At 44.9% G+C, this 72,089-nt stretch overlaps 1 long non-coding RNA gene across 1 annotated transcript; it reads left to right on the top strand.

The window, feature by feature from the left end:
* Nucleotides 1-21,471: 21,471 nt before the first annotated feature.
* LOC142922832 (uncharacterized) lies at nucleotides 21,472-33,911 on the top strand. The gene is made up of 4 exons (XR_012940377.1): nucleotides 21,472-22,161; nucleotides 23,018-23,176; nucleotides 25,643-28,704; nucleotides 32,503-33,911. It is a non-coding gene; the product is annotated as an uncharacterized LOC142922832 (long non-coding RNA).
* The last annotated feature ends 38,178 nt before the right edge of the window (nucleotides 33,912-72,089 follow it).

Genomic DNA, 72,089 nt, shown 5'->3' with positions numbered 1-72,089 from the left:
CTTGGAGCTGTGCAGAGAAAATCCACAAATGAATCATGACTTAGACTTGCTAAAGGAATGACCAGAAACAAATTCTATTCCGAATTAAATAAATAAATATGCGTTCCACAAGTGTAATGGCATTGTGAGTTCCGATAGCGCGCTCATGGAAGGTTCCAGAAAGGATCGGGAAGAGGATCAAATAAGCAAGGGATAGAAGGGGGTTTGGGGTGTTGCCTGAACGTAGTGATTCCCTAATGTGTGAATTGAGCCGACTCCGAGCATGGCCCCAGCCGCACTCAGGAGTCCCAGAAGCTGAGCCAAGCCACGGCTGAGCCACTCATGTATCTTTAACAGCAGCTGAGCGGCTCAAGCCTGAGCCAAACCACGGCTGAGCGAGAGCTGAGCCTGAGTTTTAGAGACTGAGCCACAGCTGAGTCGTGACTGAATGTGGCTCTCACAGAGCAAGGCATTATAACGTGGAATATCATGGGACCTCCTTTGCCAGTACCAAAATATCAGAATAGATTTTCCATTTTTTTCTGGCAACAAAACAGGTGTTAAGATGTTAAAACACCAAACTGAAACCTTTTACAAGGAATCATGTCTGCATTAACCATAATACTTGTGGTCAGAATGCAAACAAAAAACATACTCTGATAATATATGCATTGTCTTTGAAACTGATTGGTCCACACCAGAGACAGCTTTCTTTTGAGCCTCGTCTCAAAAACGATGTTAGACCAGAGGACGCCAAAAGGCGTACAGCACAAAGACAAGCGTTATCAGAGTAATGAGAGCTCAGGGTGAACGGCTACATCATGGACCTTCTTTGGGAGTATATTTTGGTATTGGCAAAGGAGGTCCCATGATGTAGCTGCTATAACGCAGAACGCACACGTTATAACACGGAACACGCCCGTTATGACATGGGACAACCCCATTACAGCGTGGAACACGACTTTTATAGCGTGGAACGTGCCCATGATAACATGGAAGGCTCCTGTTATAACACGGACCGCACCCATTATAATCCGGAATGCTTCTGTTCTAATGCAGGAAAGCGCCCATTATAACGTGGAATGTGCCCGCTATAAAATTGCAAGGCTGAGCGGTATGACACAGTAGGCGGAATGCGGAATGATCACGTGACGTGACAGCATGCCCTCCGTTATTGATCTCTTTACATCACTGTGTGCGTGTATTTTATCTTGCAAAACTTTATCGTTACATTATATATGGGGATATTATGTTTGCTTAATGTGCTTTCCCTTAATGCGGCACTTTTCAGGAATGCATCTACCGGGTTAAATGAAGACTTAATGTAATGTAAGAGTGAACTGATCCAGAACAGGGGGAGAACATACAAACTCCACACAGGAGGACACCCGAGTCAGGAGTCGAACCGGGGACCCTCTACGTGAGGCACGACTTGTCACCACCTCATCACACGACCGCCCACAGCACTTGACGTAACAACAACGTCGTCCTTGTGACGACACCACTCTGAATTCTTACCTCAATGGTGATCTCAAGATCTTCACTGCCACCAGGGTGTTCATCTTGTGGTCAAGGCACCGGATCACCTGGCCTTGAGCTCCATCCCCAATCTTCTTCAGCACCTCATAGCGGTAGTGAAGGTGCTCATGGTGGACCTGCACAAAATTACACAAATTTAGACTGACTATATTTTGAAAATCACAACATGTGAGCATTATTTTACGGAATAATTGCTTTTATTAAGTATTTGGTTTTCTTAAATCTGTAATTGTGGAATGCTCTGATGTCTGCTGGCCGAGTCACCCTAAAAAAAGCTCTTTAGCTCAATGGGCTTAACTTGGGAAATAAACTTCTGATTGTGAAGTGTGTGGGAGAGTGCACGTGTGCTTTCTCTGGTTGGTTGCTGCTTAAATTGCAATGACAAGAAGCCACGAACCCCGCGACCGCTGCGCCCTGTGACCGCCCCCACGGCGCGGGCTTTGTGGCGAGTCTCACCGGAATGTAATGATGTTCGTGGTCGTCGTATCCATCGTTGTTGTGTCCCCGGGATCTGTTACGGAGCGCAAAGTACCATACTTCCTGTATGGCGACAAGCTCCAGCTTCTCCCGGTGGGTCATTTGTGGGCCAAAGAGAGCCAGGATTGCTGCAGGCAAGAGAATAACAACAGCTGTCGGTGATCTTTCATTTAAGCAGCACAGCCTCAAAAAGTCTCAAGATTCCTTTTCAGGAGGTTCCTGCAGATGCTTTACAGAGAATGGGGGCGACGCTGCTGTCATTACGTCTGCTGTGTGATCCCAATTTGAGGAATTTGCAGGGGATTTGGATGTTTTGGCCAATACCAGTTATGTCCGTATGTTAAACCGTGCTTCGGCAGCCCTGCTAATCAGAAGTGAGGGGGAAAGGCAACAAACTAACAAGTTCGCAAAAATTATTGATTTAAAAGTGCATCGCTCCAGTGGCTGCCTAATGTCGGAAGAGCATTCCAGATGACTGCAGAAGCACATCTGAAAGCGTGCCATGCAGTGATCATCTTTGTTCGATGTCCAGCTATATGCAGCTCTGAGGACATCTTAGGTTGCTTGGGTTTGAAAACGGGGTTAACGAATTAGATAAATATAACACAGGTATGCCAAGAAGGATTTTATAAAATAAGAATAGCTTTTACCCTTTCTGGCACAAAAACAGGTGTTAATATGTTCAAACACCAAATAGATACCTTTTGCAAGGCATCAAGTCTGCATTTACCACACGTACTTGTTGAAAAATATGCAAACAAACATGCTCCGATAATATATGGGCATTGTCTTTGAAACTGACTGGCCCGCACCAGAGACAGCCTTCTTTATGACCTTGTCTCGTCGGTGTTAGACCAGAGAACGGCAAAATTCGAACGGTACATCACCCATGCAACATGGCCACCATGAAGTCCCCCATGCATCATGGTCACTGTGACGTCCCCCTTGAAACATGACCGTCGTGATGTCCCACCATTCAGCGTGGCCATCTTGACGTCACTCATTTCTATTCTTACCTTGTGGCGATTTGCTGCGGATGGAGCCGGTGCGCGCTGAGGACAGCGCACTCCACGTGGTGCAAGACTCGCCGTTACTCCGAGCCTCTCCAGCTCGGCTGATCTACACACACAAAGACAAAGGTCCACCACATGGGCTTGATTAAGATGTTGGAGCAAGTGCAGTGGGCGAGCACTGAGCCAGCATCTCTGACATCCTGGGCTCCACATTCAGGAGGGTCCTGCCGAGATGTTGCCAGTTCTCAGCGTTGGGATATTTGGCCAATATCAGTTGCCATGCTTGGATTTACAATGAAAGACGTGTGGATTTCGAGGTCACACGCAGGTCAATGGGATCGTTCAAACTGTTAAGAGGAGTGAGTGGGACTCGGGCCGGACGAGCCATGGCTAGGAGGGACAACAATGGCTCACGGTCAAGAATAATAACGGAGCGACAACCAAGGAACAGAACACATCAGAGAGGAGAGCCGCCAGAGAGATGGTGCGACGAAATCGGCGCTTGGCGGATTATTCCATCACAGGATGTGAGGGGTAGTAGGGTCTCAGGGAGGGAGGCGTTCATCCATCAGTGGATAGATAACAGCGCTGTAGATGCTCACGCGTAGACGGGCACGTACACCAACAGAATCTCGGAGAGACACTCTGATAGACCCGCACACACTTAAGCGGGCAAGGAGAAGCACACCCAGGTATACAGGTGACAGGTAGGCACACGCAGAGGGGAGAACACACGTCCACCCATACTTCACCACACGAGTCGAGGAGCCACATGTACCTCCATGGTAGCAACTTGCAGACGAGGGTGCTCAGAGCTCACGGTGTCTCTCGCGCGGTCCGGGTCTCTGCGTGGAGAGCGGCAGACAGAGGCAAGGGACACGCAGAGTTGAAGGGGCATGACACACCCACGTCTAAACCCACGTCACGTCACAATGCGGACTCTCATCAACACGGACTCACATCCTCACCAGTCACACAATACGAAAAATACAAAAAACAACAACTGCCATTCGCCACTAAGTAGCGGTGATGTGACCACGGCGCCTGTGCCAGGCCAGGTGCACTTTGAGACCACGTGAAGTGCCGAAGGCTCACTGACAGGCGGTCACAGGTCAGACCCAGGTGCCATGAGTTGTCTGACTGAGATGACTGTGCCAACTTGCTGCATTTTAGATGCCCGGCTCAAAGGTTGTTGTCGTGAGCGTTGCTCCTCTGTTCGGATACCACTACTAACACTACTCCTAACACCACCAACACCACCACTACGAACACCACCACTACGAACACCACCACTACGAACACCACTACTACGAACACCACTACTAACACCACAATTAACACCACGAACAAAGACAAAGATCCCCCGTATAGCCTTAACAGACTGTTGGGGCAAGTGCTGTCCGCGAGCACCTATGAAGGCCGCCACGGCACACGAGGGGGTGGGTAGCCAACACCACGCCCGGCCGCCTTTGTCTCCCCAGTGGCAATGTTTGCACCTCGCACCAGATACTCATTTAAGGCTGAGACAATCTAGGGTGAGGCCCAGGACCAGTTCAGATAATCGTCACCAATGTTGACTGTGAGCGGGAATCAAACCCAGGTCGCCAGGTTCTTAGCGCAGCGCGCTAACTGCTACACTACCCCACTAACACCATCACTAACACCACTACTAACACCACCACCAATAATACCACCAACACTAACACCACCACTAAGACCACCACGAACACCACTACCAGCACCAATAATACCACCATCACTAACACCACCACGACTAACACCAGCAACAAAAATTCCACCATCACTAACACCAACAACAACAATCGCCATTCGCCACTAAGTGGCGGTGATGTCACCACGACGCTTGTGCCAGGCCATGTGCACCTTGAGGCCACGTGAAGTGTCGAACGCCCGCCCGCTGGCAGGAGGTCACGGGGCAGACCCAGGTGCCACAGGTCGACTGACTGAGATGACTGGCTGATGCACCACCTGTGCCCCTTACTGTGCCAACTTGCTGTGCTTTAGCCATCCGGCGCTCTGCTCGTTGTGAGCGTCGTTCCTGCGCTCTCTGTTGTTGTTGGAGGGCGACTGCCTCCAACTGCCCAGTAGCGTCCTTCACGAGCCTCTTCCACAGAGGCCGATCTTGACACAGCTGGTACCAGTTATCGGCAAGTCCACTCAGCTCCACATCCTGCTGTACCACATCATTCTATCTCTTCTCTAGCCCGTGCTGCGTCCCTTCAGCCCCCTCGATCCGGCCAAATAAAAGCTGCTTGGGCATGCGGTGATTGGGCATGCGGGCTACATGGCCCAGCCAACGCAGCCTTGCCTGCCGGAGGAGCTCACTGATGAGGCTTTGTCCAGATCTTTCGAGGATTTGTGAGTTCCTCACACAATCCAGCCTGGTTAAACCCAGGATTGATCAGAGGCAGGCCAGCCTCAACGTTTCTAACCGGCAAAGATGTTCCATTAGGGGGGTCCACGTTTCACAAGCGTAGGGAAGGGAGGGAATGACTGTGGCTGAGAAGACCCGAAGCTTCGTGTGGAGCGACAGACCAGGTAGCTTCCACACAGCGTTACGCAACTGGTGAAAAGATAATGCCGCTCGACTGATTCGGAGTGAGACCTCTGCTGTTAAACCGGAGACGGTCATGAGCACACTGCCCAGGTATGGGAAACTTTCCACTCTCTCCACAACTGCCCCATCACCGATTGGGAGTTGTGGAGGTGGAGTGCCCGATGGTACAATATACCCAGGCAGGTGCTTCGTTTTGGTGGGGCTGATGGTAAGGCCCCACCTCTTAGTGGCACACTCCAGTTTTAGCAGCAGCGCCTCCAACTCCTCCTCTGAGTGAGCCGCAATTATCACATCATCGGCATACATAACGTGGTTGACCAATAGGGAGCCATCCCTTGACGGCATCCGGGCATTAATCAGCCTCCCACTGTATCTGTACCAGATGGAAATTCCTCCGGTACAGCTACTGAAGGCCTCACGAACTACGTGGTCGAAATAGATGTTAAATAATGTTGGAGCCAGAGGACATCCCTGTCGCACCCCAAGGTGAATAGGGAATGGCTCCGACTCCCGGCAATGTAGTTTTACCCGGGTCCGCTCACCATAATGAAGGTCCATAAAGATCGTGAGCAGCGGGTCAGGGACTCCGAAAGCACGAAGAACCCAGAGCCCAGGCCTACTGATGGTGTCATAGGCCTTTACCAGGTCAATAAAGCAGAGATGTAGGTCTTGTTGGAATTCCCTACACCTCTGCTTTAGCAAACGGACAGAAAATATGGCATCTGTGCAGGACCACCCTTTCCTGAAACCACAGTGGGGCTCCGCAAGCCTCTCCTCAGCATGCCTGGTAAGGCAGTGTTGAATAATCCTTGCCAGGACCTTTCCCGGCACACTGAGGAGTGAGATGCCCCTGTAGTTGTTACAGTCTGTGCGGTCTCCCTTCTTAAAGATGGGGACCACCATGGCATCCAATCACCTCACTTACACCACCATCACTAATACCACCAACACCACCATCACTAACACCAGTAACACCACCACTATCACCACTACTAACAACCACAATCACTAACACCACCATCACTAACACAACTAACACCACCACCATCACGAGCACCCCCACCACTAATACCACCAACATTAACACCACCACTCCTCCCCCTGCCAGTATGGGACACCAAAGACAAAGATCCCCGTAGAGACTTAACAGGCTGTAGGGGCAAGTGCTGTTAGCCAGCAGTACGTATGAAGGCCGGCACGACACACGAGGGGGTTGGATTGCCAGCACCACGCCCGGCCGCCTTTGTCTCCCCAGTGGCGATCTTTACACACCACACCAGGTACTCATTCGAGGTTGAGTCGATCTAGGGGAGGCCCAGCACCGGTTCAGATAATCGTTACTGCTGTTGGCCTTTAGAGGGAATCCAACTCGGGGTCGCCGGGTTCATAGCGCGGCGCGCTGTCAGCTCTACGACCGTTCCACACACACACAGACTCACACAGAGACTCGCACACATACAGACTCACACAGAGACTCACACACACACAGAGACTCACACAGACTCTCACACACACATACAGACTCACACAGAGACTCACACACACACAGAGACTCACACAGAGACTCACACACACACAGAGACTCACACACACACAGACACAGAGACTCACACACACACACAGAGACTCACACATACAGAGGGTCACACACACACAGACTCACACATACAGACAGTCACACAGAGAGTCACACACACAGAGACTCACACCGAGAGTCACACACACAGAGAGTCTCACACACACACAGACTCACACAGAGAGACTCACACACACACAGACTCACACAGATAGACTCACACACACACAGAGAGTCACACACACACAGACTCATATAGAAAGCCTCACACACACACACAGACTCGCACAGAGAGACTCACACCACCACCGCCACCACTCACCCACAGCCCGGTTCCACTCCTGCTCTGGGGTCGGTCCGCGTCTCTCTAACGGCCAAACTGCCAGTCGGAAGCACGTGGCGCGAGACGCGGGGGTGGTCCAAGGTAACCACGCCCCCGTGACGTCAGAGCCATGAGCTCCTCCCCCTCACACCTGAGCTCCTCCCCCCCTGCCCCCCCTCGCGACCACGCCCCATGGTCCGCCATTTCCCTCCCCCTCGCTACCCCCCTGCCCCCCCTACCCCTCCTCGTGACCCCCCTTCCCCCCCCGCCCCTCCACATTCGCAACCCCCCATGCCCCCTCACAACCCCCCATGCCCCCTCACAACCCCCCATGCCCCCTCACAACCCCCCATGCCCCCTCACAACCCCCCATGCCCCCCCTTTTTCTCCACCTAACGAACCCCCTCTATGCTCCCCCTCACCCCCCCCCTTGCTCCCCCATGCCCCCCCTTGCGACCCGCCCCCTCACCCCCCATGACCCGCCCCCCTCCCCCGCTGCTACTTCCGCTTAGGCCGGGGCCGAGTGGAGGCGGCGCGCGCTGTGGATTGTGGGTGGCGAGCGGCTGATTTGGATTCCCGCTCACGGCCACCGTCAGTGGCTCGCGAAAGCTTCTGAAGCGGCGGCTCGCTGGGCCTCCTCTACGTCGACTCAGCCTGAAGGTGAGAACCTCGCGCGGTGTGCACACATCAGCAGTGGCGGCGGCGGTGGGGGGAGACAGAGGAGGCGCCTGGCCCACAGCCGTCACGTTCTGCTGAGTTCACGGCGCTGCTTCAAGCAGAGCTCGGCCCTGCTGCTGTTGAGAGGCACTCCCAGAGGGCCGTGTGGCTGATGGGAATTATAGTTGTGGTTAAATTATAGTTGTGGTTACAGTTGTTGGTAGTGGTTATTGTTGTGTGGTTGTTATTGTGGTGGTTGTGCAGGTGGTGGCACACGAGTTAACCCATAGCACCAGGGTCTAGCACTCCTCTTGTACCTAGCCAGGCAGAGCAGTCAACCCATGGCACCTGAGTCTGGCCCGTGGCCTCCTCCTGCACTTAGCCTGGCACAGCCGTCAAACCTTGGCACCTGAGTTATTGTGGGGACATCACCGCCACGTAGTGGTGAATGGCGACTGTTGATGTGTGTGGGCTTGTGTGTGAGTATGATGGTGAATGCGTGAGTATGATGGTGAGTATCATGGTGAGTGTATCATGGTTAGTAATACTGAGTGTGAGTTTGACTAATTCTCCTCCCTCTCGCTGTCTCTGCTTTCCCCCCTAACTACCTCGCCTGGTGTACAGGAGGTTGTGGGTTCGACCCCGACCCTGATGCCTGCTGTATATTTGGAGTTTGCGTGTCTCTGTCTCTCCCCGTGGTCGTGTGGACTTTTTCTCCGGGTCCTCCGGTTTTTCCCTCCACATTTAGAAACATTCGTTTAAAGTTTTGACTTAAAACTTTCGTGACTGTGATGATGAGCCACTTCGTTGAGCTGTCATTGGTGCCAAGTCGCTTCTGAAGAAGAGATGTTTAGCTCAGTGGACCTTAGTCTAGTTTTCTCTCTCCTTCCCGAGCACAAAAACAAGCAGGAGCAGGGGTAGGAGCATTCTCCACTTAGTGGTGGTGACGACACCACGGCGCTTGTGCCAGGATATGTGCACCACAGATATCCATCACATAGAGACCCAGAGTCATCACACATAGACCTATACACTCACCACGCACATACCCTCAGACTTGCACAGAGAACCATAGACTCACCACAGAGACCCATAGACTCATCAGACAGAGAGCCACAGACTCAAACAGATCCACAGACTCGCACAGAGTCCTATAGACTCACCAAACAGAGACATAGACTCACCAGATAGATACCCATAGACTCAATCGTACCCATACTCACACAGAGACCCATAGACTCACCACAGAGACCCATAGACTCAGAGAGAGACCCATAGACTCACCAAACAGACCCATAGAATCACCACATAGAGACCCATAGAGTCATACAAAAACGCATAGACTCATCACATAGAGAACCACCGAATCAAACAGACTCGCACAGAGCCCTATAGACTCATAAAACGGAGACACATAAACTCACCACACAGAGACCCACGGACTCTCACAGAAACCCATAGACTCACCACACACAGATCCATCGACTCACAGAGAGACCCAAGGGCTCGCGTGTGTGGTTATTTAGTTGAAGGTGGAGGGGGATTACCAACCCCTTGCACCCATCCAGAACTCCCTGTTGCCACTGTGTGGCTGCGAGGCGACGTGAGGTTTACAGCTGGTCAGGTTTGGCGCCCCCCCCCCCCCCCCCAAATGTCATTTCTCGCAACCACCGCTGCGTTATCGACCGTCGCCATTCGCCAATAAGTGACAGTGACATCACCACGGCGCCTGTGCCAGGCCAGGTGCACTTTGAAGCCACGTGAAGTGTCGAAGGCTCGCTGACCGGAGGGCCTGGAACAGACCCAGGTGCCATGGGTTGGCTGACTGAGATGACTGGCAGATGCACCACCTGTTCCCTGTACTGTGCCAAATTGCTGCATATTTATCATCCGGTGTTCCGCTCGTTGTTGTGAGCGTCACTCCTCTGTTGTTGATGGAGGGCGACTGTCTCCAACTGCCCAGTAAAAGCGTCTTTCACGAGCCTCCCTCGCAGAGGCCGATCCCGACACCGCTGGTACCAGTCGTCGGCAAAGCCCACTCAGCTCCACATCCTCCCGTACCGCATCAGTCCACCTCCACTCCAGCCCATGGCGTGCCCGCCCATCTACTCTCAACCACTTACACCACATATTCGTTAACGATGCGCACCCTAATCTACCACTACGGTTGTGTGCAGGGTGTTGTGATGTCACGTAGTACGACGTTTCTCCTGGTCCCCCCCCCTCCGTTATAACGCGCCGTCTATCTATGGCCTCGTCGCATTGGCCTTCATGGACGAGTGGTGATGGTGAAAGATGATTCAGCGGTGGACACTGAATTACCGGGGCCCCATTTAACGTTCAGGTGACACGGGGCACGGTACGTGAAGAACCTCTTATCTGTTCTGTAAGCAGACTCCTCTGCGTGGGATATTTAACACCTCTTAATGCACAGACAACAGCCAACTCAGCCTTGCCTGCCGGAGGAGCTCGGTGATGATCGGACAGTGTCCAGATCTCTCAAGGATCTGTGAGCTACTCGCACACAAAGATCCCCCGTGTAGCCTTTAACAGACTGTTGGGGCAAGTGCTTTATAACATCATCAAAGGGGCGCTGCAATATGATGCAATCAAAATCACCGATCAGAGATTTTCCTATATATGGTCTTTGTTGATCGTGAATCGAGACTAATTGTATTGATTCCACTCAATCGATCCGGCAGCAAGCTCAAAATGTCCGATTTTATCTGCAATATTCTGCGTTTCACAGATCATTCAAAGCAACGGTATTGATGCCCGATTTGTATGAGTGGGTGGGTGGCAGGGTGAGTGGGTTTGTGAGTGGGTGAGTGAGTGTGTGGGTGGCTTTAGTAGTTGAGCGGGTGGGTGAGTCAGATAATGAGGCGCCGCAGTGGCGAGATGTTAACACCCTCGCCCAGAATACAGGATGTAATCAATTCGATCCCGACCCTGAAGCCTGTATATTTGGAGTTTTCATCTTCTTCCGTGGTCGCGTCGATTTTTTTGATTCCTTGGGGTTTGTTTTACACGTAGGCTTTCGCGACCAATATTATCCATAATAGGGGTTTTTTTTGGGTTAGATCGCGTAAATATATAAATGTGTCGTTAAAACCCACCACCACCCGACACAGCCAACTAGTAAGGGTTGTCACGTAATCAGAACATTCCAATTTGTAACTAATACAGCACACCGGTGTGTTGGAGAGTCAAGCCACAACATTTACAATCTGAGTACAACTTTTCGCCAGTAATTACAACTAGCTTCATCAGGCGACAGCCAGATTTGTGGAGAAGTTAGTCTGTTTCGTTCCTTATAAAGAGGCATAGATGTGGTGACCACACTTTGGCGCTCTTGATGCAAAGTGGGGAGGGGGGGGAGATTAATGAGTCAACGTACATTATGCATGCACATTATGTGAACCCTTTGCGCTTGTCCTTCTGGTCCATTGTGTGCATTAAAATAGCCGGGTTTTCCCTCCGCATTTCAAATCAACATGCGTTTAAAGGATTTGAATGCAATAAATGTTTACGTGATAAGCCACTTCGTCGACCTATTATTTGTAACCAGGTCACTTGATATACCTCTGTGGGCCTTACCTGGTAAAATAAAAAAAAATTGTTTAGTTTCAGTTTATTGGATGGTTGAGTGGGTAGGTGGGATTTTGAGTGCGTCGGTGGGTCAGTTGGAGATTGAGTGGGTGTCAGGGTGAGTGGGTGGGTAAATTGGTGAGTGAGTGTGTTTGAGATCCATTGGGTGGGTTTGTGAGTGGGTGGTTGAGTAGGTGGCTGAGTCGGAGAGTGGAGTGCCATGGTGGCGAGATGTTAACTGCCTCGTCTTTTATAAACGAGGTCATGGGTTCGATCCCGACCCTGACGTCTGTATATTTAGAGTGAGTGGGTGTGTAGGTGGGTGCATAAGTAAGTTCTTGAGTGAGTGGCTTGGTGTGTTGATGAGTCAGTGGGTTAGTGAATGAGTGGGTTTGTGAGTGGGTGAGTGAGTGTGTGGGTGGCTTTAGTAGTTGAGTTGGTGGGTGAGTCAGATAATGAGGCGCCACAGTGGCGAGATGTTAACTCCCTCGCCTGGTATATTGGAGTTCGTAGGTTCCCCCCAACCCTAAAGCCTGTATACATTTGGAGTTTGCATCTTCTCCCCATGGTCGGGTGGAATTTTCTCCGGATTCTCCGGGTTGTCCCTCCGTATTTAGAAACATGCATTTATAGAACTTGGCTGCTATAACGTTCTATGTGAAAAGCCACTTCATTGAGCTGTTATTTGTGGGCAGATTGCTTCTGATAAAGATTTATATAGCTGTGGGCCTTACCTGGAAAAAAAAATCATTTTAGTTCAGTGTTTTTTTTTTATGATTGGCTGGGTGCGTGGGTGAGTGGGTTGGTGTGTGGGTGGGTGGATGAGTGGATGGGTGAGTAGCTGGATGCATAAGTGTGAGTTAGAGGTTGAGAGAGTGGCTTGGTGAGTGTGTGAGTGGCTCGGTGGTTGAGTTTGTGGGTGGTTGAGTAAGTAGCTGGTTGAGTAAGTGGCTGGTTGAGTTAGTAGGTGGATGAGTTCATGGGTTGTTGAGTTAATGGGTGGGTATTTGAGTGGGTGGGTGTGTGGGTTCATGGATGGGAGAGTCGGAGAATGGAGCGCCATTGTGGTGAGATGCGAACCACTTCACCTGGAAAACAGGAGGTTGTGGTTTCGATCTCGACCCTTCTGCCTGCATATTTGGAGTTTGCACGTTCTCCCCTTGGTCGCATGGATTTTTCTCCATGTCCTCCGGGTTTTCCCTCCGCATATAAAATCAACATGCATTTATAGGATTTGGCTCCAATAAATGTCTACGTGATAAGCCACTTCGTTGGCCTATCATTTGTAACCAGGTCACTACTGAAAACGATGTACAGTATATAGCTCTGTGAGCCTTACCTGGTAAAATAAAATTAGTTTAGTTTATTGGCTGGGTTGGTGAATGGGTAGGTGGGTTGTTGTGTGCTTGGGTTGGTGGGTTAGAGATTGAGTAGTTGTCAGGGTTGAGTGGGTTTGTTGTGAGTGGGTGGGTGAGTGGGTGGCTACGTCAGATAGTGGAGTGCCATTGTGGCGAGATGTTAACTTCCTCGTATTTTATGCAGGAGGTTGTGAGTTCAATCCCGACCCTGACGCCTGGAAATTTGGAGTGTGCATGTTGTTCCTGTGGTAGCGTGACATTTAATCAGAGTTCTCCGGGTTGTCCTGCTGCATTTAGACACATGCATTTGTAGAATTTAGCTTCTACGTGAAAAGCCACTTCATTGAACTGTTATTTGTGGTCACGTGGCTTCTGAAAAATATCTATTTTGCTGTGGGCTTGACCTGGTAAATTTGTTTTTTTAAAAATTTAGTTTAGTGTGTGCATAATTAGGTGGGTGGGTGAGTGGGCAAGTGCATGGGTGAGTGCCTGGGTGGGTTTATGGGTACTGAGTGGCTGGGTGAGTCAGTGCCTGGATGCATGTGACGGTGGGTGTTTAAGTGAGTGGGTGACTGTGTGGGTTAGTGGGTGGGAGAGTCATATAGTGGGGGGCCACAGTGGCGATATGTTAACTACCTCGCCTCGCATACAGAAGGTTGTGGGTTCGATCCTGACCCTAATGCCTGTATATTTCCCTCCACATTTGGAAACATGTATTTAGAGGAGTTGGTTGCTATAAATGTATACATGATAAGCCACTTTTTTGAGCTATAATTTTTGGCGATGGTGCTTCTGAAAACAATATTTATAGCTCAGTGGGCCTTACCTGGTAAAATAAACCTGGTTGAGTTAGTGGGTGGTTGAGTTAATGGGTAGTTTAATTATTGGGTGGCTTTATTATTGTTTGGTTGAGTGATGGGTGGGTGGATGATTAGTTATTTGGGTAGTGGGTAATTTGGTGAGTCGGTGAGTGGCTGAGGGAGTTGGAGGTGGTTGGGTGAGTGTGTGGGTTAGAAATGGAGTGGGTGGCAGGGTGAGTGAGTAGGTGAGTGGCTGGGTATGTCCGGAATCACATCTTTTACATACAATACCCTGGTGTCTACAAACTAAGTTGCCTCTGTGGTAGTAGTTACATTGGAGAAACCAAACGCCATGTCTCGGACCGCATTCGTGAACACAAAGCAGACCTTAAACACGGTAGGACCAACACCTCGGCCGTAGCAGATCATTGTTCTAATTCAGTAGGCTCACATGCCATTGACTTTTCCAAGACAGAGGTTCTTTGTAAGCCATCTGGCTTCCATGAGAGATTCGTTCATGAGGCTATCCACATATACAAGCACAGAGACAATTTCAACCGAGAAGATGGATTCTATCTTAGCAATCATTGGAAAGATTTGATAAACCATTTCAGTTCTTAATTGATTGTTCACGCTTACATTGGCTTTCAGACAGCATACATTATAAAATTTCATCTCCCCCCTCCTCTTTTCAAAATATAGATGGACTAGTCCTGGGTAAACTGCCAAATCGCTGCGCGTGACGCTAACGTCTTTTTATATATATAAATAAATGCGCCGTTTAAAAATACATTTATGCAAACCAACACACCTGAAGATGACCGTTTGAGTTATGGTCGAAACGTCGTGAGAATTTTTTATTGTTTTATATATATTTTATTATTTTGTTGTTTCTCTTCAACGTGACTTTACCGAAAAAACTAAGAATATGAATTACTGCAGTCACGAAAGCTTTAAATCAAAATTTACATGGTATAACATTATATCATAGACAAATTCCACTTTTGAATTATACAATGCATTACTTTACACTACCCTATACTTTAGATTATAAACTATTAGACTTGTGATATTACACTACTATATACCACACTGATGTATATTCATTATGCAATTACGATGCTATATATTGCCTTATGAGTTATGTTAAACATTACAATGTTATACTATTAATTATTATACTACATGTTGTAAACCATACCATTGACCGTGGTGTGTGAAGTATTAAGAGGCAGTGCCAGCGAAAGGTCTGCGGTCTGAAAATCACCATCAAATACAATCAATTAAGAACCGAAATGGTTTAAAACATCTTTCCAATGGTTACTAAGCCAGAATCCATCTTTTCGGTTGAAATTGTCTCTGTGCTTGTATATGTGGATGGCCTCATGAACGAATCTCTCATGGTAGCCGGTTGGCTTGCAAAAAACCTCTGTCTTGGAGAAGTCAATGTCATGTGAGCCCACTGAATTATAACAGTGATCTGCCACGGCAGACGAGTTCGTCCTACCGTGTTTCAAGTCTGCTTTATGTTCGCGGATGGGGTCCGATATATGTCGTATGGTTTCTCCAATGTAGCTGCTACCACAGAGGCACTTTAGTTTGTAAACGCCCGGGTACTGTATGTCTGGAACCACATCCTTTACAGATGGAACCAGATCACGGATTTTTGTACTGTGTTGAATCGGACCTGGATCTTGTGTTTATTCAGGATTTTGGAGATATTTTTGTGACCCCCGCAATGTACAGTGAGGGAAAAAAGTATTTGATCCTCTGCTGATTTTGTACGTTTGCCCACTGACAAAGAAATGATCAGTCTATAATTTTAATGGTCGGTTTATTTGTGGTGAAGGTTGTTTTGAAAACGAGCTATGTAGCTCATTGGACCTAACCTGGTAAAATAAACATAATTTAGTGTGTAGGTGAGTGAGCGGTGTGTGAGTGCATACGTGTGTAGGTGAGTGGGCGGTGGGTGAGTGAGATATTGGGTTAGAGATATAGTAGTGGGTGGCTTGCTGAGTGGGTGAGTGGCTCGGTGGTTAAGTTAGTGGGTGGTTGAGGTAGTGGGTGGTTTAATTAATAGGTGATTTAGTTTGTGAGTGGTTGAATTATTGGGTGGTTGACTGATGGGTGGGTGAATAATTCCGTGGTAATGGGTGAGTAGATGAGTGGGCGGGTGGTTGGGTGAGTGGGGGATTAGAAATTGAGTGGATTGCAGGGTAAGTGGATGTGTAAGTGGGGTGGGTAAGTAGGTGAGTGGCTGAGGGAGTGGGCAGCTGGTTGGGTGAGTGGGTGGGTTAGAAATTGAGTGGGTGGCAGGGTTAGTTGATGTGTAAGTACTGGGTGAGAAGGTGAGTGGCTCATTGAGTAAGTGAGTGGATGGGCGAGTAGGTGAGTGGATGGATGAGGGAGTGAGTGGGTGGGTGAATTAGTGGGTGGGTGAGTGGATGTTTGGGTGGGTGGATGAGTGAGTGAGTGTGTGGGTAGGTGGTTAGGTGGTTAGTGTGTGGGCTATAAGTTGAGTGGGTTAGTACCTGAGTGAGTGAGTCGGCGGGTGGGTTGGTGAGTTCGTTGTTGGATGAGTGGGTGAGTATTAGTGGGTAGGTATGTAGGTGAGTGATTGACTGTGTGGGTGGGTGAGTGAGTGAAGAGATGGGTAGGTGGGTTGGTTGGTGGGTGCGTGAGTGAGTGAGGGAGTAAGTGGGTGCGTGAGTGCATAAATGGGTAGGTGAGTGAGTTAGTGGGTATGAGATTGCGTGGGTGGTTGGGTGAGTGGTTGAGAATTAATTTTGATGAGTTAGTGGGTGGGTGAGTCGGTGAGTGAGTGGTTGGGTTAGCGTATGGGTAAGTGAGCAAGTGGTTGGGTGAGTGTGTGGGGTAGTGAGTGATTGAATAAGTGAGTGAGTGAGGGACTGGGTGGTTGGCTTGGGTAGTGAGATTGTGGGTGGGAAATGAGTGGGTGAATGGGTGTATTGGTCGGTGAGTGTGTGAGTAAGTTAGTCGGCACGTGATTGAGTGGGTGGCTGGCTGAGTGCGGGAGAAGATGGGTGGGTGAGTTAGTGGGTAGGTGAGTTGGTGCGTGGTTGGGTGAGTGAGGGGGTGGTTGGGTGAATGGGGGAGTGACTGGTGGGTGGGTAAGTTAATGTGGGAGGTTGAGTGGGTGAGTTAGTGTGTAATTGGGTGAGTGGGTCAGAGAGCGGGGTGCCACTATGGTGAGATATTAACTACCTCACTGAGTATACAGGAAATCGTGTATTCGATTCTGACCCTGCTGCCTGTATATTATGAGTTTTAATGTTTTGCCTGTGTCCTCGTGGATCTTTCTCCGGGTCCTCCAGATTTATCCCTCCGCATTTAGAGTCAAGATTTGTTTAGAAGATTTGGTTGCACTAAATGTCAGCTTGATAAGCCACTTCGTTCACGTATCAGTTGTAACCAGATCACTTCTAAAATGTTTTATATAGCTCTGTGGGGCTTACCTGGTAAAATACAAAATAGTTTAGTTGTAGTTTATTGGATGGGTGATTGGGTAGGTGGGTAGTTTGGTGCGTGGGTGGGTTAGAGGTTGAGTAGGTGGCAGGATGAGTGGGTGGGTGAGTAGATAAGTGGCTGCTGCGCAGGTGGGTGGGTGAGTGCATGAGGTATAGATTAAGTGGGTGAATGGGTCAGCGTGTGATTTGGGGCATGAATAGGTGAGTGGGTGGGTTAGTGGAGTGTTGAGTGAGTGGGTCGTTGAGTTAGTGAGTGGGGGGTATGCAGGTGGGTTCGTAGGTAAGTGGTTAAGTGAGTGGCTGGGTGTGTTGATGAGTGAGTGGGTTTCGCGATTGAGTGGGTGCCAGGGTGATTGGGTTCATGAGTGCTTGGCTGGGTGTTTGAGTGGGTGGGTGGGAGGCGAGAGGGTGGGTGGGAGGCTGAGTCAGAGTGGAGCGCCAGGGTAGCGGAATGTTAACTCCCTCGCCATTTGTATAGGACATCGTGGGTTCGATCCGGATCGTGACGCCTGTATATTTGGAGTTTGCATGTTCTCCCTGTGGTTGCATGGATTTTTCTCTGGGACCTCCGAGTTTTTCATGCATATTTAGAAATATATATTTAGAGGCTTTGGCTGCTATAAATGTCCACGTGATAAGCCACTTCTTTGAGCTATCATTTGTATGCCACATCGTTTCCGACAAGGATCTGTATAGCTCAGTGGGCCTTACCTGGTGAATTTAAATTAAGTCAATTGTAGTTGAACTATTTAAAGTGAATAGGTGGATGAGTGGGTCGGTGGGTTGGTGAGTGGCTGGTTTAGCAAGTGAGAGGTTGGATGAGTGGGTGGGTGGTTGAGTTGTTGGTTTAGAGATTCAGTACGTGGCAGGGTGAGTGAGTGGGTGGGTGGCTTTACGAGTGGGTGGGTGGGTGGATAAGTCAGAGAATGGGGCGCCATGGTGGCTAGGAGATGTTAACTACCTCGCCTGGTATATTGAACTTCGTAGGTTCAATCCCGACCTTGACGCCTGCTGTATATTTGAAGTTTGCATGTTTTCCCCGTGGTCGTGCAGGGTTTTCTCCAGTTTCTCCAGTTTTTCCCTGCACATTTAGAAACATGAGTATTTTGAGCATTTGGCTGCTATAAATTTCCATGTGATAAGCCACTTCGTTAGGCTATCATTTGTGGCCAGGTCGGTTCTGAAAAATAGCTCTGGTAAAATAAAAAATGGTGTCATTTATAGTCTACATAGGATTGACTTCCCAGGAAGTAACACTCATTGTATAAACCCCAGAAGAATATTGTTTTGAGTCACCCAAACCAGAATGTGAACTGATATATTTGTATTTTCAAACGAGGTTCTCGGCCACAGACCACCTGGACAAATATGATGTAGTTTAGTTTGCATATGAATTATTACTTGGGGTTTGTTGACATGATAAAGTTAATGTTTTCTTTGACAGGTCTATTGTGTTGTACACTCTGACAGGGGCTCAGGCTTGTTGGGGCAGCATCTGGCTGAAATGCACCTTCACAACAGGAAGATTGGAGAGAGGCTTCACAAGGAAGAGAAAACTATCGGTATTGAATCATGAAAATGTAAAACATGTGGAAAACTAGGCCCACCGATCCAACCCTAGCATCATGTCAACTATGTATTATGTTGACATTCCTTCGCACTGAGAGTAGGCATGCTAATCGGATCTAATGAATATGTGTAAACAGGCGATTTGTGTGTAAACAAACACACATTTCATACAGCTGTTTATTAATCGTAAAAATCAAGCGATTGAGCTAGTGAATGAGATACACACATGCTGTCATTATTTCATACATGAACACAACCAGTGAGCCAGCGGTCATGATTTTCCACACCTAATCACATCTCTTTGTTTTAGCCATCTTTGTGATGAAGGGAACTGTATTGTTCATGTGTGTGCAATGTACTTTTATATGAATTATGTTGGGTAATATATGAAAGTCCATCAGGGCAAACTCTTCTGCAAAGGAGACTTAGAGAATTCAACATTGCGTCCCTTTATATTTTTGCTAATCGCAATATTTTTCGATTTAAAGCTTTCGTGACTGCAGGAATTCATATTCTTGGTTCTTTCGGTAAAGTCACGTGGAAGGGAAATAATAAAATAATACAAATAAAACATTATATAATAAAATTTTCACGAAGTTTCGGCCACAACGCACGCAGACGTCCTCAGATGAAGAAACAGAGCTGTCGGAAAGACAGCGTCTTAATGAACACTGGGCAGTGAACACTGGGCAGTGTTCATTAAGACGCTGTCTTTCCGACAGCTCTGTTTCTTCACCTGAGGACGGCTGCTTGCGTTGTGGCCGAAATGTCGTGAGAATTTTATTATATTATGTTTTATTTGTATTATTTCCCTTCTACGTGACTTTGCCGAAAGAACCAAGAATATAATCGCAATATGTTCAGGAGATAAATGTCAAGGTCTGCTAGCCAAAAGAAGGCTTTAGGAGAGAGTTCATGTAGTTTTGCTATTCATTCATTAAAGGGCAATAGAGTAAATGCTCAAATAAATGTTTTCAGCTAATTTTTTTTATATACGCTAGATTTACAAGTCTATAATGTACAGAAAATACCATGGTTGGCCAGACCATCGCTCGGCATCTGCATGTGGCTCCTGGGCAGTTCAAGTGTGGCTCTGCAGAGGCGCTGCTAATTTGTAACTCTTCAATTTAACTTTATATGAAGTGAGAACAATCTGGTATCGGAGGCAGGCCATGAGTACTCCCAGGGCACTGAGATTTCTAAACTCAAAATTCCACAGCCAGTCGACACGAGTCAACTTCTGTATGGCTAATCTTTATCTCTTGTGGCTCCCGCGGCCATCTGAAGATTATGGTATGCTGCTGGTAGGGTCAGGAAAGTTGGTCACCCTTGGTATATATCTGTATATGGGTTGATGATTTTGTGCAATGTTCAGCTGCTCCGTCACGACAGGGGTCCCAGTCAGTTTGAGACTGCTAAATTAAGGTTCTCATGTGCTTTACAGATTTTGATAAAAATTTCAGTCTTGAATTTCTCCCAACAGGTATGGACCCTGGGCAGGAGGATGTAGAGTATGTGGGATTCATACGGCTATATGCTGTGGTTACATCCCACATGTGATCTCCGCTTTAAAGTCATGAAACTGGTTGTAGCCCATTTAAATTTTAATATACCCGTTTAACACGTAGGCTTTCGCGGCCAATATCATCCATAATATCGTTTTTTTTTGGGTTAGATCGTTGAAATATAAATTTGTCGTTAAACCCGCCACCACCGACACAGCCAATTCGTAAGGTTTGTCACATAAACAGAACATTCCAATTCGTGAAGGGCTCACAAGTGACGTAATCACATCTATCCCTCCAAGGAATGAAACAGGTGGATTTCTCTACGAATTTGGCTGTCCACCTAATGATGATAGTTGTAATTACTGGCGAAACGTCATACTCAGATTGTAAATGTTGTGGATTTTCTCTCCAACACTTCTGTTTGCTGTACAAGTAGCGGATTGGCATGTTCCGTTTACGTGACAACCTTACTAATTGGCTGTTAGGTGGTGGTGGGTTTAACGGCTCATTTATTTTTATGCGATCTAACCCAGAAAAACTATATTTTAGATTTAATGTACCCTTTTGTTGAAGGACAGCCTGGGTGAGCAAAGTTTTATAGGAACGGCAATAATGTTTACTTGATTAAATTAGTTTTATCATGGAGCGGTGAAATCAGCTGTTGTTCAGATGTCAGTCTAATTAGTATTACATCGTAGAAATATGAGAGTCCTTTGTGTAATAGTCTATTAACCACTGATGATGGTAACATTGGTTTAAGGTTACATTTTAAAAAGAACTAGATTGGCGTACATTTTATCTTGCATAAGTACACAAATTTATAAAACAATATATTTGATTAAAAAAATGCATATATTTTCTTCCATTGCACACAGTTGTACCATTGATAACAGGGCACACAGTTACAACTGACATCACCAGATGTCACTCAAGTTCCCTCAGAGATCGATCTTGCATAACCAGTGTTCACATAATCAGTTATGTTTTCGCTAATTACCAATTACACTCAGCCAGGTTTGACAGACTTGTATGAATGTATGTTGAACTTCCTTTCCACCGTACATAGCCAACCGTGCTAAACGGAGGTGTGGGAATTAAGTGCAGAACCTATCGTTAGGATCAATGCTGTTGTATTTTTTATGAGGATATCAATTGGTGGCTTAAATGAGATGTTCAAAGACTACAGCATGATAATCGGTACATAACATGAGTGTCGAATTATGTCTTAAGAATTACCCAGCCATTTGTACGTAAATTTCAACGTTGCTGGGTGACATCTTAAGTCCGTGTTCTTCATTGCAAGGCCCGCGGGCCGGTGGCAGTCCCTGGTGTCCTTTTTACTGCGACCCCTGACGTGCAGTCCCCGACAATACACACAAGTGAAAACACCCCATCATGCTGTCAAACCCCCCAATGGTTTTAAATGTGAGGTGGCTCTTTCACTGATAATGTCTTATTCGCGAAAGTGGCCCCCCTCCGAAAATGAGTGAATATCCCTGTTTTAGGTCAAGGATTGGCCAAATAAAGTAGGTATTATTTGCTTATGTTTCTAAATGTCCGTAATAAAACTATATTTATGCCACCAGCTGAATGAGTGGCAGGAGGACTGGGTGACGTTCTTCTCACGGCAGCGACTGCAGCTTCAGCTGGACATGATAGAGAAGGACTACGGTGAACGGGAAACCCGCGAGCTCTGGTCTCGGCTTCAGGTTCGTAAGCTGTTTCACTCTCGCCCTTAACCCTTTCCTGTTCCGAGACGACTGCTCATTTCAGGATGGGTCTCGTTCACCGAATCTCGGGACGCGCAAGCGGTTCAGCGGTAATTTTATTTAGAGAGGAATAGCGCCGTTGTTTTTAAAGACATTGTACTCGCCACAGAGCACCGTAGCGACAGGACAGCACTCTGTTATAGCTGGTACCAAACTGTGCTACACACCTTCCCGCACGGCCTTGTGGGATCCTCGGTACTAATAAAGTTTTTTAATATTTACTTCCTATTACGTTCCGATGACGTACACGAGATTCAGCGGTGAACGGGATGCACCCCGCAACTTGCAGTCATCTCGGAGCAGGAAAGAGTTAATACATGCAGCAGTGTAGCTCATCATGTGCACAGCCATATGGGAAACCCATTTGATCGCAGTGGGTTTTCGAGGTGACTTTAAAGGTAAAGTGGTGTTTCACACGCAGGCTTTCGCGACCAATATTATTCATGATAAAGTTTTTTTTGGCTTAGATCGTGTCAGTGTAAATGCATCGTACACCCACATCCACCCAACACAGCCCATTAGTAATGTTTCTGACATGAACAGAACGTGCCATTTATGTTATTGCTTCGGCACTCTGGTGTGTTAGAGAGGAAACGCAGAACATTTTCAAACGAGTACGACCTTTCGCTGATGATTACACCCAGCATCATCAAGCAATTGCCAGAAGCGTTCTGGCCTCTGGCAATTGCCTAATGGCAATTGGAGGTGGGTGTACGACGCATGTAAATTTATGCGATCTAACTCGAAAACAACGTTATCATGAATAAAGTGGTGTTGTTTTTTGCGTGGTGTGCAGCTTCAGTTGGGGGATTTTTTTCCGGGATGTAGAGGTGGTTCCGGCACTGCTCCACGGTGACCTATGGACTGGGAACGCTGCAGAGATTAATGAAGGGCCCGTGATCTTTGACCCAGCCTCCTTCTATAGGCACTCGGAGTACGAGCTTGCCATCGCTGGGTAAAAAAAGCTACAAACAACCAAAACAATAGCAGCAACTGCCGTTCACTGCCCTGTCTGTGGCATGCAAGGTTCATTCGTATAACCTCTGTGGCAAGGGCTGGCTCATTAAATAAATAACAGAGACCAGGTAGAGTTGTGGTTGAGATCTCTACATGCTGAGGTCTCCACCCTCTATATTTGCTAACTTACAAAGACTCATCCTTCCTTGCTAAGGCTTTTTGGGCAAATCCTGTTAAAGCTGATACGGTGCACAAAACAATAGTGGAACGATAAAACTCTTATTTATCCACGGCGCTTGAGGATGCTTGAATGTTCCAGAAACTCAGTTTGTCGAACAAGGAACCCCTGGTTCAGAGACAAGTTGCCACTGATGTGCTTTACCAGGAATCCAAGCTGAAGATAATTCATTACACGTCAAATGGAATTCAAACCCTCAGAGCTGGGATATGCTTCAGTGAACAAAAACACATTTGACATTATGCTTACTGAGCAGCCATTGGTGACCAAGTTGAGACCACAGCATTCCTGCCCTCAATTCGCAGGAACGTTTGTTGATAGATGGCTCACTGAATTTTGAACGGAGGACCTCAATGGCATTGGCTCGGTGCTCTGACATTGAAATTAACCTCGAGCCACTCAATTACCTGCATTACGTTGAATTTGTGAAAATGTTCATTTTGATTTTAAAGCTTTCGTGACTGCAGTAATTCATATTCTTAGTTTTTTCGGTAAAGTCACGTTGAAGAGAAACAACAAAATAATAAAATATATATAACAACTAAAAATTCTCACGACGTTTCGACCATAACTCAAACGGTCGTCTTCAGGTGTGTTGGTTCGCATAAATTAATTTTTAAACGGCGCATTTATTTATTTATAAAAACCGTTAGTGCCACGCGCAACGATTTGGCAGTTTACCCAGGACTAGTCCATCTATATTCTGAAAAGTGGAGGGGGGAGACGAAATTTTGTATAATGTATGCTGTCTGAAAGCCACTGTAAGCGTGAACAATCAATTAAGACCTGAAATGGTTTATCAAATCTTTCCAATGATTGCTAAGATAGAATCCATCTTCTCGGTTGAAATTGTCTCTGTGCTTGTATATGTGGATAGCCTCATGAACGAATCTCTCATGGAAGCCAGATGGCTTACAAAGAACCTCTGTCTTGGAAAAGTCAATGACATGTGAGCCTACTGAATTATAACAATGATCTGCCACGGCCGAGGTGTTGGTCCTACCGTGTTTAAGGTCTGCTTTGTGTTCACGAATGCGGTCCGAGACATGGCGTTTGGTTTCTCCAATGTAACTACTACCACAGAGGCAACTTAGTTTGTAGACACCAGGGTATTGTATGTCCGGAATCACATCTTTTACAGACGGAACCAGATCACGGATTTTATGTAATGTGTTGAAATGGACCTGGATCTTGTGTTTATTCAAGATTTTGGAGATCTTTTTTTGTGATCCCAGCAATGTAGGGTAAAGTGATGGTTTTGAAAGGCTCCTCAAGAGGGTTCTTCTTCATGGTTTGAGTGATAGCTTTGCGGATTGTATAGTCGGAGTAACCATTAGCCCTAAGAGCTTGGTGTACGTGCTTGAGTTCACTGCTTGTGTGTTCCTGGTCGGATATGCATTGGACTCTATGATACAGAGTCTTGATGAGAGAATTCTTCTGTGATGGATGGTGGTGGGAATCCGGTTTCAGATAAGCATCCGTATGGGTAGCTTTCCTGTAGACAGAGTGGCTCATTGAACCATCAGGTCTCTTTTTAATTAGGACATCCAAAAAAGGTATCTTGCCATCTATTTCCACTTCCATGGTAAATCTGATGGCTGGGTGTATGGAATTGATGTGGTCGAAGAATTGGTCTAGAGCAGGCCGGCCATGTGGCCAGATGACAAAAGTGTCATCCACGTACCTCTTCCATAAGGTTGGGCGCAGAGTGGCAGTCTGGATGGCGTCAGTCTCAAATTTCTCCATGAAAATGTTAGCTATAACTGGAGAAAGGGGGGAGCCCATTGGGGTGCCCTCAGTTTGTTTGTAGAAAGTTCCATTCCAAGTGCAGTATGTATTGGTTAAACAATGTCTCACCAGGGGGGGTACCTCAGTGTTTAGTCCTTGATGAACCAAGTATTCAATGATTGCAATGGTGTCAGGTACAGGAACCTTGGTGAATAAGGAAACTACATCAAAACTGACAAGCAGGTCGTCTGGGGACAGGGAAATACCCTTGATTGTCGATACCAGGTGAGTAGAATTTTGTTCTGAAGACGACCGTTTGAGTTATGGTCGAAACGTCGTGAGAATTTTTTATTGTTTTATATATATTTTATTATTTTGTTGTTTCTCTTCAACGTGACTTTACCGAAAAAACTAAGAATATGTTGTTCATTGTTATGTTGTTCGTGCTGGAACAGCAGCATTGTAAGATTTTGAATGTTTGGTGTTGTTTGGGTACAGGATGTTCCAGGAGCTTTAGCTCTACGCTTCACTCATCCTACCACGCTCTCATCCCAAAGTCACAAGGCTTCGGCAAGAACCAGAAGCTCTAGCAACTCTTCCACTACCTGAACCACTGGAATCACTTTGGGACAGGATACCGAGGGTCATCCATCTCCACCATGCGCAGTCTCCTCAAGTGAATGAACGGTGCAGGAAATCGTGGGCTATGGTGTATGACTATACAAATTCTTATCGGCCATGATATACATTGTTGAATAAAGGCCTTCCCTAAGCCACCACTCAATCTCACAAAACTAGTCCATTTAAATGCTGTGCAATGCCCTAGGAATTCCACGTGAGTGTGACCGGGGGTCCCTTTGTTCCACATCCTGGCCGTGATCTCCACGCGAAAACTGGGTCAGTTAATGTCCGAATCAGAATCTTTAATTAGGCTGGACGAATCTGATGAGCTATTAAGCTCTTTTTCACAGATGTCCAGTCGGGGCGAGTCAGAAAGTTACAACAACAAACAACAATACAAACAGATAGGAGGGCAAAGTAAAGGAACGCGAAGCAAATTTTGACTTAACTTTCGTGACTGCAGGAATTCATATTCTTGGTTCTTTCGGTAAAGTCACGTAAACACCAAACAAAAACAATAAAATAAAGACCGCTTGTGTTGCGATTGAAACGTCCTGGGTTTTTTGCTTTTATTATTTTCAATTTATTTTTTATTTGTTTTTTTATTGATTTTTTTTATTTAATTTGAATTTTATTTCTTGTTTTCTATTTACGTGACTTTACGGAAAGAACCAAGAATATGAACGCTAAGCAAGTCATGAAATAAAAATATATAAGAGTTCAAATTGCATTAGTGCATCAATTCCTGCCAAATTTTTTTATCACCAAATGCCATTTTGGGCAAGGCAGCATAACAAAAACAATCCCAGATGTTTGACTAGTACCAGTTACAGTGTATGTTTTTGTTGTTGTTTTGCTATGGGAGTAAACCCTTGCAGAGAAAGGGACCAGAATTAGGAAAGCGAAGCCAGGCACTCCTTCAGAAGATGCCATGCACGGGCGTGACCACTGCACCACCCTGACGCCCAAACAAATGGAATTCAAATAATCTGCAATACTGGCAAATAAACCCTATTAGTATCAACCGAATGTCTGGACAATCTGACCCCCTCTACACAAGCAACAGCTGAGAGTCAACGCTGTGATGCTGTGCGATTGGTGCAAGTGATCCATCGTTGTGTTTTAATGTTGAGCGGTTAAACTTGCACTGTTGTGGGGTGAGGTCAAGGCCAATGGCTGCTTCCAGCGGTGTCAAGATCAGCGTTTTGAAGAGGCTCACGAAGGATGATACTTGGCAGTTGGGTGCAGTCTCCCTCCATTAACAACAGAGGGCAGAGGAGCGACGCTCACAACAATTGGCTGAGCACTGGGCGTATACAACGCATGAAGTCGGCAGCAAGTTTATCTCATGGAGTTGACCCGCACACGACAACTGGGTCTGTCCCGCGTGTTCACGCTATAACGCGGTTGCCTTCATTTAGGGAACGCGCACCGCCATAAGGCGACTTTCTTGAGCTGCGCGGTTGAGCGAGACGAGACGGTAACGCGGCGGCGTCCCCCCAAGTTATTTGTAACCCAATTCTGACTGCGCGTGGACATTCATTACGGGGGAAATATTTTCGCTTAGCGCGGCACTTTTCAGGAACGCATCTACTGCGTTAAAAGAGGACCCGTCGTACAGGTGCTGTGCACACTGTACTCGGAATCAAAATCTGTTTTGACCCTGGAGAAATCCGAAGCGCTATCAAGCTCTCACTCACAGGTGTCCAGTAAGAGGCGGTGGGGGGGTCACCAAGTGACACGCAGCTTTACCGTGGAGTAGACCGCGAGGACGCCAACGTCACCTAGGCATCGCCGCCCCACCCCCCTCTGGCTCTGCCTGCCTCGCTCTGTGCACGTGAGGTGCCAACCACGTGACGCGGGCCACTGCGCGCGTTGCGTCACCGCTCACCGTGGGGGGCCCCTCCGCTACGTCCACATCGTACAGTCGCACATTCATTAATAGTTACTCTTAATCATGTTTATGGTCATCGTCATTAAAGGTGAGTTTAATAATACTACTACACAATGTGTGCATTAATATATACGGCATGAATAAAATGCACCTGTAAATATTCTAAGTAAGTTTGACCTGACATTATTGCACAACAATTGCCCAGCCACCGTGGGATGTTTATCCTCCAATGTGTATCTGGCTCTGACCTGACTTATATAAAAGTGCAGCTCTGCAATTGCTTGGTCACACCACCACTGGTGAAAAGACCTTCATGAGAGCGAACTCTTTACGAGTATTTGGTCTACTTTTCCATATAACAATAGGGTTTACCCTTTCTGGCAATACAACAGGTGTCAAGATGTTAAAACACCAAACAGAATCCTTATTCAAGGAATCCTGTCTGCATTAACCACACGTACTTGTGGTGAACATGGAAACATGCTCTGATAATATATGCATTGTCTTTGAAACTGATTAGTCCACACCAGGAAGGTCCCATATTCTACTTTTCCACGTTGACCAGATGTGTTGGAAGAGCCGGCTGAAAGCCACACTTTGCTGCATCACACACGACTTGCCGATCAGCTAACTGTGGTGTACCCATTTAGCGACCTCTGGTCTGTGAGTTCAGTTTACTAACCATTAACAGCATGGCAGCTTTCTAAGTGGCTTTTGTGACAATTCACCTGTGTCATTATCTCTTGCACAGCCTGAAATAAGTTTTGGCGTAAGGGAAGGAAATTATGACTCACCCACCTGCACCTGCCTTGTGCTCCCAGACACCTAAGGACCTTACTACCGCTGTGAGAAATTGACGGGCGTAGACTGCTGCATGGCGATGATGTATTCACGTCGTTCCTGCTGTTTTCCTCTTTTGTTAGGTGATGCAATTGGTGTGCCAACACCTCCAGATGCAGTTCCTGAAGGACGTGGGCATTCGGGACATGTTCGTTTTGCCTGCGAGTTTGTCCGAACACACAGGGAAGTCAGCCTGTTCATCGAGGTGCGTTTCCCATGTTTATTTAACTCGATTGGTCGTCTGTTTGCAAGGTCATGCTGTGCCCAGAGGTCACCCACTGAGTTTTTTTTACCGTAACATTACCGTCACTTGGGTTTGGTGATCGATTCAACAGGGCAAAAATATTTGTAAGAAGCGTAAACATGGCAACGTGATCATTGTCAGGCCACGGAGGACCTTCAGAATGCCGAGTATGATCTTTAAATTTATCCTGGGCTGGTTCGGGGGATATTTGAACAATTTGAATATTGGGGAGATATCGTCTTGCTACGGGTCTGAGTGAGAAGTCTCCCAGCGGTTTTTTGAGTCCATAATCGAGATTTTTGGGTTAGAGCACGTAAACATGCACTCAATGATACACTAAATATGCACTATTTATTTATATATACAGTGAGGCAAAAAAGTATTTGATCCCCTGCTGATTTTGTACGCTTGCCCACTGACAAAGAAATTATCAGTCTATAATTTTAATGGTAGGTTTATGTGAACAGTGAGAGACAGAATAACAACAACAAAATCCGGAAAAACGCATGTCAAAAATGTTATAAATTGATTGCATTTTAATGAGTGAAAAAAGTATTTGACCCCTCTGCAAAACATGACTTAGTATTTGGTGGCAAAACCTTTGTTGGCAATCACAGAGGTCAGACGTTTCTTGTAGTTGGCCACCAGATTTGCACACATCTCAGGAGGGATTTTGTCCCACTCTACTTTGCAGATCTTCTCCAAGTCATTAAGGTTTTGAGGCTGACTTTTGGCAACTCGAACCTTCAGCTCGCTCCAGAGATTTTCTATGGGATTAAGGTCTGGAGACTGGCTAGGCCACTCCAGGACCTTAATGGGCTTCTTCTTGAGCCACCCCTTTGTTGCCTTGGCCGTGTGTTTTGGGTCATTGTCATGCTGGAATACCCATCCATGACCCATTTTCAATGCCCTGGCTGAGAGAAGGAGGTTCTCACCCAAGATTTGACGGTACATGGCTCTGTCCATCGTCCCTTTGATGCGGTGAAGTTGTCCTGTCCCCTTAGCAGAAAAACACCCCCAAAGCATTATGTTTCCACCTCCATGTTTGACGGTGGGGATGGTGTTCTTGGGGTCATAGGCAGCATTCCTCCTCCAAACACGGCGAGTTGAATCATTCAGATGTTCATTGGCAAACTTCAGACGGCATGTATATGTGCTTTCTTGAGCAGGGGGACCTTGCGGGCGTTGCAGGATTTCAGTCCTTCACGGCGTAGTGTGTTACCAGTTGTTTTCTTGGTGACTGTGGCCCCAGCTGCCTTGAGATCATTGACAAGATCCTCCCGTGTAGTTCTGGGCTGATTCCTCACGGTTCTCATGATCATTGCAACTCCACGAGGTGAGATCTTGCATGGAGCCCCAGGCCGAGGGAGATTTACAGTTCTTTTGTGTTTCTTCCATTTGCGAATAATCAAACCAACTGTTGTCACCTTCTCACCAAGCTGCTTGGCAATGGTATTGTAGCCCATTCCAGCCTTGTGTAGGTCTACAATCTTGTCCCTGACTTCCTTGGAGAGCTCTTTGGTCTTGGCCATGGTGGAGAGTTTGGAATCTGATTGATTGATTGCATCTGTGGACAGGTGTCTTTTATACAGGTAACAAGTTGAGATTAGGAGCACTCCCTTTAAGAGTGTGCTCCTAATCTCAGCTCGTTACCTGTATAAAAGACACCTGGGAGCCAGAAATCTTTCTGATTGAGAGGGGGTCAAATACTTATTTCCCTCTTAAAATGCAAATCAATTTATAACATTTTTGACATGCGTTTTTCTGGATTTTTGTTGTTGTTATTCTGTCTCTCACTGTTCAAAAAAACCTACCATTAAAATTATAGACTGATAATTTCTTTGTCAGTGGGCAAACGTACACAATCAGCAGGGGATCAAATACTTTTTTCCCTCAATGTATACTAAATTCTTCTGTTGATATGTAAACTCTGACTTTAACATAGCCACTTCCGTGACCAGTTACATGCTAATTCGTCACATTAACATTATGCTAATCTCCCAGTTACATGCTAATTTCTGACTTTAACATCCTGCTAATCTCTCACATTAACATAGCTACTTCAATGCAAAATTATTCTGTTGATATGTAAACTCCTTTGTCAAGGCGCTCTGCTCCTCCCATCCAGCTTAAAATACGCTGCCAAGCTTAGCAGTGTTCATTGGAGCGCTGTCTTTCCGACAGCTCTGTTTCTTCCCCTGAGGACGGCTGCTTGTGTTGTGGCCAAAACGTCGTGATAATTTTATTTTATTATGTTTTATTATTATTTTATTATTTCCCTTTTACGTGACTTTACCGAAAAAACCAAGAAGATTAATCCCTGCAGTCACGAAAGCTTTAAATCGAGATCAACACACGTGGTAGGAAACAAGTATCGTATGTTATAATAATAATATAAACATGTAATATTCACGGCAATGGCAGTGTTGTTCAGCGTGCTCTGCTGTGGAAGCCAGCCACATGAGTTTGATAACCAGTCATGGCTAGTATCAGTGGAAAGCAAAATCTGAACTGGTTCAATGCTTCGCTGACCCAGACTGAGCAGTATGGAGTGCTAATAAGTTAACCGGATGATACATTATTATTTGGCAATGCTGTTGCTGCGTTGGCAGTGGTACCCAAGAACAATTAACTAAAAAGCTCAACACATTAGTCAGTAATGTTGTGGCCTCAATAGACACAACATTATATGCAACGTTTCGGGCAATGGTCCGTCCCCCATTTGTACAATGAAAAAGGGCCATTGCCCAAAAGTCTACATTTTTCCATTTTTATTTAATTTTAAGGTCATTGTTATTTACGAACGTGTTGAGTTCCCATGATAATTAAGAACAAATTTTGGTAAGAAAAGTCCTGTTACTATGATGAATGTATCCTATAGACAAACATACAAATTCATCACAGGGTTGCCTAAAGCTTGCCAATAGAAAATAATGCCAATCAAGTTGTGGGCACCCGACATTCACTTGCCCTGCGGCCACTCCCTCAATGACACGAGTCGCATCGACTCAGGGTCCCGCGGGTAGTTCCACGACTCGGTGGTCCAGGAGAGTGGCACGAGCGATGCGGGCATCAGCTGGGGCGCCACAGGGGCAGCCACGCTTCGAGTCACTCGCACAGCTCTCTGTTCAGCACGACGTGAACGCATTCCCAGCCTTCTGATCTATGTGGCTTTTCCGAATGAAGCAAATTGTCACTGATAATTTAGCACATTTGCTAAGCTATTTAAAAGTATATATAGCGATTCATTTTATATAGCGTCGTTCATGATAATTGCATCTCAGAATTGCTGAGGAGCCAAAGACCAAGCTGGAATATTGCAAGGGAGGTGAGCCTGCGCCAACAATTGCCCTGCATTTCTATATATGTCCAGATGTTGCCAGCCAATTAGTGAGTGTATATATGTGGAAGGAAACTGGAGCACACAGATAAGTCACTGCTGAGTGCATTAATCACCCTTTGTGACATTTGTTTGTTTTTAAGTAAGAGGAGAGCGGAGTTTTAATGCCATGTCCTGAATGGGCCTTCCACAACAAAGTCCTCATTCAGGATCCCAGTCCCACAACATTTCAAGCCTGCCTCTCAGTTCTACTGCTCTTTGCACTGAACATTTAAACCTACTTATTGGACCTTCTGATATGCCTTCTTTGGTATCATGACATGCCATTTCCTATACTGGGTCATTGTAATCAGCGCTCCATCATGCCTCCTTGTCAGTCAGTAAACTTCTAACATTGGTGTCGTGTGTGTCTGTTGCAGGGATACTCTGGGGGGCCCTTTGTTTGCCAGGACTCAAACGGCCGCTGGTTCCTTTCTGGAATCGCCAGCTGGGGCGTTGGCTGTGCACGGGCTTACCAGCCAGGTGTCTAGCGCACCGTCGCCAAGTTCATGGACTGGATTCACCAGAACATGCAGTAGTCTCTTACACATTTCTGCACAAGCAGAATACTATAGACCAGGGATATAAATATTATGGGAACTATACATCAAAATAATTAATTAAGGCAATAAATATATTTTTCAAAAACTGATTTAAAGTTAATGTTTAAAGGTTAATTTAATGAGCTGAATACTATATTTTAACTGCACCATAATGCAAAAATGATTTCCAAGTGAACACGGATTTTGGGTCAAATCAGAAAAGTCTTTTTTTTACATGCGTTGTCAATAGCGTTTTTAACTTTTGGGTTTGCCACACATGTCAACGGGCCTGGCAAAGCAAACATGAGCATGATGTTGGCATTGGCAGAAGATGAAGACAGAGCTTGCTATTTTTCAATGTTGCTTAATTCTTTCAAAACTGACACAATGGACAATGAATGCACTGTCTAAATATTTGGCCCAACCTGATTATACATGATAGCAAAGTGATTGTTGTCCAAACTACGTATGATACATTTATATTCTTGTTTTATTTTGACCTGGGTCATCAACTCGCATCTCCCATACATTAATTGCCATGGATGTTGAGCAGTCGGGGTACTCAGAGGGGGTCTATTGGCCTTCTAGGGGACCACTGCAATGATCGGGGCATCCAGAAGGGATGATGAGTTCCACAGGGAGAACGTCCTTTACAGAGGTTGTCTTAGAGTATGTCCATGGCAAGGTTATTGGTGATTATCTTCACCTCCCCCGGTCAACACAGTCCATGAGTTTGTGAGTTTTGCTTTACTAACGACGTGAAAACAAGACTGGTTTGCACAAGGAGCCTGCAAAAAATTTAATTTAGATAACCTCATGAAATGTGCTGCATGGCACTTATCTGAGACGCCCCTTATCTGAGACGCTCCTGTGTACATGGCGTGATATCAAAACCATTATTATAGTGAACTACATGACGCGTGTAAGAAAACTATATAAGCATCTATTGGAAACATTTCATGAAAATATGTACAAAAATGAACACTTTAATAGTGTTTCATGGTATTCCAAAAATCATAGCATATTTGATTGGTTAAGATGGTTTACTGGTCGGGATGATAAATGGCAATGATCCTTCATCATGTAAAAGACTGTAAGCTGCTCTCAAAAATATATATATTTGAACATCGTATTCACACTCTGCAACAGTCTATTTTCCACATCAAACCATAATGTGTCTGTCGACTGCAATTGGAAATTGATGCATGCTTAGTAGCAATCGGGTAAATAAACATTGAAATGTGTCACATGTTCGTGTTTGGTGGCTTTTTGCTTGAGATTAGGGATCTTGTGAAAACAGTTATAAGACTTTATATGAAAACCTCCTCCACAGAGGCCGATTTTGACACTGTTGGTACAAGTCATCAAAGTCCAATTAGCTCCATCCACATCCTTCTGTACCACATCATTCCATCTCTCTTCTAGCCTATGACACATCCATTTAGCCCCATCCAGCCAAACAAGCTGTATCATGGGACCTTTTTCCAGAATCAGTGTGAAAAATAACAAAAGGTTTTACCCTTTCTGGCAGTAAAACAGGAAGTGGTGTTAAAATGCTCAAACAACCAATTAGAAACCTGTTGCAATGAATCAAGTCTGCATTAACCACACACGGTACTTGTGGTGAATATGCAAACAAACATGCTCTGATAATATTTGAATTGTCTTTGAAACTGATTGGCCTACACCAGAGATCGCCAAAAGGCGAACAGTACAAAGGCAATGCCACACGTATCGGAGCATTTATAGCTAACCACCGTGCCCACCGCTCCCCACTCACTCGGTGTGCTAACCGCGGTGCCACCACTCCCCCCTCACACAATGTGCAAACCACTACGCCACCAATCTCCACATTCTCACACAGTGCGCTCACCGCTGCGCCACCGGTCCCCACTCGCATCTAGAATATGAATTAAATGTCCACAGTCATCGTTTTCTGATTTCTGGAATAATTGTGCCAGAAATAATACGAGTTGCATTCCATTCAACATTGGGAAGGGGTCTGCCCTTCGTTTAAGTGCCTGGCTGCTTACAGAATTGTCGCAGACTGTTTTGCCTCAGCAGCTTTCCTCTTTTCTCCTCCTGATGACGATCAAAACGTCGTAGTTTTTTTGTTATTTTTAAAAATTATTTTCTTTCAACTTATCTACGTGACTACCGAAAGACCCAAAGAATATGATTTCATGGATATTTATGAGGTCTGTTGCTGAGGGTTTCAAAGAAGTGGAGGCCTCTCTCAGTACATAAGAGTGAGGGGTTGTAGGTTTCGGCTTGGGTCATGGGTACGGGTTATTTTTTGGCATATTTTATTTAAAAAAAATCGAATTCCAATGTCGTGGATATTGTGATGTTTGGATTATTGACGGTAGAATTAATATTATTGCGAATATTTATTATATTCTCGTTTCATGCCACTGATTATTGATGTAAAAAATAGGTTCAAATTTAAACGGCATGCAAAGAAGGTTACAGTTAATTATGAAACAATTCGCAACTGTTGATTTATGTGTTGTAGTGTATGATTGTCTGCTCGACTCAATTTCTGAGGATCTCACGTTTATTTCTATATTATTGTACATTTTACAGTAGTGCTATAAAAATAAAATGAAAAAAAAATGTGAGATTTTCACCACAAACTAGGCTACAATGAATTTTGATTTAAAGCTTTCGTGACTGCAGTAATTCATATTCTTAGTTTTTTCGGTAAATTCACGTTGAAGAGAAACAACGGTTATGGTTATATTACAATGGTTATGATATTGTGATAATTAGATTTTCACCACAAACAAGGCTACAATGGTTATGATATTGTGATAATTTGATTTTCACTACAAACTAGGCTACAATGGTTATGATATTGTGATAATTAGATTTTCACCACAAACTAGGCTATAATGGTTATGATATTGTGATAATTTGATTTTCACCACAAACTAGGCTACAATGGTTATGATATTGTGATAATTTGATTTTCTGCCACCAAATTACAATTAGATTCGTTGCTTCGCATATTCCCTGATATTTTGTTTAGACCGCAAGCGTGTATCTATTTAAACTTTTGCTAACTAGCTTGTGTATGTCATCTAGAAAATGAATACAATTTTCACCATCATCGTTTTCTTATTTCTGGGACAATTGTGCCGTAAATAATAGGAGTTGCATTACATTCAGATCCTGGCTGATGACGTAGTTGACTCCAGTCTGTGATGTCACAGTCATGTGGGTGGTACCTTTGACATCATGATGTCTATGACGTCATGCACCACGTGTCATTCATATTGGAAGAGCTGCGTTTATTGGTGGCTGTGTTTCTTGTCTCAGCTAAAATATGCGTGATATTATTTAGCCTCGTGGTTATTAAAGCCTCCACTACTGTTGATGAAACTGAAATTAATCTCAGCAGTTGTCAGCCTGCACATCATTTAACCGGTGAGCCTGAAAGGGGTGGTTTAAGGATTGTTTGCGTGTTAATGGGGTTTATTATTGAAGCTTTCAAGGGTGTGGGGGTCTCACTCACTACATGAGCATGAGGGGTTTGGGGGTTTAGCTTAGCTTAAGGTAACGTGTTGTAACAAATACTCTTACATATACAATTTTAGCATATGTTATCAGAAAATCAAACTGAAAGGGGTGGTTTAAGGATTGTTTGCGTGTTAATCCGGTTTATTATTGAAGCTTTCAAGGGTGTGGGGGTCTCACTCACTACATGAGCATGAGGGGTTTGGGGGTTTAGCTTAGCTTAAGGTAACGTGTTGTAACAAATACTTTTGAATATACAATTTTAGCATATGTTATCAGAAAATCAAACTGCAATGTCGTGGATATTGTGATTCTTGACGGTAGAATTAATATTGATGTGGATATTTCTGACATTGTCGTTTTATGTGACTGATTATTGATGTAAAAATTAGTTTCAAATAGAAACGGCATGCAAAACAATTCCCAATTGTTAATTTGTGTAGCAGTGTATGATCATCTGCTTGACACAATTTATGATTTTCTCTTTAATTTCTATAATATTGTAAATGTTACAATAGCTTTTTTCATAAGGTGCCATTTTAAAAATATAATTTTACATTGTCACCTCAAACTAGACTCAAATATTCATAATATTGTGGTAATTGGATTGTCTGCCATCAAATTAAGACAATTAGATTCGTAACTTGGAATATCACTTCATATTATGCTGTTTCTAACATTGTTTAGACCGTAACCGTGTAACCATTCAAAACGTTGATAACGAGCCTGTTTAAGTCATCTAGATTACAAATAAAATGTACACAATCATCATTTTCTTATTACTGGGACAATTGTGCCCGAAATAATCTGAGTTACATTACATTTAACATTAGGAAGGGGTCTGCTGTTCAGGTCAGATCCTGGCTGATGACATAGTTGTCTCCAGTCTGTGTCACAGTCATATGGGTGGTACCTTTGACATCATGATGTCTATGACATCATGTACCACGTGTCATTCATATTGGAAGAGCTGTGTTTATTGGTCGCTGTGTTTCTTGTCTCAGCTAAAATAAACGTGAGATTATTTATCCTCGTGGTTATTAAAGCCTCCACTACTGTTGATGAAACTGAAATTAATCTCAGCAGTTGTCAGCCTGCACATCATTTAACCGGTGAGCCTGAAAGGGGTGGTTTAAGGATTGTTTGCGTGTTAATGGGGTTTATTATTGAGGCTTTCAAGGGTGTGGGAGTCTCACTCACTACATGAGCATGAGGGGTTTGGGGGTTTCGCTCAGCTTATGGTAACGTGTTGTAACAAATACGTTTAAATATATAATTTTAGCAAATGTTATTAGAAAATCAAACTGAAAGGGCTGGTTTAAGGATTGTTTGCGTGTTAATCGGGTTTATTATTGAAGCTTTCAAGGGTGTGGGGGTCTCACTCACTACATGAGCATGAGGGGTTTGGGGGTTTAGCTTAGCTTAAGGTAACGTGTTGTAACAAATACTTTTGAATATACAATTTTAGCATATGTTATCAGAAAATCAAACTGCAATGTCGTGGATATTGTGATTCTTGGATTCTTGACGGTAGAATTAATATTGATGTGGATATTTCTGACTGTCGTTTTATGTGACTGATTATTGATTTAAAAAATAGTTTCAAATAGAAACGGCTTGCAAAAGGTGAACATTAATCATTAAACAATGCCCAATTGTTAATTTGTAATGCAGTGTATGATCATCTGCTTGACACAATTTATGATTTTCTCTTTTATTTCTATAATATTGTAAATGTTACAATAGTTTTTTTCATAAGATGCCATTTTAAAAATATAATTTTACATTGTCACCTCAAACTAGACTCAAATATTCATAATATTGTGGTAATTGGATTGTCTGCCATCAAATTAAGACAATTAGATTCGTAACTTGGAATATCACTTCATATATTGCTGTTTCTAACATTGTTTAGACCGTAACCGTGTAACCATTCAAAACGTTGATAACGAGCCTGTTTAAGTCATCTAGATTACGAATAAAATGTACACAATCATCATTTTCTTATTACTGGGACAATTGTGCCCGAAATAATCTGAGTTACATTACATTTAACATTAGGAAGGGGTCTGCTGTTCAGGTGAGATCCTGGCTGACGACGTAGTTGTCTCCAGTCTGTGATGTCACAGTCATGTGGGTGGTACCTTTGACATCATGATATCTATGACGTCATGCACAACGTGTCATTCATATTGAAGAGCTGTGTTTATTGGTCGCTGTGTTTCTTGTCTCAGCTAAAATAAACGTGAGATTATTTAGCCTCGTGGTTATTAAAGCCTCCACTACTGTTGATGAAACTGAAATTAATCTCAGCAGTTGTCAGCCTGCACATCATTTAACCGGTGAGCCTGAAAGGGGTGGTTTAAGGATTGTTTGCGTGTTAATGGGGTTTTCATTGAGGCTTTCAAGGGTGTGGGGGTCTCACTCACTACATGAGCATGAGGGGTTTGGGGGTTTAGCTCAGCTTATGGTAACGTGTTGTAACAAATACGTTTAAATATATAATTTTAGCAAATGTTATTATAAAATCAAACTACAATGTCGTGGATATTGTGATTTTTGGATTCTTGACGGTAGAATTAATATTGATGTAGATATTTCTTACATTGTTGTGAGAATTAGTTTCAAATAGAAACGGCATGCAAAAGAGGTGAACATTAATCATTAAACAATTCCCAATTGTTAATTTACGTGTTACATTGTATGATCGTCTGCTTGACACAATTAATTATTTTCTCTCTTATTTCTATAATATTGTAAATGTTACAATAGTTTTTTTCATAATAATGCAGATACTCCTGCATTTTGTCTTGTTATTCAACAATTATTTAATTGATGGAAAACATTGTTTGTAAAGCAAAATTATGTAAATGCATTTACAATTAAATAATGTGCAACTGGACGCGATTATTTCGCATTCTAGTTTTTAAAAGATGCACAACCGGTGATAAAAGTAAAGTTAATCTCGTCAGTTGTGAGCCTGGTCTTCATCACATCTGAAAAGTGAGCCCGATACGGGCGTTTTAAAAATGATCAGGGATCGTTGTTAATAATTAGGGGTGAAAAGTTGTGGTTATGGGCTACAGGCTGAGTTTTAGTGTTTGGGGATAGAGTGAAGGGTTAGAGTTCACAGTTATAATTAGAGGTTGGAGTTTGCCATACGGGCAAGTGTGATACAGTTACGGTTTAGAACTTAGAGTTACGGTTGTGTATTAGGGTTTGTGTATTAAGGGTTAGTGTTCGGTATGACGGGTTAGGGTTGCCTATCAGGTGTTCGGGTTATGCTTGAGTAATAGTATTTTGATGTTTGGGCGAGGGATATTACTCAGGTAATTCGATTGGTTGACCTCTGAATAGATTACCCGTTATGTTCCTGATTTCATCAGGTCTCAGAAGCTAAGCAGAGTCTAGCTTGGGGAGTGATTGGATGTCCTAGCATTGGGTGGCCACCACGTGCTATAAATGGTGTAATAGTCATTGTGAGCATTGGAGGGCAGTGCAGAAATATATTTTCTTTTGCAGTCTCCCCGACCTTCACCAACCCACACTGACCAGCGTTTTTAAGTATGGTTACATAACCCTCATCATCCATGAGGCATTGAGAGGCCTTTATCAACCAGTGGATTAATACAAATGGGTTCTACATGAACATGGTTAAGTCTGACGATTATGTTCAATGGAATAGTGGATTGGAATAAACATGTGTGAGTGGGTGAGTGAATGAGTGAGTGAGCGGGTGCACAAGTGAGTGAGTTGGCAGTAAGCAAGTAAATGAAGGGGCTTGTAAATCAACATGCACAAGAGTGAGTGACTGGTACTGTGAGTGGAAAATGGTAATAATTGAGAGGATTAATGATTAATTGAGTTGATAAATTTGATCCTTGTTCTAACCCCTCCAGGCCACCACCATCAAACAGACACAACACCTACAACATGGACAGACAACTTAAGTGGGCTGATATCTTGGAGCACTATGAGAGTAAGTTACATATACCTACATAAAATAGTTTGTTAGAATCAGAATATTTATATATTCTGGAGAATTCTGATGAGCTATAAACTTACTTTTCACAAATTACTAGGAAATGCAGAGGAGAACTCCATAATAATGGCATTCAGCAGAACTGGCTTGGTGGGTAAGGGATTAGACACTGATCCAGCATGGCAGAGAACGTTTATTAAGCTCTGGGTTTCAGCAACCTATAATTAAACTAGGGTCTCAAGTTTATGGAATGAATGATCTCAACATGCTCACAAAAATATGACATGTAAAGTGTTAATGCCATGTGATGAATATTTCTCAATAGCAGGGCCTGTAGTGTGATTAGAGGTAACTAGAGGGATCTCAGAATGAGTTCTGTGAAATCTCCATGTGCTTCGTTCTCTAACCCATCACTCATCCTTTGAATGAAATGTCTGTGCTCCGTAGTCCGGAAGTCGCAGCTCCAAACGACCACGTGGGGGGACATTATGGACAGAGTTGACCCTTTCCCGAACCAAGGTGACAAGAATGGCGACCAAAAGGTGTGTATGTGGTCGGTGAGGGTCAAGGACACCGTCTGTACACGATAGCACACCATGCCACCACACGATAAAACTACAACATGACTACACATCACATCACCAAACCATCTCTCCACACCACCTTTCCCATCATACCACCCCACCATCCAGTCAATAACCCATCACAGAACCTCACCATGTGTCTACACCATCACATGACACGATCTCTCCATAACATTCCAACACATCACATCTAAATACCACCACATCATCTTCCGACATCACCCCATCTTACCACCATGTCACGCCATATCCCACTCGTGCATGCACATAAATTGGCCTTTTTTTCAGGCAGTGACGCGACCTCTGTCTGTGAGCTCATTGGAAGGTGCTATTCCAGTTGCCCACGATGAGCGCTGCTGTTAGATTTTCCAGATTATGGGCAGCTAGATCCTTACAATGGAACATTCTGTGGCACCTATTGCCCGTGATGAATGTTAATAACAATCGCCATTAAATTATCGCAGTTGATCAAGGCCTCAATGGGGTTCATGAGGTCTGTGGGGTCGATAGGTGTCTGTGGGAATATATGAGGGTGTAACATGTATCATTAGTTTGTAGGGTTTAGGTGAATTAGTGGTTAGGGCTACATTAATGCTGTGTTCAAAAGTACTGATTGGTAAAGGTTTGTTTTAACATCGGGTGATTGTGTATATGTATGTGTGTGCTCAGCATATTTTCATGAGTCAATATACATGTTTGCGTCCATGCATAGGTGTGTGAGTATGCATTTGTGTATGGGTGGAAATGCATGTTTGCGTGCGTGTGGGTATTATTTTGTGCATGTGTGTGCATGTTTGAATGTTCTTGTGCTTATCGTTGCGCATATGCACGAATAGAAGCAGCTCAAGTGTAGGCGCCCCAAGAACCAGAGGAGCATTTGGGAGGTGAATAACCTCGGCGAGGTGAAGCCTCTCGAGGAGGAGAAGCGCTTCACCAAATTCAAGCACCACTGCCTCCGGACCACGGCCACCAGCACCACCACCAGCACCACCACCAGCACCACCGCCAGCACCACCACCAGCACCACCGCCAGCACCACCACCAGCACCACCGCCAGCACCACCACCAGCACCACCACCAGCACCACCACCAGCACCACCGTCAGCACCACCACCAGCACCACCGCCAGCACCACCACCAGCACCACCGCCAGCACCACCACCAGCACCACCACCAGCACCACCACCAGCACCACCGCCAGCACTGCCGCCAGCACCGCCGCCAGCACCGCTGCCACCTCCTCCGCTACCGCTACAACCACCACTACCACTCCTGTGCAGGGCCCAATCACACTGCACATTGGAGAAGATGTCTTTAGAGAAGGAGCCGCTGAGCCAGGGTAAGCAACTCTGCGTGTGTCCTGTGTGTATTTATTATGATTGTTTACGCAGGATAAGCATCAGTGAGTCTCAAGACCTTTTTTCAGCAGGGTCCTGCCAAGTTTTGTTAGTAATCGGGAACAAAATGATTGTTGTTTGCGATCCTAATTGAGTGATTTGCATTGCTTATGTGGGTTCAGTTATGGGGAGAAGGCTGCAGAGCCCACCCAGAACAGGGGGAGAGAACAAACTCCACACAGAGAAAGTGGCCCAGTTGGGAATCGAAGCTAGATCCCTCTAGTTATGAGGCAAAGATGTTCCAGCTCTGCCACCCGCACAAACACACAGACAATGCAAACCCCACATGTACATTCGGCGATAGAAATGTTCTCCATAATTGCTTTCTGGGTGAGACCACGTAACAATTCGGTAATATATTCACCATGTAACCCTACATCCACTATATTGTTGCCAGACTAATGCCCGTTTCCTGGCCAACTACCAAGTGTATTTTTACTGCACAAGGATAGCTGCCATTGGGAGGAGGGGGGTGCCCCCTTTCAAATGCATTAAGACGAGAAATGCAAGATGTGAGTGGCTCATCACGTGTAAAGCGCTCTGAGATGCCATCAAAGTCAAAGGGGGCAACTTAGTCGACCACGAATCACCATAGATATTTTTCCACAATCGTGCATGGGTGAAGCGGGCCAGCGATAGCGGGTTCATCACTCACTGCTTACAGTTCAGCTCTGGCGTCCTGCCCTGGGTATTAGTGCTGCTGCGTAAACCACAAAGACACGCACACTCTCTCCTTCATAGCACACGTTAAAAATCTCCCCTGATGTCATTGGAAATGAGTATGCCATTGTGTGCCAGGGATCAATTATAGTACACATATACAAATGTCACTGCAAGTAATTCGATTGGATTTACACAGCAATGCCAGCCGCTACTGTGAAAGTACAGCAGTCTGTGTTAGATTCAGCAGCACCTTTCTTCGTGCTAGCCTTGCATTGAGAGAATGACAGCTGCAATGCCAAGCGTACTCACTGATTGTGATGTTTTGTGTGGTTATTAAATTCGAATTAATCCGCCACACAGTCCACCTACAGATTGTAAGGAGACGACTGCGATGTCTGCCATAGCAGGAAGGTTGAACGGTGTCATGCGCGTCTCTTCACAGAGCGGAGTCAGCGCAGCAATCCTCGCAGGCCGTTGAAGAGAAGAGAGAGGTTGTGGAGAAGAAGATGAAAGAGGAAGTGAAGGAGGAGGTGAAAGAGGAAATGGAGAAGGTGGAGAGGGAGTTGGAGAAGACAAATGAGGAGATAGCGGTGGAGGACGAAGAGGACGACAAGGAGATGGAGGAGAAGATGGCTGTGGAGGAGGAAAAGGAGAAGATGGTGGTGGTGGTGGTGGTGGAAGAGATGGTGATGCAGGAGGTCGAAAAGACGGAGAAAGAGAAGACGGAGGAGACAGAGGAGGCGACGGGGAAGGAGACAGAGGAGGAGACAGAGGAGGAGACAGAGTGGCAGGAGGCGGTGGTAGTGCAGGAACGAAAGGGCCTGGCTCGTGTGGCGAACGCGATCCATGCGCTCTTCCGCAGCATGATGCTGTTTGGTTGCGGCCGGTCGACCGCACAGTTGGGGTGATGGAGGTGCCACTGGGACCGCAGCCGGGGAAGGAAACTGAGCAGCAGATGCCAGGACTGTACTGGACACTGACTGCTGCCAACAGACTAACTCTGTTAAGAGTTAGCATCAATCCAATGCATTATGTAATAATTATCATTGTTGTTTTTATTATAAACTTTATGACATAAACCTATGAGGAAACAATGTAACTTTGCATTGCTTGTGAGCGCTGCCTGGGTTGGTTCAATGTGCCTTGGCTCGTGTGCAGTGTCCCGGCTGTGTGTGCGGCGGAACAATGACAACTATGTCTTGAGAGAAGTTTCAGGCAATGGCCCTTCTTCAGAACGTGTACAAGCAGTGGTGGGAAAAGATCATCAGGCGATTCGTCTGACACATCCACCCCTTCACTGCCCCACTGCCCCTCTGCCAAGCTGCTTCCGCTGTCCTGCTGCCCCTCTGCCCACTGCCCCATTGCCTCACTGCCCCTCTGCTCCGCTGCCCCACTGCTTTGATGCCACTCTGCCCTAATGCCCCGCTGTTCCATTGCTCCACTTTCCCACTGCCATCACATCCATCACGAAGCAGCGAGACGTCCATACCACCTCATTAAATATTACCCTGATGTGCACGCAGAGAGAGAGACCCTCGTTTAGCATTGCATACTGGAGGGGGCTGCTGTGATGCAATGGCTCGTAAACTTCACTGGCAATAGAGAGATTGCTGGTTCCACCTTCTGGCACAGCAGTTGAAACAAATGGTCGAGTATCTGAAGTTCCCCTGCCTCTGTCCGCCAAACAGTACAACTGGGTACACCAAAATCGAGTGGCAAGTTGCGTGTGGTGGGTAAAAGTGTGGGTACTCCTTCCTCTTCAAAATAATCTGACGAGTATGGAAGAATAGACCAAAATATCGTTCAAACGCCTTTCTAGAGGTCTCTCTTGTGGAAATTCTTCCTGCCAGCAGAGGCATGAGAAAGCAATTGCAGGACTGCTCCACAATACCAATTGTGTTGGCAAAGTATTCCAATAATGCTGCGTTCTAAACAGGCTGCATATGTATTTAACATGGGGGGAGGTGTTGATTGTTTAGAGATGGTCCAGTGGCTCAGAGGTCAGAGCACTAAAATGGGGTTGAATCCAGGCATTCACCTACGATTAAAGCAGGTTCTCAAGTCTAGTGAATTAATGGTCTCAGCGCGGTTGCCATTGACTGCACATTATAAACCATCACATTACTGCTTGGGTGAGTGGGAAATTGAGTAGTCGGTGGGTAGGTTGTGGATGAATGAGTGTATCGGTGTGTGGATGTGTGGGTGAGTGGATGGGTAATTGGATGCATAATTGGTTGAGTTAGTGCCTGGGTGAGTGGATGGTTGGTGGTTGAATGGCTGGATGGGTAATTGAATGAGTGGGTCAGTGTGTAGATTGGTGGATGTGTGAATGAGTAAGTGGGTGGTTGAGTTGGTGAATGATTAGGTGGGTGGATGAGTGAGTGGGCCGGTCAGTGAGTTAGTTTGAATGAATGAGTGGTTTAGTGGCTAATTAAATGAATGGTGAGGTGGATACGTTATTTGGTGCTTGGGTGGGTCAGTGGGTAATTGAGCGAGTGGGTGAATGAGTATGTGGGTGAGTGAATTTGTGAATGAGTGATTGGGTGAATGGTTGAGTTCGTGAGTCTGTGTGTGAGTGGGTAATTGAGTGGTTGGATGAGTGAGTGGGTAAATTAGTGGGTGAATGAGTGGTGGGTGAGTGGGGAGGTGATTGGGTGGGTGGGTGGATGAGTTAGTTGGTGGGCGAGTGGGTGCCTGGGTGGGTGAGCGGGTGGGTGAGTTATTAGGTGAGTGGGTGAGTGAGTGGGTGAGTGAGTGGGTGGCTGGGTAAGTGGGTGGGTGAATGGGTGGGTGGGTGAGTGAGTGGGTGAGTGGGTGGGTGAGTAGTTGAGTGGGTGGGTGAGTGGGTAATTGAGTGAGTGGGTGAATAAGTACGTGGGTAAGTGGTATTTGAATGATTGAGTGATTGGGTGAATGGGTGAGTTGGTGAGTGTGTGTGTGAGTGAGTGGGTGGGTGAGTAGGTGGGTGAGTGAGTAGGTGAGTGAGAGTGGGTGGGTGGGTGAGTGAGAGTGGGTGGGTGGGTGAGTAGGTGGGTGAGCGGGTGAGAGTAGGTTGGTGGGTGAGTGGGTGGGTGAGGGTGAGTGGGTGGGTTGGAGATTGAGTGAGTGGATGAGTGGGTGGGTGAGTGAGTGTGTCGATATGTGGTAAGTCTGTCCCTGGTGAGTGTCTCTGGTGAGTCTGAGGACCAGACACTGTTCTGACCATTCCGTCCCCTTCGAGGGCCTTGCTGGCCTTCATCGGGGCTCACTACTAACACGAGCTGCCCCAGATATGTATATAAGAATCAAAATCTGAATATGTAATCATACTGGAGGGATCCGATGAGCTATAAAGCTTTTTTCAGAGATGTCCAGTAGGGACGGCTTTGTACGTTACAGCAACAAACAATACAAAAAAAAACGATCGGAGTGCAAGGAATAGGAAAAGTAAACAAATCACTAAAAAAAGAATAAACTAAGTAATTTTTAAAAATATTATCAGGTAAAGTCCAATGAGGTATTAGCTTATTTTTCAGAAGCCACTTGACCACAAATGATAACTCATGTCTGGGGGCAGCTATTGAAGGCTGAATTTCTTTCGCACCGTACATAGCCAACCGTGCTAATCGGAGGTGCCGGGGAAGGACACCAAAAGTATTAGGTTAGGGTCAGGGCTATAGGGTCAGGGCTATAGGGTCAGGGCTATAGGGCCAGGGCTATAGGGTCAGGGCTATAGGGTCAGGGCTATAGGGTCAGGGCTATAGGGTTAGGGCTACAGGATGTAGGGGCACTGCAGGTTCTCCACAAGGCACGTGATGCCCTCTAGTGGACAAATGCATAACTACAGCTGCTGCTGCTGCTGCTGCAGCTCAAGGAACAAGATATCCGAGCTGTACAGCCTCCACATCGCCACTTCTCCACGCACACAATGCGAGTGGTGCTACTCAGCCGCACAAGCTTCTAAGAGTGCATCTCATCATCAACATTAACTCAACACAAGCAGCACCCTGAAACAGGATTCGTCTCTCAGTGTCTCATCAGCAGTCAGGCTCGCTTGAACTGGTGAACTGCCAGATGTTACTGAGATGGGGGGGGGGTTCCATGTGGAGGACGTAACCTGTTCATGATTATTGAGGGCGGCTGTTCGATGTGGAGTGACGTCACTTGTTCATGATTATTAGTGAGGGGGGGAGTACTGCATCTTGAGTGACGTCACCCGCTTATGATTATGAATGAGGGGTGGGGGTGTGTCCATTTGGAGGACGTCACCTTCTCATGAATATTAATGAGGGGGCTGGTCGATGTGGAGTGACGTCACGAACGTTAAGGACATACATTCCTGGGTGATTACAGTAGATATATAACAACAACCGCCATTCGCCACTAAGTGGCGGTGACGTCACCACGACGCTTGTGCCAGGCCATGTGCACCTTGAGGCCACGTGAAGTGTCGAACGCCCGCTGGCAGGAGGTCACGGGGCAGACCCAGGTGCCACGGGTCGACTGACTGAGATGACTGAGATGACTGGCTGATGCACCACCTGTGCCCCCTATTGTGCCAACCTGCTGTGCCCTAGCCACCCGGCGCTCCGCTCGTTGTTGTGAGCGTCGCTCCTCTGCCCTCCATTGTTGTTGGAGGGCGACTACCTCCAAATGCCCAGTAGCGTCCATCATGAGCCTCCTCCACAGAGGCCGATTTTGACACTGCTGGTACCAGTCATCGGCAACTCCACTCAGCTCCACGTCCTCCTGTACCACATCACTCCATCTCTTCTCTAGCCCGTGCCGCGCCCGTTTAGCCCCCTCGATCCGGCCGAACAAAAGCTGTTTCGGCATGCGGTGGCTGGGCATGCGGGCTACATGACCCAGCCATCGCAGCCTTGCCCGCCAGAGGAGCTCACCGATGGGACCTTGCCCAGATCTTTCAAGGATTTGTGAGCTCCTCACACAATCCAGTCTGGTTAAACCCAGGATGGATCGTAGGCAGGCCTGTCTAAATGTTTCTAACCGGCGAAGATGTTCCATTAGGGGGGTCCAAGTTTCGCAAGCGTAGAGAAGTGAGGAAATGAACGTGACCGAGAGGCTTTCAAGGGTGTGGGGGTCTCACTCACTACATGAGCATGAGGGGTTTGGGGGTTTCGCTCAGCTTATGGTAACGTGTTGTAACAAATACGTTTAAATATATCATTTTAGCAAATGTTATTATAAAATCAAACTGAAAGGGGTGGTTTAAGGATTGTTTGCGTGTTAATCGGGTTTATTATTGAAGCTTTCAAGGGTGTGGGGGTCTCACTCACTACATGAGCATGAGGGGTTTGGGGGTTTAGCTTAGCTTAAGGTAACGTGTTGTAACAAATACTTTTGAATATACAATTTTAGCATATGTTATCAGAAAATCAAACTGCAATGTCGTGGATATTGTGATTCTTGGATTCTTGACGGTAGAATTAATAATGATGTGGATATTTCTGACATTGTCGTTTTATGTGACTGATTATTGATGTAAAAATTAGTTTCAAATAGAAACGGCATGCAAAAGGTGAACATTAATCATTAAACAATTCCCAATTGTTAATTTGTATTGCAGTGTATGATCATCTGCTTGACACAATTTATGATTTTCTCTTTTATTTCTATAATATTGTAAATGTTACAATAGTTTTTTTCATAAGATGCCATTTTAAAAATATAATTTTACATTGTCACCTCAAACTAGACTCAAATATTCATAATATTGTGGTATCTTCTTTGGTTCTTTCGGTAAAGTCACGGCCTTCATCAGGTGATGAAGGCCGCTTGTGTTGTGGCCGAAACGTCGTGAGAATATTATTGTGTTATTTTATTTTATCAATTTATCATTTTATTATCATTCTACGTGACTTTACCGAAAGAACCAAAGAAGATGAATCATTGCAGTCACGAAAGCTTTAAATCGAAATATTGTGGTAATTGGATTGTCTGCCATCAAATTAAGACAATTAGATTCGTAACTTGGAATATCACTTCATATATTGCTGTTTCTAACATTGTTTAGACCGTAACCGTGTAACCATTCAAAACGTTGAAAACGAGCCTGTTTAAGTCATCTAGATTACGAATAAAATGTACACAATCATCATTTTCTTATTACTGGGACAATTGTGCCCGAAATAATCTGAGTTACATTACATTTAACATTAGGAAGGGGTCTGCTGTTCAGGTCAGATCCTGGCTGATGACGTAGTTGTCTCCAGTTAGGGATGTCACAGTCATGTGGGTGGTACCTTTGACATCATGATATCTATGACGTCATGCACCACGTGTCATTCATATTGGAAGAGCTGTGTTTATTGGTCGCTGTGTTTCTTGTCTCAGCTAAAATAAGCGTGAGATTATTTAGCCTCGTGGTTATTAAAGCCTCCACTATTGTTGATGAAACTGAAATGAATCTCAGCAGTTGTCAGCCTGCACATCATTTAACCGGTGAGACTGAAAGGGGTGGTTTAAGGATTGTTTGCGTGTTAATGGGGTTTATTATTGAGGCTTTCAAGGGTGTGGGAGTCTCACTCACTACATGAGCATGAGGGGTTTGGGGGTTTAGCTTAGCTTAAGGTAACGTGTTGTAACAAATACTTTTGAATATACAATTTTAGCATATGTTATCAGAAAATCAAACTGCAATGTCGTGGATATTGTGATTCTTGGATTCTTGACGGTAGAAATAATATTGATGTGGATATTTCTGACATTGTCGTTTTTTGTGACTGATTATTGATGTAAAAATTAGTTTCAAATAGAAACGGCATGCAAAAAGTGAACATTAATCATTAAACAATTCCCAATTGTTAATTTGTATTGCAGTGTATGATCATCTGCTTGACACAATTTATGATTTTCTGTTTTATTTCTATAATATTGTAAATGTTACAATAGTTTTTTTTAATAAGATGCCATTTTAAAAATATAATTTTACATTGTCACCTCAAACTAGACTCAAATATTCATAATATTGTGGTAATTGGATTGTCTGCCATCAAATTAAGACAATTAGATTCGTAACTTGGAATATCACTTCATATATTGCTGTTTCTAACATTGTTTAGACCGTAGCCGTGTAACCATTCAAAACGTTGATAACGAGCCTGTTTAAGTCATCTAGATTACGAATAAAATGTACACAATCATCATTTTATTATTACTGGGACAATTGTGCCCGAAATAATCTGAGTTACATTACATTTAACATTAGGAAGGGGTCTGCTGTTCAGGTCAGATCCTGGCTGATGACGTAGTTGTCTCCAGTCTGTGATGTCACAGTCATGTGGGTGGTACCTTTGACATCATGATATCTATGACGTCATGCACCACGTGTTATTCATATTGGAAGAGCTGTGTTTATTGGTTGCTGTGTTTCTTGTCTCAGCTAAAATAAGCGTGAGATTATTTAGCCTCGTGGTTATTAAAGCCTCCACTATTGTTGATGAAACTGAAATTAATCTCAGCAGTTGTCAACCTGCACATCATTTAACCGGTGAGCCTGAAAGGGGTGGTTTAAGGATTGTTTGCGTGTTAATGGGGTTTATTATTGAGGCTTTCAAGGGTTTGGGAGTCTCACTCACTACATGAGCATGAGGGGTTTGGGGGTTTAGCTTAGCTTAAGGTAACGTGTTGTAACAAATACTTTTGAATATGCAATTTTAGCATATGTTATCAGAAATTCAAACTGCAATGTCGTGGATATTGTGATTCTTGGATTCTTGACGGTAGAATTAATATTGATGTGGATATTTCTGACATTGTCGTTTTATGTGACTGATTATTGATGTAAAAATTGGTTTCAAATAGAAACGGCATGCAAAAGGTGAACATTAATCATTAAACAATTCCCAATTGTTAATTTGTATTGCAGTGTATGATCATCTGCTTGACACAATTTATGCTTTTCTCTTTTATTTCTATAATATTGTAAATGTTACAATAGTTTTTTTCATAAGATGCCATTTTAAAAATAGAATTTTACATTGTCACCTCAAACTAGATTCAAATATTCATAATATTGTGGAAATTGGATTGTCTGCCATCAAATTAAGACAATTAGATTCGTAACTTGGAATATCACTTCATATATTGCTGTTTCTAACATTGTTTAGACCATAACCGTGTAACCATTCAAAACGTTGATAACGAGCCTGTTTAAGTCATCTAGATTACGAATAAAATGTACACAATCATCATTTTCTTATTACTGGGACAATTGTGCCCGAAATAATCTGAGTTACATTACATTTAACATTAGGAAGGGGTCAGCTGTTCAGGTCAGATCCTGGCTGATGACGTAGTTGTCTCCAGTCTGTGATGTCACAGTTATGTGGGTGGTACCTTTGACATCATGATATCTATGACGTCATGCACCACGTGTCATTCATATTGGAAGAGCTGTGTTTATTGGTCGCTGTGTTTCTTGTCTCAGCTAAAATAAGCGTGAGATTATTTAGCCTCGTGGTTATTAAAGCCTCCACTATTGTTGATGAAACTGAAATTAATCTCAGCAGTTGTCAGCCTGCACATCATTTAACCGGTAAGCCTGAAAGGGGTGGTTTAAGGATTGTTTGCGTGTTAATGGGGTTTTTATTGAGGCTTTCAAGGGTGTGGGGGTCTCACTCACTACATGAGCATGAGGGGTTTGGGGGTTTAGCTCAGCTTATGGTAACGTGTTGTAACAAATACGTTTAAATATATAATTTTAGCAAATGTTATTATAAAATCAAACTACAATGTCGTGGATATTGTGATTTTTGGATTCTTGACGGTAGAATTAATATTGATGTAGATATTTCTTACATTGTTGTGAGAATTAGTTTCAAATAGAAACGGCATGCAAAAGAGGTGAACATTAATCATTAAACAATTCCCAATTGTTAATTTACGTGTTGCAGTGTATGATCGTCTGCTTGACACAATTTATTATTTTCTCTCTTATTTCTATAATATTGTAAATGTTACAATAGTTCTTTCATAATAATGCAGATACTCCTGCATTTTGTCTTGTTATTCAACAATTATTTAATTGATGGAAAACATTGTTTGTAAAGCAAAATTATGTAAATGCATTTACAATTAAATAATGTCCAACTGGACGCGATAATTTCGCATTCTAGTTTTTAAAAGATGCACAACCGGTGATAAAAGTAAAGTTAATCTCGTCAGTTGTGAGCCCGGTCTTCATCACATCTGAAAAGCGAGCCCGACACGGGCGTTTTAAAAATGATCAGGGATCGTTGTTAATAATTAGGGGTGAAAAGTTGTGGTTATGGGCTACAGGCTGAGTTTTAGTGTTTGGGGATAGAGTGAAGGGTTAGAGTTCACAGTTATAATTAGAGGTTGGAGTTTGCCAAAGGGGTAGGTGTGATACAGTTACGGTTTAGGAGTTAGAGTTACGGTTGTGTGTTAGGGTTTGTGTATTAAGGGTTAGTGTTCGGTATGAGGGGTTAGGGTTGCCTATCAGGTGTTCGGGTTATGCTTGAGTAATAGTATTTTGATGTTTGGGCGAGGGATATTGCTCAGGTAATTCGATTGGTTGACCTCTGAATAGATTACCTGTTATGTTCCTGATTTCATCAGGTCTCAGAAGCTAAGCAGGGTCTAGCTTGGGGAGTGATTGGATGTCCTAGCATTGGGTGGCCACCACGTGCTATAAATGGTGTAATAGCCATTGTGAGCATTGGAGGGCAGTGCAGAAATATATTTTCTTTTGCAGTCTCCCCGACCTTCACCAACCCACAGTGACCAGCGTTTTTAAGTATGGTTACATAACCCTCATCATCCATGAGGCATTAAGAGGCCTTTATCAACCAGTGGATTAATACAAATGGGTTCTACATGAACATGGTTAAGTCTGACGATTATGTTCAATGGAATAGTGGATTGGAATAAACATGTGTGAGTGGGTGAGTGAATGAGTGAGTGAGCGGGTGCACAAGTGAGTGAGTTGGCAGTAAGCAAGTAAATGAAGGGGCTTGTAAATCAACATGCACAAGAGTGAGTGAACTGGTACTGTGAGTGGAAAATGGTAATAATTGAGAGGATGAGTGATTAATTGAGTTGATAAATTTGATCCTTGTTCTAACCCCTCCAGGCCACCACCATCAAACAGACACGACACCTACAACATGGACAGACAACTTAAGTGGGCTGATATCTTGGAGCACTATGAGAGTAAGTTACATATACCTACATAAAATAGTTTGTTAGAATCAGAATATTTATATATTCTGGAGAATTCTGATGAGCTATAAACTTACTTTTCACAAATTACTAGGAAATGCAGAGGAGAACTCCATAATAATGGCATTCAGCAGAACTGGCTTGGTGGGTAAGGGATTAGACACTGATCCAGCATGGCAGAGAACGTTTATTAAGCTCTGGGTTTCAGCAACCTATAATTAAACTAGGGTCTCAAGTTTATGGAATGAATGATCTCAACATGCTCACAAAAATATGACATGTAAAGTGTTAATGCCATGTGATGAATATTTCTCAATAGCAGGGCCTGTAGTGTGATAAGAGGTAACTAGAGGGATCTCAGAATGAGTTCTGTGAAATCTCCATGTGTTTCGTTCTCTAACCCATCACTCATCCTTTGAATGAAATGTCTGTGCTCCGTAGTCCGGAAGTCGCAGCTCCAAACGACCACGTGGGGGGACATTATGGACAGAGTTGACCCTTTCCCGAACCAAGGTGACAAGAATGGCGACCAAAAGGTGTGTATGTGGTCGGTGAGGGTCAAGGACACCATCTGTACACTATAGCACACCATGCCACCACACGATAAAACTACAACATGACTACACATCACATCACCAAACCATCTCTCCACACCACCTTTCCCATCATACCACCCCACCATCCAGTCAATAACCCATCACAGAACCTCACCATGTGTCTACACCATCACATGACACGATCTCTCCATAACATTCCAACACATCACATCTAAATACCACCACATCATCTCCCGACATCACCCCATCTTGCCACCATGTCATGCCATATCCCACTCGTGCATGCACATAAATTGGGCTTTTTTTCAGGCAGTGACGCGACCTCTGTCTGTGAGCTCATTGGAAGGTGCTATTCCAGTTGCCCACGATGAGCGCTGCTGTTAGATTTTTCCAGATTATGGGCAGCTAGATCCTTACAATGGAACATTCTGTGGCACCTATTGCCCGTGATGAATGTTAATAACAATCGCCATTAAATTATCGCAGTTGATCAAGGCCTCAATGGGGTTCATGAGGTCTGTGGGGTCGATAGGTGTCTGTGGGAATATATGAGGGTGTAACATGTATCATTAGTTTGCAGGGTTTAGGTGATTTAGTGGTTAGGGCTACATTAATGCTGTGTTCAAAAGTACTGATTGGTAAAGGTTTGTTTTAACATCGGGTGATTGTGTATATGTATGTGTGTGCTCAGCATATTTTCATGAGTCAATATACATGTTTGCGTCCATGCATAGGTGTGTGAGTATGCATTTGTGTATGGGTGGAAATGCATGTTTGCGTGCGTGTGGGTATTATTTTGTGCATGTGTGTGCATGTTTGAATGTTCCTGTGCTTATCGTTGCGCATATGCACGAATAGAAGCAGCTCAAGTGTAGGCGCCCCAAGAACCAGAGGAGCATTCGGGAGGTGAATAACCTCGGCGAGGTGAAGCCTCTCGAGGAAGAGAAGCGCTTCACAAAATTGAAGCACCACTGCCTCCGGACCACGGCCACCAGCACCACCACCAGCACCACCACCAGCACCACCGCCAGCACCACCACCAGCAGCACCACCAGCACCACCACCAGCACCACCGCCAGCACCATCACCAGCACCACCGCCAGCACCACCACCAGCACCACCACCAGCACCACCACCAGCACCACCGCCAGCACCGCCGCCAGCACCGCTGCCACCTCCTCCGCTACCGCTACAACCACCACTACCACTCCTGTGCAGGGCCCAATCACACTGCACATTGGAGAAGATGTCTTTAGAGAAGGAGCCGCTGAGCCAGGGTAAGCAATTCTGCGTGTGTCCTGTGTGTATTTATTATTATTCTTTACGCAGGATAAGCATCAGTGAGTCTCAAGACCTTTTTTCAGCAGGGTCCTGCCAAGTTTTGTTAGTAATCGGGAACAAAATGACTGTTGTTTGCGATCCTAATTGAGTGATTTGCATTGCTTATGTGGGTTCAGTTATGGGGAGAAAGCTGCAGAGCCCACCCAGAACAGGGGGAGAGAACAAACTCCACACAGAGAAAGTGGCCCAGTTGGGAATCGAACCTAGATCCCTCTAGTTATGGGGCAAAGATGTTCCAGCTCTGCCACCCGCACAAACACACAGACAATGCAAACCCCACATGTACATTCGGCGATAGAAATGTTCTCCATAATTGCTTTCTGGGTGAGACCACGTAACAATTCGGTAATATATTCACCATGTAACCCTACATCCACTATATTGTTGCCAGACTAATGCCCGTTTCCTGGCCAACTACCAAGTGTATTTTTACTGCACAAGGATAGCTGCCATTGGGAGGAGGGGGGTGCCCCCTTTCAAATGCATTAAGACGAGAAATGCAAGATGTGAGTGGCTCATCACGTGTAAAGCGCTCTGAGATGCCATCAAAGTCAAAGGGGGCAACTTAGTCGACCACGAATCACCATAGATATTTTTCCACAATCGTGCATGGGTGAAGCGGGCCAGCGATAGCGGGTTCATCACTCACTGCTTACAGTTCAGCTCTGGCGTCCTGCCCTGGGTATTAGTGCTGCTGCGTAAACCACAAAGACACGCACACTCTCTCCTTCATAGCACACGTTAAAAATCTCCCCTGATGTCATTGGAAATGAGTATGCCATTGTGTGCCAGGGATCAATTATAGTACACATATACAAATGTCACTGCAAGTAATTCGATTGGATTTACACAGCAATGCCAGCCGCTACTGTGAAAGTACAGCAGTCTGTGTTAGATTCAGCAGCACCTTTCTTCGTGCTAGCCTTGCATTGAGAGAATGACAGCTGCAATGCCAAGCGTACTCACTGATTGTGATGTTTTCTGTGGTTATTAAATTCGAATTAATCCGCCACACAGTCCACCTACAGATTGTAAGGAGACGACTGCGATGTCTGCCATAGCAAGAAGGTTGAACGGTGTCATGCGCGTCTCTTCACAGAGCGGAGTCAGCGGAGCAATCCTCGCAGGCCGTTGAAGAGAAGAGAGAGGTTGTGGAGAAGAAGATGAAAGAGGAAGTGAAGGAGGAGGTGAAAGAGGAAATGGAGAAGGTGGAGAGGGAGTTGGAGAAGACAAATGAGGAGATAGCGGTGGAGGACGAAGAGGACGACAAGGAGATGGAGGAGAAGATGGCTGTGGAGGAGGAAAAGGAGAAGATGGTGGTGGTGGTGGTGGTGGAAGAGATGGTGATGCAGGAGGTCGAAAAGACGGAGAAAGAGAAGACGGAGGAGACAGAGGAGGCGACGGGGAAGGAGACAGAGGAGGAGACAGAGGAGGAGACAGAGTGGCAGGAGGCGGTGGTAGTGCAGGAACGAAAGGGCCTGGCTCGTGTGACGAACGCGATCCATGCGTTCTTCCGCAGCATGATGCTGTTTGGTTGCGGCCGGTCGACCGCACAGTTGGGGTGATGGAGGTGCCACTGGGACCGCAGCCGGGGAAGGAAACTGAGCAGCAGATGCCAGGACTGTACTGGACACTGACTGCTGCCAACAGACTAACTCTGTTAAGAGTTAGCATCAATCCAATGCATTATGTAATAATTATCATTGTTGTTTTTATTATAAACTTTATGACATAAACCTATGAGGAAACAATGTAACTTTGCATTGCTTGTGAGCGCTGCCTGGGTTGGTTCAATGTGCCTTGGCTCGTGTGCAGTGTCCCGGCTGTGTGTGCGCCGGTACAATGACAACTATGTCATGAGAGAAGTTTCAGGCAATGGCCCTTCTTCAGAACGTGTACAAGCAGTGGTGGGAAAAGATCATCAGGCGATTCGTCTGACACATCCACCCCTTCACTGCCCCACTGCCCCTCTGCCAAGCTGCTTCCGCTGTCCTGCTGCCCCTCTGCCCACTGCCCCATTGCCTCACTGCCCCTCTGCTCCGCTGCCCCACTGCTTTGATGCCACTCTGCCCTAATGCCCCGCTGTTCCATTGCTCCACTTTCCCACTGCCATCACATCCATCACGAAGCAGCGAGACGTCCATACCACCTCATTAAATATTACCCTGATGTGCACGCAGAGAGAGAGACCCTCGTTTAGCATTGCATACTGGAGGGGGCTGCTGTGATGCAATGGCTCGTAAACTTCACTGGCAATAGAGAGATTGCTGGTTCCACCTTCTGGCACAGCAGTTGAAACAAATGGTCGAGTATCTGAAGTTCCCCTGCCTCTGTCCGCCAAACAGTACAACTGGGTACACCAAAATCGAGTGGCAAGTTGCGTGTGGTGGGTAAAAGTGTGGATACTCCTTCCTCTTCAAAATCATCTGACGAGTATGGAAGAATAGACCAAAATATCGTTCAAACGCCTATCTAGAGGTCTCTAATGTGTAAATTCTTCTTGCCAGCAGAGGCATGAGAAAGCAATTGCAGGACTGCTCCACAATACCAATTGTCTTGGCAAAGTATTCCAATAATGCTTCTTACTAAACAGGCTGCTTATGTATTTAACATGGGGGGGGGGGGTGTTGATTGTTTAGAGATGGTCCAGTGGCTCAGAGGTCAGAGCACTAAAATGGGGTTGAATCCAGGCATTCACCTACGATTAAAGCAGGTTCTCAAGTCTGGTGAATTAATGGTCTCAGCGCGGTTGCCATTGACTGCACATTATAAACCATCACATTACTGCTTGGGTGAGTGGGAAATTGACTAAGTGGGTGGGTAGGTGGTGGATGAATGAGTGCATCGGTGTGTGGATATGTGGGTGAGTGGATGGGTAATTGGATCAGTTGGTGCCTGGGTGAGTGGATGGTTGGTGGTTGAATGGGTGGATGGGTAATTGAATGAGTGGGTTAGTGTGTAAATTGGTGGATGTGTGAATGTGTTAATGATTAAGTAGATGGTTGAGTTGGTGCATGATTAGGTGGGTGAATGAGTGAGTGGGTGGGTCAGTGAGTTAGTTTGAATGAATCAGTGGTTGAGTGGCTAATTAAATGAATGGGGAGCTGGATACATGATTTGGTGCTTGGGTGGGTCAGTGGGTAATTGAGCGAGTGGGTGAATGAGTATAGGGGTGAGTGGATTTTTGAATGAGTGATTGGGTGAATGGGTGAGTTCGTGAGTCTGTGTGTGAGAGGGTAATGGAGTGGTTGGATGTGTGAGTGGGTAAATTAGTGGGTGAATGAGTGGTGGGTGAGTGGGGAGGTGATTGAGTGAGTGGGTGAGTTAGCTGGTGGGAAAGTGGGTGCGTGGGTGGGTGGGAGAGCGGGTGGGTGAGTTAGTAGGTGGGTGAGTGAGTGAGCGGGTGAGTGAGTGAGTGAGTGGGTGGCTGGGTGAGTGGGTGGTTGAATGGGTGGGTGGGTGAGTGGGTGGGTGAGTGAGTGGGTGAGTGGGTGGGTGAGTAGTTGAGTGGGTGGGTGAGTGGGTAATTGAGTGAGTGGGTGAATAAGTACGTGGGTAAGTGGTATTTGAATGATTGAGTGATTGGGTGAGTTGGTGAGTGTGTGTATGAGTGAGTGAGTGGGTGGGTGAGTGAGAGTGGGTGGGTAGGTGAGTCAGAGTGGATGGGTGAGTAGGTGGGTGGATGGGTGGGTGAGGGTGAGTGGGTGGGTGGGAGATTGAGTGAGTGGATGAGTGGGTGGGTGAGTGAGTGTGTCGATATGTGGTGAGTCTGTCCCTGGTGAGTGTCTCTGGTGAGTCTGAGGACCAGACACTGTTCTGACCATTCCGTCCCCTTCGAGCGCCTTGCTGGCCTTCATCGGGGCTCACTACCAACACGAGCTGCCCCAGATATGTATATAAGAATCAAAATCTGAATATGTAATCATACTGGAGGAATCCGATGAGCTATAAAGCTTTTTTCAGAGATGTCCAGTAGGGACGGCTTTGTACGTTACAGCAACAAACAATACAAAAAAAAACGATCGGAGCGCAAGGTATAGGAAAAGTAAACAAATCACTAAAAAAAGAATAAACTAAGCAATTTTTTAAAAATATTATCAGGTAAAGTCCAATGAGGTATTAGCTTATTTTTCAGAAGCCACTTGACCACAAATGATAACTCATGTCTGGGGGCAGCTATTGAAGGCTGAATTTCTTTCGCACCGTACATAGCCAACCGTGCTAATCGGAGGTGCCGGGGAAGGACACCAAAAGTATTAGGTTAGGGTCAGGGCTATAGGGTCAGGGCTATAGGGTCAGGGCTATAGGGTCAGGGCTATAGGGTCAGGGCTATAGGGTCAGGGCTATAGGGTCAGGGCTATAGGGTCAGGGCTATAGGGTTAGGGCTACAGGATGTAGGGGCACTGCAGGTTCTCCACAAGGCACGTGATGCCCTCTAGTGGACAAATGCATAACTACAGCTGCTGCTGCTGCTGCTGCAGCTCAAGGAACAAGATATCCGAGCTGTACAGCCTCCACATCGCCACTTCTCCACGCACACAATGCGAGTGGTGCTACTCAGCCGCACAAGCTTCTAAGAGTGCATCTCATCATCAACATTAACTCAACACAAGCAGCACCCTGAAACAGGATTCGTCTCTCAGTGTCTCATCAGCAGTCAGGCTCGCTTGAACTGGTGAACTGCCAGATGTTACTGAGATGGGGGGGGGGTTCCATGTGGAGGACGTAACCTGTTCATGATTATTGAGGGCGGCTGTTCGATGTGGAGTGACGTCACTTGTTCATGATTATTAGTGAGGCGGGGAGTACTGCATCTTGAGTGACGTCACCCGCTTATGATTATGAATGAGGGGTGGGGGTGTGTCCATTTGGAGGACGTCACCTTCTCATGAATATTAATGAGGGGGCTGGTCGATGTGGAGTGACGTCACGAACGTTAAGGACATACATTCCTGGGTGATTACAGTAGATATATAACAACAACCGCCATTCGCCACTAAGTGGCGGTGACGTCACCACGACGCTTGTGCCAGGCCATGTGCACCTTGAGGCCACGTGAAGTGTCGAACGCCCGCTGGCAGGAGGTCACGGGGCAGACCCAGGTGCCACGGGTCGACTGACTGAGATGACTGAGATGACTGGCTGATGCACCACCTGTGCCCCCTATTGCGCCAACCTGCTGTGCCCTAGCCACCCGGAGCTCCGCTCGTTGTTGTGAGCGTCGCTCCTCCGCCCTCCATTGTTGTTGGAGGGCGACTACCTCCAAATGCCCAGTAGCGTCCTTCATGAGCCTCCTCCACAGAGGCCGATTTTGACACTGCTGGTACCAGTCATCGGCAACTCCACTCAGCTCCACGTCCTCCTGTACCACATCACTCCATCTCTTCTCTAGCCCGTGCCGCGCCCGTTTAGCCCCCTCGATCCGGCCGAACAAAAGCTGTTTCGGCATGCGGTGGCTGGGCATGCGGGCTACATGACCCAGCCATCGCAGCCTTGCCCGCCGGAGGAGCTCACCAATGGGACCTTGCCCAGATCTTTCAAGGAATTGTGAGCTCCTCACACAATCCAGTCTGGTTAAACCCAGGATGGATCGTAGGCAGGCCTGTCTAAATGTTTCTAACCGGCGAAGATGTTCCATTAGGGGGGTCCACATTTCGCAAGCGTAGAGAAGTGAGGAAATGAACGTGACCGAGAGGCTTTCAAGGGTGTGGGGGTCTCACTCACTACATGAGCATGAGGGGTTTGGGGGTTTCGCTCAGCTTATGGTAACGTGTTGTAACAAATACGTTTAAATATATAATTTTAGCTAATGTTATTATAAAATCAAACTGAAAGGGGTGGTTTAAGGATTGTTTGCGTGTTAATCAGGTTTATTATTGAAGCTTTCAAGGGTGTGGGGGTCTCACTCACTACATGAGCATGAGGGGTTTGGGGGTTTAGCTTAGCTTAAGGTAATGTGTTGTAACAAATACTTTTGAATATACAATTTTAGCATATGTTATCAGAAAATCAAACTGCAATGTCGTGGATATTGTGATTCTTGGATTCTTGACGGTAGAATTAATATTGATGTGGATATTTCTGACATTGTCGTTTTATGTGACTGATTATTGATGTAAAAATTAGTTTCAAATAGAAACGTCATGCAAGAGGTGAACATTAATCATTAAACAATTCCCAATTGTTAATTTGTATTGCAGTGTATGATCATCTGCTTGACACAATTTATGATTTTCTCTTTTATTTCTATAATATTGTAAATGTTACAATAGTTTTTTTCATAAGATGCCATTTAAAAAATATAATTTTACATTGTCACCTCAAACTAGACTCAAATATTCATAATATTGTGGTAATTGGATTGTCTGCCATCAAATTAAGACAATAAGATTCGTAACTTGGAATATCACTTCATATATTGCTGTTTCTAACATTGTTTAGACCGTAACCGTGTAACCATTCAAAACGTTGATAACGAGCCTGTTTAAGTCATCTAGATTACGAATAAAATGTACACAATCATCATCTTCTTATTACTGGGACAATTGTGCCCGAAATAATCTGAGTTGCATTACATTTAACATTAGGAAGGGGTCTGCTGTTCAGGTCAGATCCTGGCTGATGACGTAGTTGTCTCCAGTCTGTGATGTCACAGTCATGTGGGTGGTACCTTTGACATCATGATATCTATGACGTCATGCACCACGTGTCATTCATATTGGAAGAGCTGTGTTTATTGGTCGCTGTGTTTCTTGTCTCAGCTAAAATAAGCGTGAGATTATTTAGCCTCGTGGTTATTAAAGCCTCCACTATTGTTGATTAAACTGAAATTAATCTCAGCAGTTGTCAGCCTGCACATCATTTAACCGGTGAGCCTGAAAGGGGTGGTTTAAGGATTGTTTGCGTGTTAATGGGGTTTATTATTGAGGCTTTCAAGGGTGTGGGGGTCTCACTCACTACATGAGCATGAGGGGTTAGGGCGTTTAGCTTAGCTTAAGGTAACGTGTTGTAACAAATACTTTTGAATATACAATTTTAGCATATGTTATCAGAAAATCAAACTGCAATGTCGTGGATATTGTGATTCTTGGATTCTTGACGGTAGAATTAATATTGATGTGGATATTTCTGACATTGTTTTATGTGAATGTTTATTGATGTAAAAAATAGTTTCAAATAGAAACGGCATGCAAAAGGTGAACATTCATCATTAAACAATGCCCAATTGTTAATTTGTATTGCAGTGTATGATCATCTGCTTGACACAATTTATGATTTTCTCTTTTATTTCTATAATATTGTAAATGTTACAATAGTTTTTTTCATAAGATGCCATTTAAAAAATATAATTTTACATTGTCACCTCAAACTAGACTCAAATATTCATAATATTGTTGTAATTGGATTTTCTGCCATCAAATTAAGACAATTAGATTCGTAACTTGGAATATCACTTCATATATTGCTGTTTCTAACATTGTTTAGACCGTAACCGTGTAACCATTCAAAACGTTGATAACGAGCCTGTTTAAGTCATCTAGATTACGAATAAAATGTACACAATCATCATTTTCTTATTACTGGGACAATTGTGCCCGAAATAATCTGAGTTACATTACATTTAACATTAGGAAGGGGTCTGCTGTTCAGGTCAGATCCTGGCTAAAGACGTAGTTGTCTCCAGTCTGTGATGTCACAGTCATGTGGGTGGTACCTTTGACATCATGATATCTATGACGTCATGCACCACGTGTCATTCATATTGGAAGAGCTGTGTTTATTGGTCGCTGTGTTTCTTGTCTCAGCTAAAATAAGCGTGAGATTATTTAGCCTCGTGGTTATTAAAGCCTCCACTATTGTTGATTAAACTGAAATTAATCTCAGCAGTTGTCAGCCTGCACATCATTTAACCGGTGAGCCTGAAAGGGGTGGTTTAAGGATTGTTTGCGTGTTAATGGGGTTTTTATTGAGGCTTTCAAGGGTGTGGGGGTCTCACTCACTACATGAGCATGAGGGGTTTGGGGGTTTAGCTCAGCTTATGGTAACGTGTTGTAACAAATACGTTTAAATATATAATTTTAGCAAATGTTATTATGAAATCAAACTACAATGTCGTGGATATTGTGATTCTTGGATTCTTGACGGTAGAATTAATATTGATGTAGATATTTCTTACATTGTTGTGAGAATTAGTTTCAAATAGAAACGGCATGCAAAAGAGGTGAACATTCATCATTAAACAATTCCCAATTGTTAATTTGTATTGCAGTGTATGATCATCTGCTTGACACAATTTATGATTTTCTCTTTTATTTCTATAATATTGTAAATGTTACAATAGTTTTTTTCATAAGATGCCATTTAAAAAATATAATTTTACATTGTCACCTCAAACTAGACTCAAATATTCATAATATTGTGGTAATTGGATTGTCTGCCATCAAATTAAGACAATAAGATTCGTAACTTGGAATATCACTTCATATATTGCTGTTTCTAACATTGTTTAGACCGTAACCGTGTAACCATTCAAAACGTTGATAACGAGCCTGTTTAAGTCATCTAGATTACGAATAAAATGTACACAATCATCATTTTCTTATTACTGGGACAATTGTGCCCGAAATAATCTGAGTTGCATTACATTTAACATTAGGAAGGGGTCTGCTGTTCAGGTCAGATCCTGGCTGATGACGTAGTTGTCTCCAGTCTGTGATGTCACAGTCATGTGGGTGGTACCTTTGACATCATGATATCTATGACGTCATGCACCACGTGTCATTCATATTGGAAGAGCTGTGTTTATTGGTCGCTGTGTTTCTTGTCTCAGCTAAAATAAGCGTGAGATTATTTAGCCTCGTGGTTATTAAAGCCTCCACTATTGTTGATTAAACTGAAATTAATCTCAGCAGTTGTCAGCCTGCACATCATTTAACCGGTGAGCCTGAAAGGGGTGGTTTAAGGATTGTTTGCGTGTTAATGGGGTTTATTATTGAGGCTTTCAAGGGTGTGGGGGTCTCACTCACTACATGAGCATGAGGGGTTAGGGCGTTTAGCTTAGCTTAAGGTAACGTGTTGTAACAAATACTTTTGAATATACAATTTTAGCATATGTTATCAGAAAATCAAACTGCAATGTCGTGGATATTGTGATTCTTGGATTCTTGACGGTAGAATTAATATTGATGTGGATATTTCTGACATTGTTTTATGTGAATGTTTATTGATGTAAAAAATAGTTTCAAATAGAAACGGCATGCAAAAGGTGAACATTAATCATTAAACAATGCCCAATTGTTAATTTGTATTGCAGTGTATGATCATCTGCTTGACACAATTTATGATTTTCTCTTTTATTTCTATAATATTGTAAATGTTACAATAGTTTTTTTCATAAGATGCCATTTAAAAAATATAATTTTACATTGTCACCTCAAACTAGACTCAAATATTCATAATATTGTTGTAATTGGATTTTCTGCCATCAAATTAAGACAATTAGATTCGTAACTTGGAATATCACTTCATATATTGCTGTTTCTAACATTGTTTAGACCGTAACCGTGTAACCATTCAAAACGTTGATAACGAGCCTGTTTAAGTCATCTAGATTACGAATAAAATGTACACAATCATCATTTTCTTATTACTGGGACAATTGTGCCCGAAATAATCTGAGTTACATTACATTTAACATTAGGAAGGGGTCTGCTGTTCAGGTCAGATCCTGGCTAAAGACGTAGTTGTCTCCAGTCTGTGATGTCACAGTCATGTGGGTGGTACCTTTGACATCATGATATCTATGACGTCATGCACCACGTGTCATTCATATTGGAAGAGCTGTGTTTATTGGTCGCTGTGTTTCTTGTCTCAGCTAAAATAAGCGTGAGATTATTTAGCCTCGTGGTTATTAAAGCCTCCACTATTGTTGATTAAACTGAAATTAATCTCAGCAGTTGTCAGCCTGCACATCATTTAACCGGTGAGCCTGAAAGGGGTGGTTTAAGGATTGTTTGCGTGTTAATGGGGTTTTTATTGAGGCTTTCAAGGGTGTGGGGGTCTCACTCACTACATGAGCATGAGGGGTTTGGGGGTTTAGCTCAGCTTATGGTAACGTGTTGTAACAAATACGTTTAAATATATAATTTTAGCAAATGTTATTATGAAATCAAACTACAATGTCGTGGATATTGTGATTCTTGGATTCTTGACGGTAGAATTAATATTGATGTAGATATTTCTTACATTGTTGTGAGAATTAGTTTCAAATAGAAACGGCATGCAAAAGAGGTGAACATTCATCATTAAACAATTCCCAATTGTTAATTTACGTGTTGCAGTGTATGATCGTCTGCTTGACACAATTTATTATTTTCTCTCTTATTTCTATAATATTGTAAATGTTACAATAGTTTTTTCATAATAATGCAGATACTCCTGCATTTTGTCTTGTTATTCAACAATTATTTAATTGATGGAAAACATTGTTTGTAAAGCAAAATTATGTAAATGAATTTACAATTAAATAATGTGCAACTGGACGCGATTATTTCGCATTCTAGTTTTTAAAAGATGCACAACCGGTGATAAAAGTAAAGTTAATCTCGTCAGTTGTGAGCCCGGTCTTCATCACATCTGAAAAGTGAGCCCGACACGGGCGTTTTAAAAATGATCAGGGATCGTTGTTAATAATTAGGGGTGAAAAGTTGTGGTTATGGGCTACAGGCTGAGTTTTAGTGTTTGGGGATAGAGTGAAGGGTTAGAGTTCACAGTTATCATTAGAGTTTGGAGTTTGCCATACGGGCAAGTGTGATACAGTTACGGTTTAGAACTTAGAGTTACGGTTGTGTATTAGGGTTTGTGTATTAAGGGTTAGTGTTCGGTATGACGGGTTAGGGTTGCCTATCAGGTGTTCGGGTTATGCTTGAGTAATAGTATTTTGATGTTTGGGCGAGGGATATTGCTCAGGTAATTCGATTGGTTGACCTCTGATTAGATTACCCGTTATGTTCCTGATTTCATCAGGTCTCAGAAGCTAAGCAGGGTCTGGCTTGGGGAGTGATTGGATGTCCTAGCATTGGGTGGCCACCACGTGCTATAAATGGTGTAATAGCCATTGTGAGCATTGGAGGGCAGTGCAGAAATATATTTTCTTTTGCAGTCTCCCCGACCTTCATCATGTCTTCTTTTAATTAAGACATCCAAAAAGGGTAGGACGCACTCTTCTGCCGTGGCAGATCACTGTTATAATTCAGTGGGCTCACATGACATTGACTTCTCCAAGACGGAGGTTCTTTGCAAACCAACCGGCTACCATGAGAGATTCGTTCATGAGGCCATTCACATATACAAGCACAGAGACAATTTCAACCGAGAAGATGGATTCAGGCTTAGTAACCACTGGAAAGATGTTTTAAATCATTTCTGTTCTTAATTAATTGTATTTTTACGATGACCTTCAGACCGCAGCTCTTTCGCCAGCATTGCCTCTTAATACCTCTCACACCACGGTTAATGGTATAGTTTTACAACATGGAGCATACTAGGGCCTCGCAGCTGTCTCTCTCCCCCTCCTCTGTTCCGACCATGGACGAACTCGTCCGTCTGAACGGGGCCCGTAGCTATCCGTGGTGCTGAAATTTGAGGGTGCTTAGTTCCTCTCACACAGCTTAAAGGCCGTATCTGAACGTGGCTCTTTCACTCCAGCACTGTCCTACCAGACAGTCTCGCCCCCTTCGCCTGATGAAGGCCGCTTGTGTTGTGGCCGAAACGTCGTGAGAATATTATTGTGTTATTTTATTTTATCAATTTATTATTTTATTATCATTCTACGTGACTTTACCGAAAGAACCAAAGAAGATACATAACATGGTTGAGCAATAGGGAGCCATCCCTTGACCGCACCCGGGCATCGATCAGCCTCCCATTATATCTGTACCATATGGAGATTCCCCCAGTACAGCTATTGAAGGCTTCACGAACTACGTGGTCAAAATAGATGTTAAATAATGTGGGAGCTAGAGGACATCCCTGTCGTACCCCAAGGTATACAGGGAATGGCTCGGACTCCCGGCCACGTAGTTTTACCCGGGCCCGCTCACCCTCATGAAGGTCCTTAATGATCGTGAGCAAAGGGTCAGGTACTCCAAAAGCACGAAGAACAAACCAGAGCCCAGGCCTACTGATGGTATCATAGGCCTTGACCAGGTCAATAAAGCAGAGATGTAGGTCTTGCTGGAATTCCCTACACCTCTGCTGTAGCAGACGGACAGAAAATATGGCATCTGTGCAGGACCGCCCTTTCCTGAAACCGCATTGGGGCTCCGCAAGCCTCTCCTCAGCGTGCCTGGAAAGGCGATGTTGAATAATCCTTGCCAGGACCTTTCCCGGCACACTGAGGAGTGAGATGCCCCTGTAGTTGTTACAGTCTGTGCGGTCTCCCTTCTTAAAGAGGGGGACCACCAGGGCATCCTTCCAATCCTGCGTAACCTGTCAAGTGGTCCTGACTGTTGTTATGATGTCATATAGGGCAGTCTGTGCACCAACGCCACCCTCCCTCAGCATTTCGCTTGGGAGATCATCTTTGCCCGCTGCCTTTCCTGGTCTCAGACTCCGGATTGCCTTCAGTACTTCCTCAACAGATGGCACTTCAGCCAGCCACTCACAGGCGGTGACTTCTTCCAATATTTGAGGCATCGCAGCCTCAGCAGAGTCATCCTCACTTTGTGCCACGATTTTTTCCTGGCCGAGGGATTTTCCCTCCCCCAGGACCTCACAGAAATGCTCAGCAGATCTGCAAACCTGTTTCACCGGGGGGTCAGAGATTGGATCACCGTTTTTTCCCCTAATGATGGTAATAGGTGTGGCGCTGCAGGTTACTTTTTTGATGGAGTTAAATAGAGATTTGTGATCGTGGGCCACTGAGGCAGACTCCATCTCCTCAGCAACCCGCGACCACCACCCATCCTTGCAGCGCCTCACGGCTCTCCGAACCTCCGAGCGAAGGCTGCGGTAAGCCTCCTCATTCTCTGACGTGGGATTCTGTAGCCAATGACAGTGGGCCTGTCGCTTTTTCTCAACCATCTTGAACGCCTCCTCTGTCAACCAGGGTCTCTGGGGAGGTCTGGACCGCGTACCCAAAAGCAGCCATTGCAGCTGCATGAGTCACAGTCCTAAACCTCGCCCATTTACCCTCGACATCAGGAGGAGTGGGGGACGATGCCAACCCCAGCCGCAGGCGATGATGAAATTCTCAGTAGATATATGGGCCCTGCTTCACCCACCCACCCATTCACTCCCTCATCCATCCACTCACCTACTCACCCATGCACTCACTTACTCAATGAGCCGCTCACCTTCTCACCCAGTACTTACACATTAACTGACCCTGCCACCCACTCAATTTCTAACCCACCCACTCAATTTCTAACCCACTCACTCACTCAACCAGCTGCCCACTCCCTCAGCCACTCACCTACTTACCCACCCACTTACACATCCACTTACCATGCAACCCACTCAATTTCTAACCCACCCACTCACCCAACCACCCGCCCACTCATCTGCTTACCCATTACCACGGAATTATTCACCCACTCACCCATCAGTGAACCACCCAATAATTCAACCACTCACAAGCTAAATCACCTATTAATTAAACCACCCACTAACTCAACCACCCACTAACTCGACCACCCACTAACTCAACCACCGATCCACTCACCCACTCAGCAAGCCACCCACTACTATATCTCTAACCCACTATTTCACTCACACACCGACTCACTCACCTATCCACTTATGCACTCACTCACCCACCTCCCACTCACCTACACACTAAACTAAATCTAAATTATGTTTATTTTACCAGGTAAGGCACACTGAGCTATATAGCTCGTTTTCAAAAAAACCTTCACCACAAATGATAGCTCAACAATTTGGCGTATCACGGATACATTTATAGCAGACAACTCCTCTAAATGCATGTTTCTAAATGTTTAGGGAAATAGAGACGCAACAAGGTAGGGATTGAACCTAGAAGCTCCTGGATACCAGGCAAGATAGTATCTCGTCACCATGGCGCTTCGCTCTTGGACTCTCTCACCCACTCAAACACCTACCCACTAACTTAACCACTCACTAACTCAACCAGCCACTTACTCAACCACCCACAAACTCAACCACCGAGCCATTCACACACGCACCCACTCACCATGCCACCCACTGTTGTTATTCTGTCTCTCACTGTTCAAATAAACCTACCATTAAAATTATAGACTGATCATTTTTTTTGTCAGTGGGCAAACGTACAAAATCAGCAGGGGATCAAATACTTTTTTCCCTCACTGTATATGTGATAAACCACTTTTTTCCTGTCATTTGTAACAAGGTCGCTTTTGAAAAAGATCTATATATCTCTGTGGGCCTTAGCTAGTACGATGAAAAATAGTTCAGTTTTAGTTTATTGAGTGGGTAGGTGTGTGATTGAATCATGGGTGGTTGGGTAGGTGGGTGAGTAGGTAAGTGGCTGGGTGAGCGGGCGTGTGAGTGTGTGAGTTAGAGAGTGGGTGGGTGGATGGGTGGGTTTGTGAGTGGGGGAGTGAATAGGTGAGTGGGTGGGTGAGTGGAGTCTTGAGTGAGTGGGTCAGTGATTGAGTGAGTCGGTTGGTGGGTGGGTCGTAGAGTTAATGAGTGGGTGTGTAGGTGGGTGCACAGGTAAGTTTTTGAGTGGCTGGCTGTGTCCATGAGCGAGTGGGTTGGCGGCTGAGTGGGTGGCAGGGTGACTGGATTTGTGAGTGAGTTTGTGAGTAAGTGTGTGGGTGGCTTTAGTAGTTGACTGGGTGGTGAGTTAGATAATGAGGCGCCACAGTGGCGAGATGTTAACTCCCTCGCTTGGTATATTGGACATTGTAAGAAATAAAATAAAACCCCTCTTATGGATGATATTGGTCGCGAAAGCTGACGTGTTAAACTGGTATATTGGAATTCATAGGTTTGACCCCAACACTGATGGCTGTATATTTGGAGTTTGCATGTTCTCCCTGTGGTCGTGGGCATTTTTCTCTGGGTTCTCTGGGTTTTCCCTCCACATTTACAAACATGCCTTTATAGGAAATTAGCTGCTATACATTTATATGTGCTAACCCACTTGGTTGAGCCATCATTTGTGGCCACGTCGCTGCTGAAAAAGATCTATATAACTAACTTGTAGTTTTTGTTTATTGAGTGAGTGAGTGGGTTCCTGGGTGGTTGGGTGGGTGGGTTTGTGGGTGTTTGAGTGAGTGAGTCATTGTATGAGTGGATAGGTTAATATGTGAGTGGTGAGTAGGTGAATGTGTGGGTGGTTGAGTGAGTGGGTGTTTGGATAAATGGTTGGGTGACTGGTGGGTGGGTAATTTAGTGTGGGAGGTTGAGTGGGTGAGTTAGTGTGTGAGTGGGTGGTTGAGTCAGAAAATGGGTCACTACGGTGTTGAGATGTTAACTACCTCGCCCAGTATACAGGAAGTCATCAATCCCAACCCTGAGCCTGTATATTTGGAGTTTGCATCTTCTCCCGTGGTTGCGTCGATTTTTCTCTGATTCCTTCGGGTTTGTTTAACACGTAGACTTTCATGACCAATATCATCCATAAGAGGTTTCTTTGGGGGTTAGATCGCGTAAATCTATAAATGTGTCGTTAAAACCCACCACCACCCGACACAGCCAACTAGTAAGGGTTGTCACGTAAACAGAACATTCCAATTTGTAACTAGTACAGCACACCGGTGTGTTGGAGAGTCAAGCCACAACATTTACAATCTGAGTACGACGTTTCGCCAGTAATTACAACTAGCTTCAGCAGGCGACTGCCAGATTTGTGGAGGCGTTCACCCTGTTTTGTTCCTTATATAGAGACGTAGATGTCGTGCCCGTCTTTATCATTTGCCTGTTATCAATTTAAAAGTAGAAATAGTTGTTATTATTGTTGTAATCACGTTATAAGGAGAAAAAATTGTGATTATTTCGTTAAAAGAAGAAATAAATATTGTTATCAAGTTGTAAGTGGAAATAATATTATTGGTATCATTCGCGTGTTCTTACCATTCGTCTGTTCTCATTCGCCTGTTGTTCTCATTCGCCTGTTGTTATCAAGTCATAAGTAGAAAGTTATTATTGTTATCATTCGCCTGGTGTTGGTAGCGCACGTCTCTAATCCAGCACTGTGGAAGGTAGCGAGGGTTGGCGAATCACCGCACAATGATGTTGTCAAATCCCCTTCCCGTGGGCGTCAAGGTGCTATAACCTGACTCGCCAGGAGAACGCAGTAGAGCAAGTGGACTAATCACCATCTTCACCTTGTTGTATATCTGTACAGGGATAGAGTGTTTCACCCTCGCACGCATGGGTTTTCTATGGGTACTCCGGTTTCCCCCACGTGTATAAACACTCGTAATTAATTGGCGCATAATGCCTCCATAGAGGACTGCAGAGCTTGGACAATCGTTGGTACTGGCTCACCACGTGGCTTCCTTCCTGCACGTGTGTGGTTCCTCATGCCTCTGAGTCGTTCTTGTGCGCGCTAATAAACTTTAAATAATTACTATTATTCACCAGGCGGTCGTGTTGCAAGCCTGTAATCCAGCAGTGGAAGGCAGCAAAGGTTAGTGGACCACACAGTGAATGTTGTGAAACCCCCTTCCCGTGGGCGTCGAGGTGCCTTCTCCTGGCTGGCTGGCCAGGAGAAGACGGTACAGAAATTGGGATAATCGCCATCTTTGCCTGTACGGTTTAAAGTGCTGCCCCCTCGTATGCGTGGGTTTTCTCCAGGTGCTCTGGTTTCACCCACTTGTGTAAGCACTCATCATTCATTATAGCTTCAACCGAGAGGATGGTTTAAAATTAAGCAACCACTGGAAGGACGTTTTAAATCATACCAAAAGTCAACTAATTTCTAACAGCAATTTCAAGTAGTGGTATACCAAGCATATTCCTTCCGAACTTTCTATTTCCCTTTTTTATACTTCCCCCTTACATCACTTTCTTGCCGATCTTTAATTTTTATATATTTTTTCCGTTTCTATTGCACACACACAGTGACCCATCCCACGCACCCTCTACACAACAAAAGACGGATTAACTCAGCCCCGCACCCCACCAAGGTCCCCCTACATGGCTCCTCCCCCCCCCCCTTAACCTGCATTTAAGCTGTTCTTTTTCCACG

Source organism: Petromyzon marinus, unplaced genomic scaffold (assembly GCF_048934315.1).
Source record: "Petromyzon marinus isolate PM22_M1 ecotype Great Lakes invasive population unplaced genomic scaffold, UKy_Petmar_22M1.pri1.0 PM_Scaffold_18, whole genome shotgun sequence".
NCBI classification, from domain to species: domain Eukaryota; kingdom Metazoa; phylum Chordata; class Hyperoartia; order Petromyzontiformes; family Petromyzontidae; genus Petromyzon; species Petromyzon marinus.
This window is presented reverse-complemented; position numbering and strand designations above follow the sequence as displayed.